Source organism: Acomys russatus, chromosome 8 (genome assembly GCF_903995435.1).
Source record: "Acomys russatus chromosome 8, mAcoRus1.1, whole genome shotgun sequence".
In the NCBI taxonomy this organism is placed as follows: Eukaryota; Metazoa; Chordata; class Mammalia; order Rodentia; family Muridae; genus Acomys; species Acomys russatus.
In genome coordinates, this window is record NC_067144.1 from 37427798 (window position 1) to 37499886 (window position 72089).

The following is a 72089-nucleotide window of genomic DNA, read 5'->3' on the forward strand; positions in this document are numbered from 1 at the left end:
CCTTTCTACATAGCACTTTGAAAGGCACCAGCACAAAGGTTCCATAAGTTCTGGGAAGAGAAATGGCGTACCCTTCTTTTTTTTGCCTCCCTGTACTGCTTGCTATGTGCTATCCCCAGACAACTTAGCCTAACTTAACCAAAACTCAGACAAGTCACCCATAGCTTTCTTTTGCCTGTACAACAAAACACTAGGTTTTAATGTACCTGCTAGCCATGGTTATTTTTACTCTTCAAATATTTTTACTGTATCTCTGCTTCAGTTCAATAGCTAATTTTTTATCGCTTTTGTGCCTGTGCCTGATGGTTCTACCCCCGACCCCGACAGCCTGCCCTTCCCAGCTCCTTTTCTTCACTATCCAGTTCAAGCCCCAAACTCCTCTGCAATCTTCCCCAAGCCCTCATACCACTGTCAGCTCGTTTCTCTCTAAGCAAAGGCTTTGGCCCATCACTGCTATTCAGTCTTCTTCCTTGATATTGTCTGAGATTATACTTTTGCTGCAGGTAAGAACTGTTCTCCCTAGGTAGTGGTGGTGCACACCTTGAGCCCAACACTCAAACTTGAGAGGTAGAGGCAGAAGGATCTCCATGAGTTCAGAGTCAGCCTGTCCACAGAATGAATTCCAGGGCAGCTAGAGCTCTTACACTGAGAAACCCTGTCTCAGGGGGTGGGGGAAAAGAACTGTATCTCATTCAATATTTTGCTTGCATTTTCCCAAGTGTCTAGAATGTGGAAATAGCAATAAGACTATGTACTTGTAGAATACTGTAAGGTGTACAAAATGCTTTCATAGGCAACCCTTGAGTTAACTAAACTCTTCCAGCATTGTTGCTGCGTCCCAGTCATTCCCCCAGCAGGCTTCCAATCATCGATCATGTAGCCTCACCACTCTTCATTTGCATCTTGTAAAGGACAATGGTTCAGAAAAGTTAAGTTTTCTTATAAGCACATCAGAACCGAAGGCAAACCCTGGTCTTTCACCTTTAAATGTAATGACCTGCCAATCTAAATATGCTGCATCCATGTTGAACATTCACAGCATTGTGGCTGCTCATCATGACTATCAGCAATTTAACCAATGCCAACTAGCACTTAGAAGTTCCACAAGTTCTACACTCCTGTTCTTGGGAAAGTTACCTCTCTAAGCCTCCAGCCATGTTTCACTAAAATGTGAGCTTTAATAAAACTAATTTCAGTGGGCTTTCTAAGACCAGCATTTCATAATTTTGTTTATACCTAGAAGAAAGTAATTCCAGAATCTCCTCCTACCGTTTTTTGACCCATCAACCTGTGCCATCAACCTGAGCTGTTCGTGCTGTCATACAGGAAGTTCGTGTCTGTTGACCACATAAGTGGTCCTCTTGCCTCTGTTGTAGCTCCCTACCTGCTTCTGCTTACCCTCTTGTCCTGATTTCCTTGGTCTAAAACAAGAGTCTACAGCTCATGAAAAATGGCACTACACTTCAAACCATAATCAATACCCAACTAAGGAAGCTAAGTATGGTTATTATTCAAAATGTTAATCGACATTAATTGAAGTAGAAGCTGAGGCACCAAGAATCATATTTCTCTTTGGGAGTGATTTCTAAAGAGTGATGACAATGCATCTATAATGTTTCAGATGTATGTGGTTTTTCTTTGGAGCAGTAGTACTAACTTAGTAGCTAATAATTTCTTCTATAAATTTTGATTCCATACTTCATATGTGAAAACAATATGATACTCTCATCTTGGCCACTGAGTTCTATCTAGCTAAGAGTTAGCTATGTAGCTGCTTTGGACACTCTTGTCTATTAAATAAAGAGAGACGGTGGTCAAGAGAATTTTTAAAGTCATTTTAATTTATAAAATAAATTTCACTCAAAAATAAATATTAACTAATTTATAATAAAGCTTTAAATTAATTTTCTAAAAATCCAAATGCCAAGTTTTGACTGACTTTTATGAACTTTCTAAATAGTGTAAAGGTATTAGATGTTGTTTTCATAAAGCCTGTATAAACTTTAGTGGGTGCTAAGCATAAGGGCTGTTTTTTAGCCTAGACACAGAAATTTACCTGAATCTTTATGTGACTTTAAGCAAATGATACCTCTCTTTAAATTCTTCAAGGAAGAAATAAGAAATCCCCAGATTCTTCATGAAACCTTGCACAGCTCTGCAGTGATTATTAATAAAGTAGAATTCCACTTCTATCATCTTCCATTTCAAAGAAAGCAAGGACTCAGGGAAGTGTGGGAAAATCCCAGTAGAATTTCCCTTATCTCTGACAGCAGGATAAAGAGCGATGAACTTCGGCTTGGTCATCCTTGCTTTTATCAAATAGAAGAAGACTTACAGTGAGGAATTCCTTCCCTTCTCAAGCACAGACCAAGCAGTTCCCACACCCACCCCTTCCATGATGTCAAAACTGCGTCATTCCTTATCAACCAAGGAATTCAAATGGCACGCCTTTGGCAACTTCAGGCAGCATGCACTTACTTTTCTCAGTCTCTGTAGGTCAGAAGTCCTGGTGCAGCTTAACATAGTCCTGTGCTCAGGGCTTACGTGGGTGAGGTTGAGCTGTGTTCTGGAGGTGTTCATCTAGGTGTGGAGAGATGAATCGGGTTAAAATTAACTCAAGTTGTTATTTGAAATGATTTCCTCATCTTTGTAGCATCCTGGCTCCTTGCTGGTTCTTAACTGGGATTCACCTCCACGTTCTGGAGGCTCCTCCATCTCCCAAGGCACACCTGCAGCACAGCTGCTTACTTTCTAGAGCCCACAAGCAAAGCATACAGATCTAATATACTAAAAGATGAAAAATCTTATAAAATATAAGGTAGCCAGAGAAATAACATCCTACCATGTTTGTCATATAGGTACATAATTATAACATGATATCTTGTCACTTTGATCACATTTTACTACCTAAAAGCAATTCAAAAGTCCTGCCCACAGTCAAGGGGAGAAGATTACACAAAACTGTGACCTCTTTGTGGTGTGTTTTAGGTGTCACCTTAGGATCTGCCTGCCACCCTGTGAAATCACAAGCATAGGCCCCATGACTGAGACGTCCCATTCTCTGTAAGGCGTTTCGTCTTTACCACCCTCCAATATTTTCACAGTTCTTCTGATGATCTTGGAACCCTAAGGTATGACCTACTCCCTTACAATTCCTCTTTATTCTTTGCAAAAAGCAATGTGATCTCCTCATGGAAACCAGACCCTGTGCTAAGTACAAGAGTACCATCCCAGCATTCTCACTAAATACATACACATATGTGTGGTGTGTGTGTGTGTGTGTGTGTGTGTGTGTGTGTGTGTGTGCACGAGTGCACATGCACGCGTGCATGCAAATATAAAAAGTGAAAAGAAGAGAGGAAAGGAAATAAGAACGGAATAAAGGAAGAGAAGGTGAAGGGTGGGAGAGAGTGTGTGTGTACATTAGGAGTTCTAGATTGATTTCTATCACTTGTTATTGTATTAAAATAAACTGTAAAAGAAGAAGAAATGTGTTTGGCTCACATATTCGGATATTCCAATTCTTGGTCCACTGGCTCCATTGCAATTGGCCTGTGATAACTTAGAACACCATGGCAACAAGAGCCCCGTGACAGAGGAAGTTGGTCATGGTAGCTAGGAAGCAGAGAAGGATAGAGAGACCATGAACAAGAGAGCATTGCACAGTGAAATACTTCCTCCATCCAGTGTCTGCCTCCTAACGGTTGATTCAGTTGAATGGATTAAGTCATTGATGAGGTCACTGCTCTCATGATTCTACCATCTCACAACAACACTGTTTGTTAGGGACTGAGCCTTCACCACAAACTCTTTCTTAGGAGATGGTTTATATTCAAACCATAATATTAGTACATCTAGCGTTTAAGGATACAGAGATAAATGATACATAGTACTGCCCCCAAGCAGATTATAAATGAGTAGAGTGAAAGGCACACAGGTAACTTCAGGATAGGGGTAGAGCTGCTGTTTTTCTAGAACTAAGATCAATTTTTCAGCACTGGCTATAGCCCCATTTCCTCCTCAGTCTACTGAATGGTGTGTGTGTGTGTGTGTGTGTGTGTGTGTGTGTGTGTGTGTGTGTGTGTGTCCCCATTCAATAATATAGAGATGAAATTTTTACCTTACATATTGAAGGAAAGCACAATATTTAGCAAAACAAATTCAACAAATTATAGGGCATCTTAGGAAATGCTAGTCAGACATTTACAGATAAACAAAGCTAATCAATACTTTCAAAGATTTTAAATTACTGAGGAAAACAAATACACATATTCATAAATTAATGTACTGATAAGTATGATTTAAGATATGTACATTGTTCATTGGAGAATATAAACAAGTAATTATGCTGAGGAATATGGACAGAAAGGAAGTGATACCCACCTCATGTAGTCTATGAAATAAATCTTCAAAGGCCAATAGAAATATATCAAATATACACACACACACACATACACACACACACACTTACTGTTCTAGTTGGAGGGTATAAGCCTGGGAGAGAAGGGCCTGAAAATGAGAGTGACTAAAGTTTCATGCAACAGCCACCTTTATTCAGAGCACCAGGCAATTTCTACTCTGATGGTTAAGAAGAATCACATGAGTAGGGTCTTCAATCACAAGGGCATGCCACACATGGCAAAAGCACATTTTTCCATAGAGGAATATGAATAACAACAGGGGAAGTAAACTCATTTTATCCATTACACCTGGGAGCAGCAGAAAAATCACATCCTGAGAACAATTCTGTTTTTTAAAAAAACTGAAGTCACAGGACTCAAGTCTTGTTTTTTTGTTGTTTGTTTGTTTGTTTTGTTTTGTTTGCATTTACTCACAAGCACTCAGAAATCTCCTCACACATCTCCATTCTTGGACTGGGTACACACACACGAGATAAAGGTATAGCTCAGTGGTTAGTATGCATAAGGCCTTAAAATGGATCCCCAGCACTTGTCTCAGAGCAATTACAAACTGGGATACTTGTTGGAAGAAGTGGGTGGGGGACTAAAAGATTAAGATGAATCATTAGAGAATAGATTTTTGGGTGTAAAATGCCCCATGTTGTTAGCCACACTTAAAGTAAGAACCAGGGACACAGAGCAGAACAAAATAATTTGAAATTTTGCTTGGCCAGAAAACAAACCAAGTGAGTGCCCAGGAAAGTCTGGTTGTTGAAGAGATTTTTGTCTTTAAACGGAAGTTAAGGAGGTTAAAGGGATGGCTCTGTAGGTAAGAGCACATGCTGTCCTTGCAAAGGGCCTGCGTTCATTTCCCACCACTCACATGGTGGCTCACAATGGTCTGTGAATTTCAATTCCAATGAATCTAATGCCCTCTTCTGGTCTCCAAGAGCACTGCACATTCATGGTGCACATACATACATGTAGGCAAAACACTCCTACACATCATCATCACCTTCACCACCACCACCACCATCATCATAGCAACAATTCTAAGTGAAGTTAAATGTTTCACACTGGGACATTAGAAAAAAAATACTTTGAGGAAATCGTGGGAATTGGCCAGTTGCTACTCACTGCAGGATCAAGAAAATAAAGGTGTAAGATCATTTGTGGAGAAAACTTTAACCCTTTAACCCTGCTTTCCATGGAATACATGAAATAGTATTTCCCCCTCACCCAGCCATCCTTCAAAGATCTCAGAGATCCTTGAAGCCATGACCTACTTTTCATGAGACCCAGCTACTTTTCAAACTGGCAGCGATCATCCACACAATGATAGTTTTTCAGAGATGCAGAATGCAAGCAATGTAAGGTCATAGTAGCTTCAACTCAAATTGTATAGAAAGACCTGTAGGACAAAGCAGTGTGTGGCAGGGTTGACATCTGTTGGGTAGCCCCCAAGTTGTGTGTAAAGTTATGAAAGTAAAGCTGAAGTTGCAATGGGGACTCCGGGAAATCAGAGATACTGGGAATGTGGTACATCTGCCAGGGAAAGCCATAGACATCAAGCAAAGCCAGCCCAAGAAAAGGCCCAGATGCTGGAAATGGAGCTATACAGGCTTTAATGCTTTCCTGCTGGGTTTAAGTCTTGTTTTGTTCTAATCTTCATTTTTATGCCCTCATAAAAAAAAATATAAAGGAACTAAGAATCAAGCCTTGAGACTCAGAGATACAGTGCTCTGGTTTGGATATGAAGTGTTCTTCCACAGGCTGATGTGTTTAAGATTCATTCTCCTGTTTGTGGCCCTACTGAAAGGTGCTGTATCATGAGGTCTCTGATTTCATCAATTTAATCCTTTGATGGAATCAAAGATGGATGGGTGATTAGAAAGTGGGACTCTTTTGAAGAGTGTGCATCACAGGATGCATGCCTTTTAAAGAGGTATCTTGTCATAGTCTCTGTTTCTCTCTGTCTCTCTATCTTTATTTATCTCTGTGTGTGTCTCTATCTCTCTCTCCCTCCCTCCCTTTCTCTCTCCCGTGCCTCTCTGTCTCTCTCTCTCTCTCTCTCTCTGTCTCTCTCTCTCTCTCTCTCTCTCTCTCTCTCTCTCTGTCTCTCTCTGTCTCTCTGTCTCTCTCTGTCTCTCTCTCTCTCTCTCTCTCTCTCTCTGTCTCTCTCTCTCTCTCTCTCTCTCTCTCTCTCTCTCTCTCTCTCTGCCTCTCATCCACTATGAAGTATCTGATTCTTTTCTACAAATGATGTTCTCTCTCAGTCAGTATATGGGCCCAGAAGCAACAGCATTCAAGAACTAGAGAGGACACATCTGACCAAATCTTTCTTCTAATAAGTGATTTTCTTGGTCATTTTTTTCATAGAAACAATACAAAAAGACTATCTTCTGTGCTCACAAACAATTCCCTCATGCAGGCCTCTTGTGACACACAGAGGATGTCTTACTCTACAAGATCTAAATCCACATTTGTTTTAAAGCATTACTCTATTTGCAGTATAGAGAATGAAAGTTGGAAGAGACTATTCCTGTGGAAGTTTGAGCACTGTCTGAGGGTTGAGGAAATGAATTTAATGTGGCAGTTAAAGGAGAGGAATTAGAAAGAATCAACACTCAGTTTCTACTCTGGCAACTCAGTGAGTAGTGAAAGATTAAACCACCTTGTCTTGACCACAGTTCTATTGCTGTGAAGAGACACCATGACCAGAGCAACTCTTAAGAAAGAAAGCATATAACTGAGAGCTTGTTTAGAGTTTCAGAGGTTTAGTCCGTTGTCATAACGGTGGGGAGCATTGCAGCATGCAGAACGATCCTGGGGCAGTAGCTGAGAGCTCTATCCTGATATGTAGGCCAAGAGAAGGAGAGGGGAGAAAGAAAAAGAAGAAGGAGAGACTGGGCCTGGCATGGGCTTTTTAAAATCTCAAAGACCACCCTCCCCCCACCCCCACTGGCACTTCCTGGAACAAAGCCACACTTCCTAATCCATCTAATTCTATCTGTCAAAGAATCCCACTCTATAATGACTAAGCAACCACATATATGAGCCTATGGGAGCCATTCTTATTCAAACCAACACACCAGCCTGGTGTCAACTCACAGTGACAGGGAAAGCTAGCTAAATACACCCTTGCCCCACAGTTCAGCTTCTGAAGGGGGGCTTCTAGAACAGAGCTACTGTGTAGGGGCCTCCAGGGTGGCAGGTTGAGGAGCAGGTTTTAAATAGTGATAATGTAATTAACGTGGTGAGAAAAAGAATAAGCCCTTGAGCTTTTTAAAGGAAGGGGATCTGTAAGTTTAAGTTTTTATCTGTAAGGGAAAACCTTTCCTAAAAACCAATCAGGATTAGTTGATTTTTGTATTAACTAAGAAATTCATCAAAAATTGGCATTGACTAGAAGCTAGTATCTACTTCAAACACAGAGCCCCTATGCAGCTGTAAGAAGGCTATTGCAGCTACAAAGATAAAGGGGGGAGGGGGAGGTTGGAGCATCGGTTTGAATGGTAAAACAATTTTTTCTAAATTACTCATATATTAATTACAAAAATAACCATCTTGTTTCACTTAACAGAGAGGTGGAAATAGGGAAATAATAGATAGTAGAGAGAGGTTCTTATGGAAATTAATAAATTTTGTGTTAATTTTTTTTTGACATTTTTTATTAATTTATTCATATTACATCTCGATTGTTAGCCCTTCGCCTGTTTCCTCCCATTCCTCCCTCCCTCCCACTCCCCCCTTCTCCCCTCCCCTATGTCTGTGATTGAGGGAGACCTCTTCCCCCTATATATGCTCTTAGAATATCGAGTCTCTTCTTGGTAACTTGCTATCCTTCCTCTGAGTGCCGCCAGGCCTCCCCATCCAGGGGACGTGGTCAGAAAAGGGCACCAGAGTTCATGTGAGAGTCAGATCTCACTCTCCACTCAACGGTGGAGAATATCCTGTTCGTCGGCTAGGTCTTGGTAGGGGTTCAAAGTTTACTGCCTATATTCTCCTTGGCTGGTGCCTTAGTTTGAGGAAGACCACAGGACCCAGATCTGCCTGTCATAAAGTTCTTCTTGTAGGTTTCCAGGACCCTGTGGATCCTACTATTTCCCCATTCTTCCATGCTACTCTCGCCTATAGTCTCAAGAGGGTGTCCTCTCCTCTGACCCACTTGCTTGGTAAGTAAAGATTTTCATGGTATGTATCCCTTGGACTAGTGTTTTGATATAAGTGAGTATATACCATTTGTCTCTTTTTGCTTCTGGGTGAACTCACTCATTATGATAATTTCTAGATCAATCCATTTGTCCACAAATTTCGGGAATTCCTTGTTTTTAATAGCTGAGTAGTATTCCATAGTATAAATGTACCACAGTTTCTTAGTCCATTCTTCTACTGAGGGAAACTTAGGCTGTTTCCATGTTCTGGCTATTATGTATAAAGCAGCTATGAACATGATGGAGGATATGTCCCTGTTGTGTGGTAGGGCATTTCCTGGGTATATTCCAAGGAGTGGGATAGCTGGGTCTTGAGGAAGCCCTATTCCCATTTTTCTGAGAAAGCGCCAGATAACTTTCCAAAGTGGTTGTACAAGTTTGCATTCCCACCAGCAATGAAAGAGTGTTCCTCTCTCTCCACATCCTCGCCAACAGGTGGTGTCATTTGAGTTTTTGATCTTAGCCATTCTGATGGGTGTAAGATGGAATCTCAGTGTCGTTTTGATTTGCATTTCTCTGATGACTAACGAGGACAAGCATTTCTTTAAGTGTTTCTCGGCCATTTGATATTCCTCTGTTGAGAATTCTCTGTTAAGTTCCAAGCCCCATTCTGCAATTGGGTTGTTTGGTTTTGTGGTGTTTAATTTCTTGAGTTCTTTATATATTTTGGATATTAAACCTTTGTCAGATGAAGGGTTGGTGAAGATCTTTTCCCAGTCTGTAGGCTGTCGCTTTGTTCTACTGACAGTGTCTCCTGCCTGACACAAGTTTCTCAGCCTCATGAGGTCTCATTTATTAATTGTTGCCATTAAGGCCTGGGCTGTTGGTGTACTGTTCAGGAAGTTGTTTCCTGTGCCTATGTGTCCCAGGCTCTTCCCCACTTTTTCCTCTAACTGAATGTCTCTGGTTTTAAGTTGAGGTCTTTAATCCACTTGGACTTGAGTTTTGTGCATGGTGACAAATAAGGGTCTAATTGCATTTTTCTACATGTAGACATCCAGTTAGACCAGCACCATTTGTTGAAGATGCTATCATTTTTCCATTGAATAGATTTGGCTTCTTTGTCAAAAATCAAGTGAGCAAATGTGTGTGGATTCATCTCTGGGTCTTCAGTTCGATTCCATTGATCCGCCAGCCTATTGCTTTGCCAGTACCATGCTGTTTTAATTACTGTTGCTCTGTAGTACAGCTTGAGATCAGGTATGGAGATTCCTCCGGAGGATCTTTTATTGTATAGGATTGTTTTTGTTATTCTGGGTTTTTTATTTCTCCATACGAATTTGAGAATTGATCTTTCAATATCTTCAAAATATTTTGTAGGTATTTTGATAGGGATTGCATTGAATCTGTAAATTGCTTTTGGTAAGATGGCCATTTTTACTATGTTGATTCTCCCGATCCACGAACAAGGTAAATCCCTCCATCTTCTGATGTCATCGTCAATCTCTTTCTTCAGAGGTTTAAAGTTTTTTTCGAATAAGTCCTTCACTTGCTTGGTTAGAGTTACTCCTAGATATTTTATATTGCTTGTGGCTATCGTGAAGGGAATAGTTTTCCTAATTTCTTCCTCTGCCTGTTTGTCATTTGTATACAGGAAAGCTACTGACTTTTTTGAGTTTATTTTGTATCCTGCCAATTTGCTGAAGGTGTTTATCAGCTGTAGGAGTTCTCTGGTGGAATTTTGGGGGTCACTTATATACACTATCATATCATCTGCAAATAGGGATAATTTGACTTCTTCCTTTCTCATTTGGATCCCCTTGATCTCCTTTTGATGTCTTATTGCTCTGGCTAGAACTTCAAGAACTATATTGAAGAGATATGGGGACAGAGGGCAGCCTTTTCTGGTTCCCGATTTTAGAGGGATTTCCTTGAGTATCTCTCCATTTAATTTAATGTTGGCTGTTGGTTTGCTGTATATAGCCTTTATTATGTTTAGATAAGTGCCTTGTATTCCCGCTCTCTCCAGAACTTTAAACATAAATGGGTGTTGGATTTTGTCAAATGCTTTTTCTGCATCTAAAGAGATGATCATGTGGTTTTTCTCATTCAGTTTGTTTATATGATGGATTACATTTATGGATTCCCATATGTTAAACCATCCCTGCATGCCTGGAATGAATCCTACCGGGTCATGGTGAATGATGTCTTTGATATGCTGTTGTTTTCGCTTTGCGAGTGCTTTGTTGAGTATTTTGCATCAATGTTCATAAGAGAAATTGGTCTGAAATTCTCTTTTTTTGTTGGGTCTTTGTGGGGTTTAGGTATCAATGTGACTGTGGCCTCATAGAAGGAATTTGGTAATATTCCATCCATTTCTATCTTTCGGAATAGCTTGAATAGTATCGGTATTAGCTCCTCTTTGAAGGACTGGTAGAATTCTGCGCTGAAACCATCTGGCCCTGGGCTTTTTTTTTTTTGGTGGGGGGGGAGACTATCAATGGTTGCTGCTATTTCTATAGGCGAAATCAGGCTATTTAATTTGTTTGTCTGGTCTTGGTTCAATTTTGGCAAATAGAATCTGTCAAGAAATTTGTCCATTTCCCTTAAATTTTCGAATTTTGTGGCATAAATGCCTTTAAAGTAGGTTCTTATGATTCTTTGTATTTCTTCAGTGTCTGTTGTTATGTCTCCCTTTTCATTTCTGATTTTGTTAATTTGGATAGTGTTTCTCTGTCTTTTAGTTAGATTACCTAATGGTTTGTCTATCTTGTTAATTTTCTCAAAGAACCAGCACTTGGTTTTGTTAATTCTTTGGATTGTTCTCTTTGTTTCTAATTTATTGATTTCAGCCCTGAGTTTGATTCTTTCTAGGCATCTACTCCTCTTGGGTGTTTCTGCTTCTTTTTTTTTCTAGAACTTCCAGATGTGTTGTTAAGTTGTTTATGTGGGATGATTCCATTTTCTTTTTAAAGGCACTTAGTGCTATGAATTTTCCTCTTAGCACTGCTTTCAATGTGACCCACAAATTTGGGTATATTGTTCCATCATTTTCATTGAATTTCAGGAAGTCTTTTATTTCTTCCCTTATTTCTTCCATGACCCATGTGTCATTAAATAGAAAGTTGTTTAGTTTCCATGTGTTAGTATGCCTGTTGTTATTTCTGTTGTTGTTGAAGTCCAGTCTTAGGCCATGGTGATCTGATAAGATACAAGGTATTATTTCAATATTCTTGTATCTGTTGAGGTTTGCTTCGTGACCAACTATGTGATCAATTTTAGAGAACGTTCCATGGGGTGCTGAGAAAAAGGTATAATCCTTTGCATTTGGGTGGAAAGTTCTGTAGATATCTGTTGGATCCATTTGATTCATGACATTGATTAATGAGGTTAATTCCCGGCTTAGTTTTTGAATCAAAGACCTATCCTTGAGTGAAAATGGGGTGTTGAAGTCTCCCACTATTAATGTGTGGGTATCGATGAGTGGGTCAAGCTTTGTTAATAACTCTTTTACAAATGTGGGAGCCCTTGTATTCGGAGCATAGATGTTCAAAATCGTGATGTCTTCTTGGTTGACTTTACCTTTGACGAGTACGAAGTGTCCATCCTCATCTCGTTTGATTAATTTTGGTTGAAAGTCTATTTTATTAGATATTAGAATGGCTACCCCAGCTTGTTTCTTGTGACCATTTGCTTGGAATATTTTTCCCCAACCTTTTACTCTGAGGCAATGTCTGTCCTTGTGGTTGAGATGTGTTTCTTGAATGCAGAAGAATGTTGGGTCATGTTTATGCATCCACTCTGTTAGTCTGTGTCTTTTTATTGGAAAATTGAGACCATTAACATTGAGAGATATTAATGACCAGTGATTGGTAAGTCCCTTCATTTTTGGTATTTGTAATAGTAAAGATTTTGTGAGGTTGTGATTTTGCAATGGTATATTTACCTATTTCCTATGTAGTATTGGTTGTAGTTTGACCAGTTGGGGTGAAGTTTTCCTTCTAGTAACTTCTGTAAAGCCGGATTTGTGGCTAGGTACTGTTTGAATTTGTTTTTGTCATGGAATATCTTGTCTTCTCCGTCAATGGTTATTGAATATTTTGCTGGATATAGTAGTCTTGCCTGGTATCTGTGTTCTCTTAGGGTTTGCAGAACCTCTGTCCAGGCCCTTCTGGTTTTCATGGTCTCTGCCAAGAAGTCAGGAGTAATTCTGATAGGTTTGCCTTCATATGTTACTCGGCCTTTTTCTCTTGCCGCTTTTAATATTTTTTCCTTGTTCTGTATATTTTGTGTTGTTATTATTATGTGGCGGGAAGATTTTCTTTTCAGGTCTATTCTATTTGGTGTTTTGTAGGCCTCTTGTATGCTCATATGCATCTCCTTCTTCAAATTGGGGAAATTTTCTTCTATTATTCTATTAAAGATATTTTCTGGGCTGTGGAGTCAGTTGCCTTCTTCAATCCCTATTATTATCAAGTTTTGTCTTTTCATGGTGTCTTTTATTTCTTGAATGCTCTGTGTCAGGAATTTTTCAGATTTATCATTTCCCTCGATGGTTGTTTCCAGCTCTGCAATTGTATCTTCAAGTCTCGATATTCGTTCTTCCATTTCTTGCAATCTGTTAGATAAGGCCACCTCTGAGATGCTTGCTTTCTTCTCTGATGCCTCTTGATCACGTTTTTCTTCTGTGTGTTCCTGTATCATAGCTTCCATTTTTATCTTCATGTCTTGCATTGTTTTAATGATTTCCTTCATCTGGTTATTTATATTTTTCTGAAATTTTTCAAGTGCCTCTTTATATGACTCTTTTAACTCTTTAGCCCTCTTGTTTGCCTCCTCCTGCATTTGTTTCCAGATTTTATTTGTTTCTTCCATTATCATCTTCTTTACTAAGGATTTGAGGTCATTTTCTTGACTTTCCATTGCTGTTAGGTTCTCCAGGTTGTTTTCATTGGGAATGCTGGGATCTGGAGATGCCAAACTGTTTTGGTTTTTGTTAACATTCTTTCGCTGTCCTCTTGTCATTTTGATGACTCTGATGTTGGAAGGTATTTTGTAGTGACCTTCGCTGGTGAGAGTGGTTAATTGATGACTGATTATAGGTCAGGTGTTCTTGCCTGTGGGAATCAGGGAGTATTTCCGTGGAACAGGCAGGTGATCCGGTTTCACTCCTGATGATTTTCCTCTGCACCGTGGGCTCCAGGCTGAGTCAGCCAAAGTAGATTTCTGTTTAGACTTTACTGTTGTAATTCAGATCAGCAGTTTTGGGACCTAGAATAAGGTCCGCACACAAATGTTCTGGTTGTGTAGGTTGATCCCAGCTGCCTGTCCTTTCTGTGGCTTTGTAGTCAAGACCCCAGGTAGATCAGATCTTCTGGGGGTGCAGCTGTCTTTTAGCTCTGTCTCTATACCCTGTAGAGGTGTCCAACCACTCCCAGAACTATATGCCTGGAGGGACCAAGGTCGCTCTAGGTCAGCAATTAGACACTGCAAGCAAGACCCACGTCTCATCTCCCGATAATGTAAGAGTGCTTGTCTTGCTCGGGCCAGGAGCCCCAGATAGGCTCTCTCGTTTGAGGAGTGCAGGGGCAGTACCTTGCGGCTGGGCAGGTAGGAACAATAGGGTTACAAAGCTCTGGCGGTCGCCCGCAGAACCAGGTCTTCCCGCCAGGCTATGATGCTCCACTAACGCTCTAGGACAGCAATTAGACACTGCAAACATGACCCACCCATGTCTCGTCTCCCGATAATGTGAAAGTGCTTGTCTTGCTCGGGCCAGGAGCCCCAGATAGGCTCTCTCGTTTGAGGAGTGCAGGGGCAGTACCTTGCGGCTGGGCAGGTAGGAACAATAGGGTTACAAAGCTCTGGCGGTCGCCCGTGGAACCAGGTCTTCCTGCTGCCGGGCTATGATGCTCCGCTATCTCTCTAGGCAAGACCCACGTCTCCTGATAGGCCTGTGGAAGCAGTCCAAGCTGATTTCTCACTGCCGCTGTTTGCAGACTCAGTCCACTATGATCAGTGTTAGGTTGGGCCCCGGATGGCCAGCAAGCTGCAGTCCCACTTTAGCTGTCTCTGTTGGGTCCCGCCGCCTGTGTTTCCACTCAGCCTAGGCGGGTAACCTCCACAGTTTGGGGTGGTATGGAAGGAGGAATCCTAGGGCAGATTCACCCTCTTCACTGAGACTCCTCTGGCTGGGGACTCTGGAAAATCCCCTCCCCAACCAGCGAGTTTGTGCTTTATATGCTGGCTGCAGTTTGCATGTGGATTCCATTCCAGAGTTTGGGGAGTGCGTTTAGCACCTCCGGGATGTTGCTTGTCCCAGGGGGGTAGGCCCCCTATTTGGTCTGTGGCCTTTGGGGTCCCACTCACCTACAGTTCTCAAAGTCCAGCAATCTGTGGCTTCACTTATGTCCCTGGTCACCTCGGAGTAGATCAGATATGTGGCTTATTGGTCAGCGCCATCTTGGAATCCCCCCCATGTTTATTTTTTAAATTTGAGAACAGGCAAGCTCTGGACTGACCACACTTGGGCCTCGCTGATCGCTTCCTTCTCCACTGAGCTCTGCTTAAACATCCAAACCTGTGTGCTGCCCCAGGTGTTCCCGTTTCTGTAATGTCGTACTTCTTTGGCTGCTCTACTGTAAATGACACTGTGAGGCTACCATGATCTGGAAAGTTATAGTTGAAGGTTATAATTGTATAAGATGATAGAGCAGGATTAGGTAAGACTGTGAAGATGCAGCCCCTTCTCATTGGTTGGTCAACTACCAGGGAGCATTTTGTAAAATTTCTTACGTGTTAAGACAAGCAAGAAGAGGATGCATGGAAGGCAGACAAGCTGCTGTAGGGATTTTATGAAATCAGAAGATTGAACATCTTCGCAGCTGCCAGAACATTTCTCAAAACAAAGCACGGCATCTGCAGTGACTCTTTGGCTGTCTTAGTTAGAGTTCCTATCACTGTGATGAAACATCATGACTAAAGGTGACCTGGAAAGGAGAGAGTCTATTTTACTCACAGATTCCATATAATGTCTTGTCATAAAAAGCAGTGAGGGCAGGAACTCAAACAAGACAGAAACATGGAGGCAGGAACTGGTACAGAGGCCACAGATGGGTGCTGCTTCCTGGCTTGCTCCCTATGGCTTGCTCAGCCTGCTTTCTTAGTAGAATCCACAATGTACTGGTCCCTCCCATTCATCACTAATTAAGAAAAAGCCCTACAGAAAGACCTTATGGAGGTATTTCCTCAATAGAGGTTCCTTCCTCTCTGATGATTCTACTGATGTCCAGGTGGCATAAAACTAGCCAGTACAAAAGCCAGCATGCTTCTGATTCATTCATGCTCCTAACTGCTGGTTATTTTGCAACTATTATATGCCTGTCTCTAGGTTATGATCACAGGGCCCTTTCTTCTCCCATTACCACTATTATTAGGAACTTAGGTACCCCATACTTGGCACTATGCCAGCTGCGCACACACTGATGGGAAAAAATAAACTGAAGAACGTTTATCTATAAAACTTTGGAAGACAAGTCTCACATTACCACTCTTTTTAGCTTTGCAGAAATAAGAACTGGTGAATGTCATATGTGAGATATAAAATACAATGTAGGTACATAATGAAAACTTCTTTTAAGATTTATTATGTATACAGCGCTCTGCCTCCATTTATGCCTGCAGGCCACAAGAGGGCACCAGATCTCATTAAAGATGTCTATGAGGCACCATGTGGTTGCTGGGAATTGAACTCACGACCTTTGGAAGAGCAGCCAGTGCTCTTAACCCCTGAGCCATCTCTCTAGTCCATAGCAAAAACTTTTATGATCTACTTTGTAACTTGCAAGTACACAATGCAGTATTATTAACTGGAGCCTATGTCCAAATGTATTTGTCCTTCATAACTGGAACTTAACAGCTTTCAACACCTCTATATTTCTCTTAAACTTCTGGCTCTTAGAAGCTACTATTCCATTATCTTTTTCTAAGAGCTTAACTTCCTTCATAGCCGTAAAGTGAATAATGGAAAGACAGTGAGGAAGGATCTGTGCTCCCAACTTAAAAAAAAAAAAAAAAAAAAGGAAGAAAGAAAGAAAGAAAGGAAGGAAGGAAGGAAGAAAAGAAAAAAGAAAAAAAACTGTAAGTTCTTCCGCTTTGGGGGAAAAAGCCTAAAACCCACTGAGCTTTGGGGGATTTTCAATATCCAAACTATAACACCCAGGTTCACAAAGTGAGGCTAGTGATTAGGGTCATGGAGGCCATTCTGGTGCTGAGCTGGGCATAGAACCTCTGTGGCAGGGGCCATAGTTGACTTAGAAGGGCTTAGCTGTAGAGTCATACGCAAGGCTGATGCTCACCTCACACTCCTTCCACCACACACAGAGCACCTTTCCGTGGTTTTCTCTTAGGGATGAAGGAAGGGTAGAGCAGGCAGGCAAGCTGAAGGTGTTCTTCCTACTGTCTTCAGTGACTCTTTGCCACATGTTTCCTTGTTTCTGTGTTTCACCCCGGTGCCATGATTCTCACCTGGCGTCCTTAGCTGCTCTATGCTTTGTGCCCTGGTGGTTGTTCAGTTGATACCTCTAAAAGAAGTCAAGTGTTAGATGCCCCTATTTCACCCTCTTTTTAGCCTCACTCCCCCTGGCATTTCTGATATTTTTTTAATTGATCAGATTTTCCACCAAGCATTCACTTCTCCTATTACTAACAACACAGACTGTGATTGTGGCTACTGTTAGATAGCCCGGGGTTTATTACACACATCTGTGGCACCACACAAGCCTGCGTCGTGCAGGAAAGGGGAGGGAGTTTGTCCTCTCACAGAGTACACAACTTGTGTTTGAAAGGTAAAACCCTGAGGTTCCAAGAGACTGAATCCCTTCCCCACAGTAAGTTAAAGATATGTTAAGTCGAAAGCATGGCCTCCTGATTACAAGTCCAGAGTTATTCCACTCTCTGCCCCTGGCATGGAGTTAATAAATTCTACACTTCTCTGCAATGAGCATGTTCTCCCATCTGCTCCTATTTCCCACTGATAATGTAAACACCGAGCCACCAACATCTTATCAGCTTGTACTGAGCTGTTTTCCCAGCCCCGGTAAAGAATTTGAATCTGTATTTCCATACACTCTCAACTGAGCTGATAGCACAATGTCACAGTTGATGGGATTTAGGGATACATTTTGTAGTGATGGAGGCTGATTTTTCAATGTAAAACCAACTAAAATCGCACTTTTCCCTGAGCATCTGGCTATTCAGTGTTAAGTCCAGCAACATGAACATTTCTCAGGAGATTCTTAAAATGTGTGGTTTTGGTCCTAAACACAGGCCTACAGAATCAGAATCATCAGTGTAAGATGCAGGGGTGATTCTTACACATAATAAATTTGGGGACACACTGTCCTATACCAACCAGAGCTTCTAGCTGCAGAGTGACAGATGAGGTTGAGTTGTGCAGAATTAGCTGTTTTCTCAGATCTCAGAAGAGCTAGTTATGTCATTACAACCCAGTTCATTCAAAGTCACAGGACCAAACTCCTTCCATCGTGTGATGTCCTGTGGTGCAAACTCCTTCCATCATGTGATGTCCTATGAACATCTCACGTGCCATAAAAGCACAGGCTTGGACTTCCTTCATGCAGTGTAAGTACATTCCGTACCCCACTTTGATGACAAACACTAGGACAAAAGTACCATCATAACCAGTGACTATTAACAAGTGTCAGAATCATGAACTAATTTTTATAAAGTGATTTCGGATCATGAAACTTCATGTAAGCATCAAATAATTCCACCATAATTCTATTAATAGCAAACCCACCTCTTCATTTGGGACCCACTTCTTAGTATACCAGGAGACAAGATGGTATTTTAGCTGACTACTTTCCGAAAGTGATGTTTAGACTAGGTTGAGATCTCTTTTTACCTGAAAGGAAACAAAAGCCACTCTATTGAATTAAAAGAAAAAAACAGTACACTCCAAGAATGAGAGAAAGACAGGCTTATAAACTAAGCCCTTATATTTATTTTGCTTTTTTAAAAATCCACATCTTACCTCTTCCCCAGAAAGATTCTATTTTACGTGTCTGTTGATAAAGGAGCATCACTAAAAATAAAAGCGTGTCAGATGCACTAATCAGGTTCTTTGCAAAGCTAGGCACTGCACCGGGAAAACTTGATGTGCTCAGCCATTTCCATTTCAGTGAAACCTATATCCTCTCTGCCTATGCAATTCAAACTAATACGGTGATCACCAGCCATGTGTGGCTATTTAAATTTAAATATAAATTACTTGACATTTGAATATAAAATTATTAAAATTAAGCAAAATATATAAACCAATTCCTAATTTTCCTTTCCTACAGTGTAAGTGCTCAAATGCTACATAGCGTTAGTGCCGGGCATGTTGCTAATATGGATACAAAATGTTTTAATTTCCATGGAATGTCTTTTGGAAAGGAGCTACTCCATACTTTCCCACTGCATTATTTTCCTCCCCTAAATTCCTGCATAAGAAAAAAATGACTGCTGTTTTATATTATGTTCTCTCTTTAGGTAACCGACACAGCACAAGCCCAGTCGGCTATATTTGTCGTGTCACTGCTGTTTAACATGGTTTTCTTATGGTTATAAGATCGGTGAGCCAACTATCCATTGACACTCAAGATTCCTTCCTTTCCCCAGCCCCCAGGTTTGGATTGAGACTCTTCTATCATCATAAGGAGTTCGTGAACACACAACACACTCCAGGAGAAATGACCTACATTGTCCTTCTACACCCTTCTACACTGTATCCCCGGACCATCACCACCCCACTCCTGTACCACCTCAGTAGCCACCAGTAAAAAGAATTAAACTATGTCTGTTAGGTTATCCATTCAATTCTCACAAATACTCCTATTAGTGAAGTCACCCATTCTACAAATATTCATTGAAAATAACTGCACTCCCCCAGCTGTATGGTAGCCACCCATGGCATTGTAGTGGATAAGACGGACATGCTCCCTTTCTGTCTTGCACTTACCGGCTAGTGGCAAACAAGGAACACGTGATTATACATGCCACAGGTACAGTGGTACCAAATGATGACACACGAAGGCCCGACCTAGTCTCCTGAGTTAGAGAACAGTTTCTGAGCAAGCGACAGAGCGGTGTTTGAAAAATAAGATCATTTTTAGATTAAAAACAAAACAAACGAAAACAAAAAGCAAAACAAAACAAAAAACCAAAGGAACGTGATTGCAAGCAAAGCCAAAGCTTTGAAACTTAAAAAGAGCAAAACAAGAATTAGAAAACTCATGTATAGAGGAAGAGCAGAGATGGGGCAGAAAGTCAAGAAAGGCCACTGCCTCGCCACCTCATCGGCATTTTAAAAGTGCCTCTGATTGCAGAGAATTCACAGGAAGGGAGTGAGAATGGATTCACAGGAAAGAATTTCAGAGGTTCTTTGTACAACTGCGTTTTGGAAAACAGGCTGAAGTAAAACTAAAAGGCAGAGAAGGGACCTTAGAATTGAACAGCTGTTAGTGTTACTGGGTGGAAGGGACCGAAAAAGAGATGGCAGTTTTTAAAATGACTCTTGGATTCCCAGTTTTAAGGATCTCTTAGATGTTAACCTGTAAACGCTGGCAGGGGAATGTGGATTTCAAGGAACCAGGTTGTAAAGTTAACTTAGAAACTAGCAGAATTAACGGTGCCTGTAAAATTGCACTAAACAGGACACGCTGAGTAGGCAGCATAGGGCATCATTATGCTACAGAGGAGATGAGGCCATGAGGTCTATGAGATCATTCCCAAGAGAGAATGTGGAGAAAGGAGATGGACACAGCTAATATGGGTGCTCACCAGGACCCACAAAAAGCTTCAGGGATGTCTACCTTCTAAATATCCACAGCCCAATGAACGAACAACCCATTGGGAATCACCCAGGACTGTCTCATTTATCAAATACCTTTGGTTGGCAAAGGTTCTCCTTCCAGACTTCCTGCAGATTTTTACACTTCCAGATCTTCCTCCCTGTCCCTGGTAGACAGCAATGAGCTAGATTTGCCCTGCCTCTGAGTCAGCAGAGACACCCTTCCACCATTCCTTGCTGCACACTGCCATCTGCTGACCATCACCCAAGAGACGAGCTCCTAGCTTCTCTTTCTGTTTGTTGATTGAACATACACATACCCTTCAGATTGTCTCCTAAGCAAATTAGGCTGCTGTCACCATTTTTCAGGGTATCATCAACTTCCCCATGAGTCAGTGAAAAAAAAAAATCAAGTTATACAATACAATTCATCACTTTTCTGCATGTTTTCATCAAATATTGTTTATGCAAATGTTAAAACATATAAGAATCTTTAATACAGGCAAGAAACTCAAATGGGAGTCCTCATAAATTGTAATAAACATGCTTATGTGATAGCAAGTGCTTTTTAGCTAGTTCATGGAATTCAATAAACTTTGGGCTAGAGTCTTTTCCCTAGACACAAACCAAATTTTGTACCAAAGTTACTTTTAACGTTGATAAAACAAACAAAACTTCATGGTTTCAGTGTCAGTCACAAGCTTTTGAATATAACTCCAATTTTAAAAAGCAACATAAAGTTAACTCAATATGAAACTAAATAATATACAATATAAAACATACAATATAAAAAGTATACTTTCTTTCAATTTTTATACTTCTCCACTTGCAGATGAATGTAAATTTACAAAAAAAAAAAATGGTTCATACTTTCAAGGGTCAGCTAGAATGTCCACAGTACTGTGATGTGTTACTCTACTTAGTTCAACAGATTTCAGTTTGGGCTAATTATCAAGAAAGGAATAAACTAAAATGAATTAAGATATAGAATTCATCAACTCTGGTCCCTCATATTTGACCACTTCCTCTTGGTGGGAAGGCCTGGTGGCACTCAGAGAAAGACTAGGCAGGCTACCAAGATGAGACTTGATACCTTATGACCAGATAGGAGAGGAGATTCCCCCTCAGTCATAGACCTAAGGGAGGGGAATAGGTTGAAAGCAGAAGGGAGGGAGGAACAGTTGGATACAAATGATGAGATAACAATTGAGGTGTAATCTGAATAAATTAATTAAATTAAAAAAATAAAATAAAGAAAAGTTTATGTTACACAGGGAATTAATGAGAAAAAAAGATATAGAATTCAGTGGTATCATCATTAGTTATTATAACTCTGAAAACAATCTACAATTTGTTCTTATTTATGATTAAGCTTTTAAATTGCATTCCACAAATGAGGGTAGGAGTTGTATTATCTATCCAAAAAATAAGAAGTTGAACAACCTTGTGTCATATGAAGGTTATATGTAACATTCAATTGTTGTGGGAAATGATAAAAGGCCAAAGCCAAATTCATCAAAAGGCAAAATTATAAGGCAAAACCAAGAAGCCAATGCAAAAATCATGTCATTCTTAATTACCAATGTCCTCTACAGTCTGGTCATCTCTATGCATTGTGTTTAGTCTTTTATCAAAAGCTGCACAGAATGTGCATGTCTGTGTATACTTACCTCAGGCACTTGCTGTAAATTGTGTAATCACTGAATGAGTCATTGATGAATAAATGTGAGGGGTGCTGGGGTACGCAGCGAAGCGATGAGTTAAATAAAACAATGACTGCCCTTGCGGGCGCTTGAAGCCTGGTGCAGCCGATGTGTAAATCAAGTGAGACAGAAGATGAGAAAGTGCTCAGAAACTCATAAATCATACAAGCAAAGAGTCACTGGCCCCATACTAAAGAAGAGGTAGAACACAAACATCACTGCAGAGGACAGCTCCATCATAAACACGGATACGAGTCTGACCAGGGGCACAGAATTAATTAGATGAAATATATAGCAAAACTGAAAAGCGTATGGCAGCTGGGAGGGAAGATAGGGCTCAGCTTTGATATGTCTCAGCAGTTTTTGGCCTGAGGATTCAATGTGAACCAGTGTGATAAAATTTCTTACCCTCGTGTGTAGGTCTGAGCATGTTCATTGTTGTTTTTCTGGTTTCCTTTCTGTCTTGACTGCCAGAATAATACAGAGTAGCACCGAAGTTAACAAGAGATAGCCATAGCGCTAGCCAATGCCCCTCTATAAACATACAGTGAGCAGCAACTGCAATCCAGTAAATTATGTGAAACATTCACCCTCAAGTGCTCCCTGTGATTAGATAGAGGACGGCACAGTGCATATCTGAGGGACATCTTAGCTCAGAAATGTTTAAGCAAAGTCCAAATGAAACTCCCTCCCCGGTGGGTAATTGTAAGCCAAAACCATGATGCCACAGGTTTAACTGTTGAACCTACAGAGCTGTATGACTCTCGATATAGATAAGCATGTTCTTAGTGTCCCAATCATGATTTTGCTCTTTTCTTTAACACACCATCTTCCCTCGGGTCGTCTTCCTATCTCAGCATTTCGCATAGAAAATGCAGTAGTAAAAAAGCTCTGTTCGAGCACATTTCTTTAAAGCGCCTGAGTGTTCATCAAGTTGTTACTGGGAAGAAACGAATACCAGCCTCCAGTCCTCAGCCAGTGACACATTGTCCTGCTTCCCTATTTTCGTGGCACAAACTCTGACATGACCTGGAACAGCAAACAACCTAGAGGCACTGATGATGCCTTTCCATGACAAATGGCTACCACAGGCAACTAGCGTATCTACCTAATTTAACCCCATGTCAGTCCGTTTGGGCTTCCACAACAAAATTGACCGACTAAAGTTTAAAGTCTAAGGTCTTTAGTCAGAAAGTCTAAGGTCAAGGTACAAACAGGACCTGTCCACAGTGGTTTCTCTCTCTCTCTCTCTCTCTCTCTCTCTCTCTCTCTCTCTCTCTCTCTCTCTCTCTCTCCCTCTCTCTCTCTCTCTCTCTCTCTCTCTCTCTCTCTCTCTCTCTCTCTCTCTCTCCTTGCCTTGCACATGATACAGGGCACCTTCTGGGGTTTTATATAGCTTTGCCCATGGCACACTCCAGGTGTTTTCTTCTTTTAAGGTCATTAATCCTATTGGATGAATACCTCACCCTCTGACTGCACTTAACTTTACTTATCTCCATAAAGGACCAATATCCAAATGCACTTATGTTTAGGGCTTCAGTATATGAATTGCCTGGGGGTGGGAGGAGAAAAACTCAATCCAGGCCATAACAAACAAGTATCTATTTTTTAAAAAACGTAATTAGAGAAAGATATGGTACAGGAGCCAAGGAATACAGAAATGGGTAAGGCATTGTCCCTGACCTCAAAGGGTACATATCTTAGTAGAGGGAGATTCATAGACATGTGAGTATCTAGAGTTCAAATCAACTGTGAAAATGGGAATAGTAGAATTTAATAAAAAAGAAAAAGAAGACATTGTCAGAGGGAGTCAGTAGGTGAGTTCAAGCAGATGGTGAAAGAGGATAATGGCCTTTAGAATAATCATGACACGGCAAATGGTGGACTGCAGTAACACGAGTAGAAGCCAAGTAAAACATCAGTAACCTCTCATTAGCCCAAAAGGTGCAAAGGATGGGGGTGGTGGGGGTAGAAAGCTTCATCTAAACCAGGGAAATATGGTTCATGACAAGGAAACTGACTTGAGGACCATTCTAGAAATAAGAGCAAGAGGGTTTAAGGAAATTGATTCTTTGTCCTCTTTGCCACAAAGAGTTTCTTTTTCCTTAAACTTTTCTTACTTCACTCACTCAATTACCGCTCCCACACCTCCATAATTAGGTTTCTATTAATAGAAGTAGCAAAACATCTTCAATTCAACTTACCTCCTAACACATTCAGAGTACATTTCCCAACTTTATACGAAATATACTCTAATTTTATGGCTGTGTGACATAAGTTGATACTGACAATGGGGACCTGTTCGTTCTTAAGTCCCAAAAGCCTTAGATACTAACATAGTCTTTAATATACACTCTGAATTTACATCTGAAAGAGATCCAGTAAGGGCAACATTGATCTATGTCTCACTCTCAAAGCTAAAGTTGGTGGTGCATCCTTTGTCACCCACTTCATATCCATGATAGCATCACCTCACTGAATGCTGGCCTTAAGAATCCCCTGGACGGGGAGACCTGGTGGCACTCAGAGGAAGGACAGCAAGTAGCCAAGAAGAGACTTGATACCCTATGAGCATATACAGGGGGACGTAATCCCCCTCAGGAACAGTCATAGGGGAGGGGAATAATGGGAAAATGGGGGGGGGAGGAATGGGAGGATATAAGGGATGGGATAAACATTGAGATGTAACAAGAATAAATTGATAAAAATTAAAAAAAAATTAAAAAAAAAGAATCACCGTGGACACCTCCTTCACCCCTGACTCTTTACATAGGCTCTCTCACAGAGAGCTGAGAGCTTTACTTCAGATTCTGAAGGTTAAAGTGGCTATAGTGTTCAATCTCCAATACAGCAATCAATCAATCAATCAATTATAAACAAATAAAATATCTACAGTAACCATTCTTTTACTCCCATACCTAGTCCTCCATCCCACAAGAATTTTTCCAATCCATTCTGCTTCCAGTCTAGATAATCCTTGTAAAAACAAGAGTCTTCGAGGCCCTCAATGGAAAGGCCTTTTCTAGACCCTTCAAGGCCAGTGAGCAACTTCTTAGATGCTACATCTTAACCAATCAAAAGTTTGCATGTGTCCCCTGCCTAGTAGATGGTAACGTCATTTAGAGAACCGTGTTACCTTGCCTTCTGTTGTTGTGCTAAGATGTTTACCAAAAGGATCTTGAAAATAAAAGAGTTTATAACTTCTTACAGCATTGAAAGAAGCCAGAGCAGAAACTTGGACGCAGGAACCGAAAGAGAAACCTTGGAGAAAAACTGTCTACTGGCCTGTTTCCATGGTGTCTTAGTTAGGGTTTCTATTGTTATGACTTAACACCATGACTAGGGGGAAAAAAAAACCTTAAGGAGAAAAGGGTGTGTTTCAGCTTACAACTCTCAGGTTACACACTATTACTGACAAGTCAGGCAAGAACTTAGGCAGGCCAGAAACCTACAAGGAACTGAAGCAGAGGCCGTGTAGGAGTGTAGCTTACTGGCTTGTTCCTTGTGTCTTGCCCAACCTGTCTTCTTACACCACCCAGGACCACCAGCCTGGAAGTAGCACTACCCACAGTGTGCAGTGCCCTCCCACAACAATCTTCAACCAAGAAAACACATTATAAGTTTGCCCACAGGCCTATTTGTGGGAGTATTTTCTCAGGTGAGCTCTTCTTCCCAGTTGACTCTAGCTTGTATCAAAGTTGACATAAAACTAGCCTGCACACGTGGCTTGCTCAGCTTGCATTCTTATATAACCCAGGACTACAGTGTGCTGCACCCTCCCACTTGAATCATTCATCAAAAAAATGAGCACAGTTGAGTATGTCTTTATTGTATGCTGGAGCATCTTTGGGGTATATGCCCAGGAGTGGTATATCTTGGCCTAGGGTAACACTATTTCCAATTTTCTGAGAAAGTGCCAGATTAATTTTGAAAGTGGTTGTATAAGTTTGGACTCCCATCAACAATGGAGGAGTGTTCCCCTTTCTCCACATCCTTGACAGCATGTGCTACTACTTGAGTTTTTTATCTTAGCCATGCTCAACTATGTTCATAGCAGCTCTAGTCATGATTTTCAGAATCTGGAAAAAAACTAGATGTCCCTCGGTCAAAAAATAGATAAAGAAACTGTGGTATATTTACACAATGGAATACCACTCAGCTATCAAAAACAAGGAAATCATGAAATTTGCAGGCAACTGGATGGAACTAGAAAAGATCAGCCTGTGTGAGGTAACCCAGAGCCAGAAAGACACGCATGGTATATACTCACTTATAAGTGGATATTAGCCCAACAAAGAAGTTCTCTTAGAAACTCCACCCAGTGGGGATTCAAGAAAGATACTGGAACTTTAGGAGGAAAGCTGAGAGTTGTATGGAAGGGGAAGAATAGAGGGACCTAGAGGGGTCAGGAGCTCCACAGGATGACTACCAAGTTCTGGACCCAGGGAGGGGGCTGAACAAACTGATGCATCAACCAAGGACAAATCATGCAGAATACTTAGACCCCCTGTTCAGATGTAGCTAATGGACAGCTCATGCTCCATGTGTGTGGGAAGGGGGGAGAGAGGGGACAGCCTCTGACAGGAACTCTGGTGCCTTTGATTTTATCACCACCCCTTAGTGGGGTGGCCTTGGGGTCACACAGAGGAAGGGGACGCAGGTTACCCTGATGAGACCTGATAGGCTGTGACCAAACGGTGGGGGAAGAGGCCCCCCCATCAAACATCTAGGGGAGAGGAATAGGGCAGAAGAGGGAGGGGGTAGGAACTGGAAGATAAGAGTGAGGGAATAACAATCAATATGCAATGTGAATAAATTATAATAAAAAAGTAAAAGAGAAAAAGAAAATGCCCACAGACACACCCACAGGCCAACCTAATGGAGGTAATTCTTCAACTGAGGTTCCCTCTTCACAAGTGAGTCTGGTTTGTTTGCAGTTAGCAGATAATAAGCAGCACAGGGCCGTTGTACTTAGTCATTGCCCTGCCACACTGCTTATACCCTGTAAGTATTCTACATTTGAAAACTAACAAATTGACTAACAAAGTCCCTGTGCTGCGGGAACTGACATCAACGATTCTATCCAATGTTTAGCTCTACAAGGACGAACTTTTTCTTCTGCTCCAATATAATGATCTTCAGCACCAGGTTAGGGTGATAAATTTCCTTGTGTCTTTGAGAACTTACTGTGGCAAACCTAACAAGCACATAGGTGACACCTGCATTAGGCATAGACACTTTCTATACAGCTGAGTAAACTGAACTAGGTCAAAACCCAAACACATTTCCCTGCTTTCCTTTCTAATAATTCCCATCCAAGACAGCACATAAGGTGAATGTTTCTCTGATTCTTTCCCAGAAATCTTTCAGCTAACACGAAGAATTAACTAGACCCTGAACCATATATTACTTCCACCCCTATTTAGTCTGGGACCAAAACGTGAGAAGGGAACATAGTCGTTCCTGGTATAGACACCAAGCTTTAAAACTGTTGTGCAGCCAAGCCAAGTATTTACTACTCTCCCATCTTGTTTGAAATGCTGTCTTGCCCAGGCTTCTAAAAAGCTATGTCATCAACTAGCTGCCTACTGCCAAGTCACCCAGTCATTTCACAGCCAAATAGTTCAGCTACGGAAGTAAAATATAAGCCCTGTCCTCGTCCCATTCTTATGCCTTTTCTCTGAACTGAAAATGTTTTATTTCTGGAGGTCATGTTGCTGAATGCGGTACAAACCTTTGGGAACAATATTAAAGGAACCGTGGGGCTTTATCGGTTGCCTTTGCATTGTGAGGAGCTGTATTTCAACTCGATACTATTGGAAATACCATATTGAGTTCACATACACAGAGCGTTTGTGATCCGGGATACTTGGCTGAGGACCATATATACTTTCTACCACCTTTGCATACTGTGTCATTTAAATCTCACAGCAATTCTATGTGGTCACATGTTTTTTTCTGTTTATGAATGGGGGGAAAATGAGAACGAGGGAGGTTCTATTCCATGCCAAGTGTTCACTGGTATAGCTAAGCTGAGACCAGTTCTGATTCCAGAACCTAGCATGCTAACAGCTACTCCTGCCAAAGCTCAGCCATGAGGTGTTATTTATGTGGCCCAGGAAGACTCGGTGACACATGATAAGCAATCTATAACTTCCTGTGGCAATTTTACTCAGAGACCAAATTAGTAAGAACATCTCAGTGCATTAAAATAAACAGAAAATGAGAAAAACAGGTTTTTCTAATAAAATAGGAGTCACCCAAACATTGGCTTTTGAGGGTGGAACTGATTACATCTTTCTCCTTCCCTCGCCTCCGCCTCCCACTCCACACTTGACTGAAAGGTTTGGATGGGATCCCAATCATAGCCCCATCGTGGCATAAGCCTGTGACTAAGACGTCATTTGTCAGAGCCCTTAGATCAGCTGCTCCTGTTCATAGGATGGGATGGGGGGTTGGGTATCATAGCCGCCATCAGCAGGTGATGTTCCAGATGAGGGCTAGAGATGAATAATCCCGAACAACTGAAAACAAGAGAGAAAACAGTTGAAGAATCCAAGCATGGAAGGGTAGTGAAGGCTCATCAGGTCTCAGATTCAGAATTAACTCGAGTGATGAGATAAGGAAAGAGAAGCCAGACAGGAGAAGAGGGTAAGAGAGAGGTGAAGACGGAAGCTCAGTTACTAGTACAACTTGGGTGTCTTACTCGTTATGGGTGACCGCCCACCTGAACTTAGCGCTGGTCGCTATTCCAGTATCATCGTTAATAGTTACCTGCACCAGCGTGTGATTCAGTCAATAAATTCTCCGCCGCAGGGATCTTGGTAAGAGGCAAAAACTAATTCTACGTAAGAAGCTGGAAGTGCCAGGCCTTCCGGTCTATGATTTCAGTACTACTGATCGTACACAGGGCCACAGAGGCCACGCTGTCTTTCCTGCTCCTGTCAAGAAGGCCGAAACTTTTGGAGCTGACAGGGGCCTCAAGTGGAGCATATCCGCACATCCAGCTGAAAAAACAGGCTGAAAGACACTCAAATAAAAAACAAGAGCTGCTGCTGGGTTGTGTGAAGGAATGGGATTTTTTTTACAAATTCAGAGGAATTAGAATAGACTTGTTCACCCAACCAGTGTTTTCCACGAAAGTTTGAAGGTACGAAATGTATAAATTCTACCTGCGGATTTTTCCTAAGGACAGATGGCCTTAGCTGCTAGGCAATCAACATAAATAACAGCCCAAGATTTTTTATTTTTCTGTGCTCCTCTATCTCCATCTAGTGGACAGAGAATTAAATGCAACCCTATCTTTTCCTGTAATGCGCGACTAGCGCGGGCTTTTTCCTGGGTCTGTCCTGGCTTTTGTGGCTAGAAAATATTCCTATTTCTCACCTGTTGGGGTATCCATGTAGCTGTGGAAAATCAATACCTTTGATGATTCATTACTGCACACCTGAGCTAGTTTATTTGATGACTACATTTATGGTATATCCTATTTAAAACTTTACTTTTAGAGCTTTATTTGTTGTTGTTGTTGTTCTTGTTGTTGTTGTTATCGTTGTTGCTGTTGTTGTTGCTAATCTTATCAAGAAGATTCAAGGCAGCACAAAAATAATAGTAAATAAATAAGTATTATTTCAAGAGCCGCCATTACTGTTCACAAAAGTGACTCGACATTGGTCTCTAGAATGTAACCTACACAGAGGTCAAACAATGATGTGATAATAACGAATCAAAGAATGTTTTGAGCTGAGAAAATCTTCATGGCTCTCTCACAAAGATAACAATTACGTAGTGCCCAAGGAAGGCAATATCTGGAGCTGTGCCACCATCTCCAGTCCACACCTTCCCAAAGAGAGCTGTAGCTCTGTCTCCTGTTGTTTCACTCAAGTCAGTACGTTGGCTTATCTCCCCTCTCCATCACCATATTTATTACGGCACTTTTTTTCTTTCCATCGGTGAAGTTGTCTTTACCAATGGCCACATTATTTTTTAAAAAGAATTGCAGAAATTACAGGAAAAGAATTATAGGTCTTGCAATTTCCCTTCTCTTGGTTTAGGAGACCCAGATGTATTTAATAGTCTCACAGAGTCCATTAGCCACAGAGCCAGTGAGGGAGACTTTGATGTGAATGTGCAACTGAAAACTGAAAGATCACTGTAGGATGGAGCCTGCTATACAGAGTAGTTTCCACAGACCATGCCAGTGTTTGGTTCAAAGGTAAATCTTTCTTAAAATTCCCATAAAATACCAGTCCTTCTTTAGTCACTTTTCTCCCAAGTTGTCAGATTATATCTTAGGGAAAATCTGTCCAAGACCTATCACTAGACAGAGATGTCTACCTCTCTAGTAGCCAACAACTCTGGGGTAAAAAAAAAAACGGGTTTTTGCATATCTGAAGTCTTCAAAGATTAAAACTGAAAATCCCATGCTGCACAAATTAACTTTTGAAGGTCATGTTGGTCCATAGAACAGCCAGGGTCCAGCCTATAGCCTATGGGATCTCTAAGGAAGATTTTCAGGGAGACTTCAATCACTCACTACAGTCAAATGGTTAGATCTATGAGTTACCAAGGAGTTATGAGATCTAACCCTTCTGTCTTCTCTAAGTTAGAATTGAATGCTTTTTTTTTTTTTTTAAGATGAAGGTGAAGCCTATAGACCAAACTGCAGAGCTCTCTTGTCTCCCAAGTAAACCAAATCCACGGTGCAGCAGAAAGCATAAAAGAGGTTAAAGTTGAATCTAGTTTATATTTCATTATCCTTCCGTTCAGCACACATTTTATATGCCATCTGTAGACTTGTGGGATTGATTGCCACGGGGCATAATTATTTTAAAAGGCAATTAATTTGATTACCAGCAATGAAGTTTTATCTATGCAAACTACAAGGACAGCCTGATGAAAGAAAGTAATCAAGCTTCTGAATCAAAATGCAAGGTGCGTCTTTCAGGAGGCAGGAGAAAAGAAGCTGTCTCTCGGGAAAGGCAGAATGAGACATTCGTAGTTGAGGCATTGTAGTTTCTGCTTCACCCACTGCGTGATACTCTTGGCTAGAAGACCTTGAACATGACAAATGGAAACCCCCATCTCTATGTGGAAATTCTGATGCTACAGCTTTCACCAACTAATGTCCTAAGGGGAAAGAAGGGACTATGAGTAATCACCTGTTGCTTCTAGGTGGCCACTATATACACTGTGTCCTTTACATTAACCCCCATGACAAGTTCTGCAAAGGAGGTGGCCATGATCACAAAGCTTGTGGCAGACTGTGACAGACTAACAAGCAAGCCCCCTCAACATTTCACATTCTTTCCTCTTGAGTCTGTAGGCATTACTTAGCGCAAGGGACTTTGTCAACACACTTAAAGACTTTTGAGGTGGCAAGAACAGCCTGTCTTATCCAGATTTTTTAATGTAATCATACACATACTATTTTTACAATTATTTTGTGTGTGTGTGTGTGTGAACACCCAAATGTATGTGCAATGCATGTGGGATTCCCTCAGAGGCCAGAAGAGGATGCCAGATCCCCTGGAGCTGAAGTTACAGATGATTGTAGATGCTGCAAACTAAACCCAAGTCCTCCATAGGAGCTGCAAGTGCTCTTAAATATTTAGCTCTCTTCTCTATCTCTACATTCTTATAAAAAGGACATTTGGCTACAGAATACATGTGATACAACAGAAGGTGATTGGCCATTAATAAGTGCTGATGACCTCTAAAATGGGACCTTCCTAAAGCCTTCAGGAGAAGGCATCGGTGGCCTTAAAATAGAGTCCACTGATAACAGTGCAGTTCCCTTAAATATATCCTGGACTTCTTACCTTCAGAGATGGAGGATGATAAATATTTGATTCAGCATATAATGGTTTGTAAAGCAGTGATGGAAACAAACACTGTCATTGTTTAGATACTTTTAGATAGTCATGGCCAAATACCCAGACAGAATAACTTAAGAATGGAAAGGTTTGTTTTAGCTCAGACATTCAGAGATTTCAATCCACAGGTGCTTGTCTCCATGGTCTTCAGCAAAGCACTGTGGTGGCAAGAACAAGGGACCAGGGAGCGTCTTCACGGAGGATGAGAAGAAGCAGAAGAGGTGATAGGGGAAGGCTGTATGTAGGATATTTCCGAGAACCATGCACCATTACTTACTTGCTCCAGCTGGGTCTCACTTCCTAAAAGGTTTCAAATCCTCCCAAGGCTTTGAACCTGTGGATACCATGTTAGATTCAAACAGTAACCCTGAAGCTAAAATTCTAACCTACCACTCAGACCAGAAGTGTCTCATCTTTTGACTATTTCACATTACCTATGATTTCATTTAAATGCTAGAATCGAGTGCACTAAGAGCACCTTGTCCCAATTTGAACAAGACTGTTGATCAAGTATTGAATTATGTGACAAAATTGTTCTTGATTTCAACCGTCAAATTTTTTTCATTTGCTTATATATTTTAAGGTGGTTACATTATTTCCAGGAGGAAAACATCTAAGATAGTCATCATTTATAAGTCCATTAGTCAGTAATTTTTGACTTAGGCAGTTCCAAAAATATACTCTGAGAGAAAACATTCTAATACTAAGTCCAAATGCATGGCCATCTTTTACTAATATCCAAAACCCATTAATTTCATAACTCTAATATTTTCCTTATCAAAAATTTTACATATCTGTGTATTGACATTTTTTTCTCTGATGGCATTGCCATGTCAGTGTCAAGACCTATAATCTAAATTCTATCATTAGTAACTTTTCTACTAACTCTTCAGATTCGATAAAATCACTAAACACACCCTTGGTCTCCTTACCTATAAAATACAGTAGTGGTAGAAGCTTAACCAACAGATCTACTATAAGTTTTTGTCCAGACAAAGATCAAATGATGGTAGGCATCCCACCAGAAGAAAGGGAAAGAAAGCCAAGTGGAATTCAAGTGTGGTCTTTAACATAAGGTGCCACTAGAGGTCAGATTATGTTTAGTAATTCTATCTCATCTGGTCTACTTATAGAGCAAAAGTTACAGCTCATGTTAATTGACACCCTGCAGAGGCCAGGCACTTACCCTCTTCTGAGCCAATTGAATGTCTTTGACTACCGTAGTTATACACTACAAATCTCTGAAAGCAGAAACTACATCCATTAATCTGCAATTCATAATTGTCTCATACCAGGATGCTTCTCTTTCCTGCCTGAATGGCGCTCATTAAATGTGTCACCTGAAGCCCCTCTGCTGCTTCGTGTTTGTTCATGTTACTGTGTTAATCAATCAGTCGCACAGAATTGAAATTGCAAAAGATTAAACCCGCTACCCGTGAACACTCTGTGCATACAGGAGGAATTGTGTTGAGAATGTGTGATCTATGAATAATATTGGGCTCTGTACCACAAACTCACAGTGACCAGTGATGTGAGTAAGAGCCAGCTGGAGCCTCAACACCATGGGCATGGCAAGGGTCTGTGGTGCAGGAGTCTCTTTCTCTACCCCCATGACTCCTGTAGTATGAAATACCCATGTGTGGTCGGAAGACAGAGTGCATTCCAGGCATCATGTTCAGACTGGATGAAAGGGGCCATGATCTGTGGTCTCGGATACTTATAATTTCCAGATAGTTCTTTGGTGTGAGGACAAGGCAAGATATCCTTATGGGTGGCATTTAATAAGAGCAGAGGGATGCAAATTGAAGGCTTTGAAGACCTCTAAACTCTATAATCCTACAATTCTTTCAGGGTCACAGCCTTGACAGTTGCCTCCAGCTGCTTCTTTGTGGCATGGCATCACAACCATATCTATTCTAAACTACAATGGCTAAGATACGTGCTCAGTTCTCCCTTGGCATTCGTATTCTCAATAATCAAAATTAAGTACCTAAGATCGGGTAGTATGCAGAGTGATTCAGAAGAAGCAGAAAAACAACCTATCATCTTGTACTGTTAAATATTATTATCCATATATAAGTATTTATTAAGTTTTTAGAGTTGACAGAACATCTGCTCTACCCAGACCTCCAGACCTCCAGACCTCTCATCTTACATTGCCAAGGCAATGCCTGCAGCTTCCCATCCAAACTCCGTCTTCCTTCCTCTAGCTGTCCCTCCTCCCTCCAAGGCCCCAGAGCTATACTTTTTTTCTATTACCTCTGATCCCTCTTAAAGATGTCCAGATCTCTTTTCATTTCTCATTTATGGTCTATTCACTTTTTAAAAATCACATAGTTTGAAATATTGTTCATGCTAGACCAACTTTTAAATTTATGTCTATCAGCCACACATATTTCTTTTTCTACCAATTCCAAAAGGCTTTGTTGGTAAATATGGCTTAGAAAAAGATGAATCCTTTCTTAGCCAACTTACTTTTGGTCTGAGTTTTGTCACAGCAATAGAAATCCTGAGACCAAAAGAGCGGAGTATTACTGTAACAAACCTGCCCACATTGGTTTGGGGAGGATTATGGGAGAGGTTTGGAACTAAGAAAACTTACACTCACAGTCACACAAACTCACACTCAGAGCTCAGTGGGCTGTTCTGTGGGAGCTTGGAAGATAAGAGTGTTGAATGAGATGCAAATGGTGGAAGCATGTGACGTTTCAGAGAGAAGCAAAGACTCCACGGGACTACTTATGTGATATTTTGAATTAAGGATCTCTGGTCCTTGTCAACTTAAGCTGAAGAATTAGCCATAATTAATAAATAACCAGAAACATTAAAGTAGCACTTTTGCTCTGCAGTTGATCCTGGCTAGCTAAAGCTGAGAAATTAGTGGTGATTAAGAAGAGACCGCCAGCATTTGAGGCCAGATCATCTGGGAAGGGTTTTCTGAATGAGCTGTCATTCAAAGACACTTTTGTTATTGCTGTTGGTGGTGATGATTTTGTTTTGGGTTTTTGGTTTTTTTTGACACAGGGTTTCTCTGTGTAGCCTTGGCTAGCCTGGACTTGCTTTGTAGACCAGGCTGGCCTCAAACTCACAGAGATCTGCCTGCCTCTGCCTCCCCAAGTCCTGGAATTAAAAGTCTTGCATCACTGTAACTAGCTCAAAAGCTGTATCTTGTGGAGGTTGCTGAATTTCATAATGTTTTGGTGTCTACCAGGTGGTACTTGATTTTGATAACACGACAGCCCTGGCTAGAATTTTAAACATGAATGGATGTTGGATTTTGTCAAATGTTTTTTCTCCATCTAAGGAGATGATCATGTGGTTTTTCTCTTTCAGTTTGTTTACGGGGTAGATTACATTGATGGATTTCCATATGTTAAACCATCCCTGCATGCCTGGAATGAAGCCTACCTGATCATGGTGAGTGATGTCTTTGATATGTTCTTGTATTCGTTTTGCAAGCATTTTAGTGAGTATTTTTGCATCGATGTTCATAAGAGAGATTGGTCTGTAATTCTCTTTTTTTGTTGATTCTTTGTGGGATTTAGTATCAACATGACTATGGCCTCATAGAAAGAATTTGGTAATGTTCCATCCATTTCTATCTTTCGGAGTAGCTTGAAGAATATCGGTATTAGCTCCTCTTTGAAGGTCTGGTAGAATTCTGAGCTGAAACCATCTGGCCCTGGACTTTTTTTGGTTGGGAGACTATGAATGATTGCTTCTATTTCTATAGGCGAAATAGGGCTATTTAATTTGTTTATCTGATCTTGATTCAATTTTGGCAAATGAAATCGAATAATCTGATATGGGTTAAGTAGAGAGGTAGGTGTCAAGATATGCCATGCTGTGATCAACATTGAAGCTGGGCAGTGGATATACCAAGTGCACTATACTTTTCTGTTATTGTCTCGGATATTTTACTGAATATATTGCCTCAGATAATGTACAGAAATAAGATAATAATAGACTTTATGCTTTTGTCTCACATAATTTTTTCTGCATTTATTCCAAGCAATTCAGCTATTTTAATGGGTTAAAAACAATAAGAATTTAACTGCACAAGAATTATACAAATTGAGAGGATCCAAGATGGCGGCGAGCAGTGTGGACCGCGTTTGGAGGCTCCAGTGAACAATTCAGGGAATTGCACAGATTTCTGAGCCAGGAACACCGAGGTCCGAACATCACGGCAGCGGGAGTGCTCCACGGTTCGGAGGGACCAGGGTGCGGAGGACCTGCGTGCCCCTGCACACGGGAGGAGCGTGGTTTTTCTCTGATCGGAGCGGCAGCGGTAGAGGCGGCAGCACCAGCGGCACCAGCAGCGGCGGCTGAGGTTTGCAGCTCATAGCCTTCCGGTGGAGGCGATTGGTGTGGTGGCTGGTGGGAATTGCTGCGGGAGAGGGGACTCGGGGCAGGATTTGGGTCGCGTGGAGCCTTTGGACCCAGATTGGACTCGGCGGACAGTTCGGCCCCAGAGTCCCGGGTATTGGCCCGGCCCAGCAAACAATTCTGCCTGAGGCGCTAACTCAGCGTGGCCATAGCTCCCCTGCTGTGGCGCAGGCTTAGTTGAGCACGCTGCTCCACACTAGGCACTACCTCAGCTCAGCGGCAGCTCCCCTGCGGTGACACAGTCTGGGCGGAGCACTTGGGTTCACCACAGGCGCTAACTCAGAGCAGCCGCAGTTCTCCTGCTGTGGCGCAGGCTTGGTGACGTGCTCGGTTCCATCCTAGGCACCACCTCAGCTCAGCGGCAGCTCCCCTGCGGGGACACAGTCCGGGCGGAGCACTTGTTCCACCACTGGTGCTAACTCAGAGCAGCCGCAGTTCTCCTGCTGTGGCGCAGGCTTGGTGACGTGCTCGGTTCCATCCTAGGCACCACCTCAGCTCAGCGGCAGCTCCCCTGCGGGGACACAGTCTGGGCGGAGCACTTGTCCCACCACTGGCGCTAACTCAGAGCAGCCGCAGTTCTCCTGCTGTGGCGCAGGCTTGGTGACGTGCTCGGTTCCATCCTAGGCACCACCTCAGCTCAGCGGCAGCTCCCCTGCGGGGACACAGTCCGGGCGGAGCACTTGTCCCACCACTGGCGCTAACTCAGAGCAGCCGCAGTTCTCCTGCTGTGGCGCAGGCTTGGTGACGTGCTCGGTTCCATCCTAGGCACCACCTCAGCTCAGCGGCAGCTCCCCTGCGGGGACACAGTCCGGGCGGAGCACTTGTTCCACCACTGGCGCTAACTCAGAGCAGCCGCAGTTCTCCTGCTGTGGCACAGGCTGGACAGAGCTCTCGGTTCCACCAGCTCTAAGACTCTGGTTGGACACAGTGTACAGTTTGAATCCAGAATTCCTGGCTGAGATTGGTGGTCAGTTCGGGCCCTGAGTCAATAACTGACCACAGCACGCACTTTGGGCCAAAAGGCCCTAGTGGAGCTTGGTGCGTAGTCCCAGCCCAAAAATTCTGGCTGGGCCCTGTGTGCATTTTGGGCCCAAAATCCCTAGCTGAGCTTGGCAGACGGTTCTGGCCCTGAGAATTTAGCTGAGTTCTGCCCGTGGTTCGGTCCCAGTGCTCCTGGCTGGACTTGGCAGGGAACACAGAAGGCTGTGGATACCTTGGCCTGACCCAACGCTCATTCAGAGACCCAGAACAATTGCAGGATCCACAGCAGAGAGGGACTGAGGATCACTGGCTGTGAGAGACCAGAACAACAGGGCTAACCTCCTAACATCCACACCAGTGAAGCTTTGAGCTCGCAGCCTAGGGAAATCGTAAGAAAACAAGTGAATCTATCATCAGACACCCTCCATTCAACTCTGGAAGCTACCCAACAAAAACAAAGACGGCAAGATGTCTAAAGGACAACGAAAAAGCATACGCAAAAAACCCCAAAACAACATGGCGTCTCCAGTTTCCAGCTATCCCAAAGAAAACCACCCAGAGAACTCAAATACAACGGAAATACAAGAAAATGACCTCAAATCCTTAGTAATGAGGATGATAATGGAGGAAACAAATAAAATTCGTAATCAAATGCAGGAAGACGCAGACAAACAGGTGAGAGACATAAAAGAAGCACATAGAGTGGAACTGGAAAAATTGCAGGAAAATGCAAACAACCAGATGAAAGAAATAACTAAAACGGTTCAAGCTCTGAAGACCTATAAAGAGGCAATGGAAGAAACTCAGGAATATACAAAAAATCAGATGAAAGAAATCAAAAAATCAGTTCAAGATCTGAAAATGAAAATGGATTCAATGATAAACACACAGACAGAAGAAAAACGAGAACGTGAGACCTCAGAGAAGAAGGCGAGCAACACAGAGGTGAGCTTTTCTAACAGAATCCAAGAGATGGAAGAACGAATCTCAGGGCTAGAAGATACAATCACAGATATTGAATCAACCATTAAAGAAAATGCCAAATCTGGAAAACTCCTGACACAAAACATCCAAGAAATTAAGGACACCATGAAAAGAAGAAATTTGCGGATAATAGGCATTGAAGAAAGAGAAGACATCAGACTCCAGGGCCCAGAAACTATTCTCAACAAAATCATAGAAGAAAATTTCCCCAATCTAAAGAAAGAGATGCCTATAAACATACAAGAGGCCTACAGAACACCAAATAGAATTGACCAGAAAAGAAAAACTGCCCGCCACATAATAATCAAAACACAAAACATGCAGAACAAAGAAAAAATATTAAAAGCTGCAAGGGAAAAGGGCCAAATAACATTTAATGGTAAACCTATCAGAATTACACCTGACTTCTCAGCAGAGACCATAAAAGCCAGAAGGGCCTGGACAGAGATCCTGCAAACCCTAAGAGAACACAGATGCCAGGCCAGACTACTTTACCCAGCAAAATTATCAATAACCATTGATGGAGAAAACAAAATATTCCATGACAAAAACAAATTCAAACAGTACCTATCCACAAACCCAGCTTTACAGAAGGTACTAGAAGGAAAACTCCATCCCAAAGGGTCAAGCTACAACCAAAACTACCCAGGAAATAGATAACTATCCCATGGCAAAAACACAACTACACAAACGCTCGACTGGAAACAACATCAAAATTAAGACTCTTAACAGTCACTGGTCATTAATATCTCTCAACATCAATGGCCTCAATTCTCCAATAAAAAGACACAGACTAACCGAATGGGTACATAAACAAGACCCAACATTCTTCTGCATCCAAGAAACACATCTCACCCATAATGAAAGGCATTACCTCAGGGTAAAAGGTTGGAAAAAAATATTCCAAGCAAATGGTCACAAGAAGCAAGCAGGTGTAGCCATTTTAGTATCGAACAAAATAGACTTTCAACCAAAATTAATCAAAAGGGATGAGGAAGGACACTTCATACTCATCAAAGGTAAAGTCAACCAAGATGACATCACAATTCTGAACATCTATGCTCCCAATACAAGGGCACCCACATATGTAAAAGATCTCCTAAAAAAGCTTAAACCACACATCGATCCCCATACAATAATAGTGGGAGACTTCAACACCCCACTCTCACTGAAGGATAAGTCATTGAAACAGAAACTAAGCCGAGAAATAACATCATTAACCAATGCCATGGGTCAAATGGATCTAACAGATATCTATAGAACCTTTCACCCAAACAAGAAAGAATACACCTTCTTCTCTGCACCCCATGGAACCTTCTCCAAAATTGATCACATCGTAGGTCACAAAGCAAGCCTCAACAGATACAAGAGGATTGAAATAATACCTTGTATCCTATCAGATCACCATGCTCTTAGGCTGCAATTCAACAACAACAGAAATAACAAAAAGCCTACACGTTTGTGGAAACTAAACAACTCTCTGCTAAATGACACCTGGGTCAGGGAAGAAATAAAGAAAGAAATCAAGGAGTTTCTGAAATTCAATGAAAATGAAGAAACAACATACCCAAATTTGTGGGATACATTGAAAGCAGTGCTAAGAGGAAAATTCATAGCACTAAGTGCCTTTAAAAAGAAATTGGAAACATCGCACATAAGCATCTTAACAACACAACTGGAAGCCCTAGAAAAAAAAGAAGCAGAAACACCCAAGAGGAGTAGACGCCTGGAAATTATCAAACTCAGGGCTGAAATTAACAAATTAGAAACTAAGAAAACAGTCCAAAGAATCAACAAAACCAAAAGCTGGTTCTTTGAGAAAATCAACAAGATAGACAGACCATTAGCCAAACTAACTAAAAGGCAGAGAGACAGTATTGAAATGAACAAAATCAGAAATGAAAAGGGAGACATAACAACAGACACTGATGAAATTCAAAGAATCATAAGATCCTACTTTGAAGGCATATACGCCACAAAATTTGAAAATCTAAGGGAAATGGACGATTTTCTTGATCAAGTTCACTTGCCAAAGTTGAGTGAAGAACAGATAAACAAGTTAAATAGTCCCATTTCCCCGACAGAAATAGAAGCAATCATCGATGGTCTCCCAACCAAAAAAAGCCCAGGGCCAGATGGTTTCAGTGCAGAATTCTACCAGACCTTTAAGGGCGAGCTAATACCGATACTCTTCAAGCTACTCCAAAAGATAGAAATGGATGGAAAATTACCAAATTCATTCTATGAGGCCATAGTCTCATTGATACCTAAACCTCACAAAGACTCAACAAAGAAAGAGAATTTCAGACCAATTTCTCTTATGAACATAGATGCAAAAATACTAAATAAAATACTTGCAAAACGAATACAGGAGCACATCAAAGATATCATTCATCATGACCAAGTAGGCTTCATTCCAGGCATGCAGGGATGGTTTAATATACGGAAATCCATCAATGTAATCCATCATATAAACAAACTGAAAATAAAAAACCACATGATTATCTCCTTGGATGCAGAGAAAGCATTTGATAAAATTCAACACCCATTCATGTTTAAAGTTTTAGAGAGATCGGGGATACAAGGCACTTTCCTCAACATAATAAAGGCTATATACAGCAAGCCAATAGCCAAAATCAAAGTAAATGGTGAGATACTCAAGGAAATTCCTCTCAAATCGGGAACAAGGCAAGGCTGCCCACTCTCTCCATATCTCTTCAATATAGTACTCGAAGTTCTAGCCAGAGCAATAAGACAACAAAAGGAGATCAAGGGGATCCAAATGGGAAAGGAGGAAGTCAAATTATCCCTCTTTGCAGATGATATGATAGTGTACATAAGTGACCCTCAAAACTCCACCAGAGAACTCCTAAAGCTGATAAACACCTTCAGCAAATTGGCTGGATACAAAATTAACTCAAAAAAGTCTGTAGCCTTCCTATACACAAATGACAAGCTTGCAGAGGAAGAAATTAGGAAAACCACACCCTTCACATTAGCCACAAGCAATATAAAATATCTAGGAGTTACCCTAACTAAGCAAGTGAAGGACTTGTATGAAAAAAATTTCAAAACTCTGAAGAAAGAGATTGAAGATGACCTGAGAAGATGGCGTGATCTTCCTTGCTCATGGATCGGGAGAATTAACATAGTAAAAATGGCCATCCTACCAAAAGCAATCTACAGATTCAATGCAATCCCTATCAAAATAACTACACAATTTTTTAAAGACATTGAAAGTTCAATTCTGAACTTCATATGGAAAAACAAAAAACCCAGAATAGCTAAAACAATCTTGTACAATAAAAGATGCTCCGGAGGAATCTCGATACCTGATCTCAAACTGTACTATAAAGCAATAGTACTTAAAACAGCATGGTACTGGCACAGCAACAGGCTGGTTGATCAGTGGAATCGAATCGAAGACCCAGATATGAATCCACACACATATGGTCACTTGATTTTTGACAAAGAAGCCAAATCCATTCAATGGAAAAAGGATAGCATCTTCAACAAATGGTGCTGGTCTAACTGGAGGTCTATGTGTAAAAAAATGAAACTGGACCCATATTTGTCACCTTGCACAAAACTCAAATCCAAGTGGATTAAAGACCTCAACATAAAACCAGAGACACTAACTCACTTAGAAGAAAAAGTGGGAAAGAGCCTGGAACATATTGGCACAGGAGACAACTTCCTGAACAGAACACCAACGGCCCAGGCCTTAATGTCAACCATTAATAAATGGGACCTCATGAGGCTGAGAAGCTTCTGTAAGGCAGGAGACACTGTCAAGAGAACAAAGCGACAGCCTACAGACTGGGAAAAAATCTTCACCAACCCTACATCTGACAAAGGTCTAATATCCAAAATATATAAAGAACTCAAGAAATTAAACACCACCAAACCGAATAACCCAATTGAGAAATGGGGCTTGGAACTAAACAGAGAATTCTCATCAGAGGAATATCAAATGGCTGAGAAACACTTAAAGAAATGCTCAACCTCCTTAGTCATCAGGGAAATGCAAATCAAAACAACTCTGAGATTCCATCTTACACCCATCAGAATGGCTAAGATCAAAAATTCAAGCGACACCACATGCTGGCGAGGATGTGGGGAGAGAGGAACACTTCTTCATTGCTGGTGGGAATGCAAACTAGTACAGCCACTTTGGAAATCTATCTGGTGCTATCTCAGAAAAATGGGAATAGGGCTTCCTCAAGACCCAGCTATTCCACTCCTTGGAATATACCCAGAAGATGCTCCAGCACACAACAAGAAAATTTGCTCAACCATGTTCATAGCAGCCTTATTCATAATAGCCAGAACATGGAAACAGCCTAAGTGTCCCTCAGTAGAAGAGTGGATAAAGAAACTGTGGTACATATACACTATGGAATACTACTCAGCTATTAAAAACAAGGAATTCCCGAAATTTGTGGATAAATGGATTGAGCTAGAAATGATCATAATGAGTGAGTTAACCCAGAAGCAGAAAGAATCAAATGGTATATACTCACTTATATCTGCATACTAGCCCAAGGGGCATGTCCCACCAAAGCCTTCACTTACCAGGAAACTGGGACAGAGGGGAAGGCATCCTATTGGGACTCTAAATGAGAGACGCATGGGAGAACAGCAAAATAAAAGGATCCAGAGGGTCCTAGAAATCTACAAGTAGAACAATATGATAGGCAGATTTGGGCCCAGGGGTCCCGCTCAAACTAAGGCACCAGCCAAGGACAATACAGGAGGTAAACTTTAAACCCCTTCCCAGATCTAGCCAATGGTCAGAATATTCTCCACAGTTGAGTGGAGAGTGTGATACGACTTTCTCACATACTCTGGTGCCTCACATTTGACCATGTCCCCTGGAGGGGGAGACCTGGTGGCACTCAGAGGAAGGACAGCAAGTAGCCAAGAAGAGACTTGATACCCTATGAGAATATATAGGGGGACGTAATCCCCCTCAGGAACAGTCATAGGGGAGGGGAATAATGGGAAAATGGGGGGGGGGGGAGGAATGGGAGGATACAAGGGATGGGATAAACATTGAGATGTAACAAGAATAAATTAATAAAAAAAAAAAAAAAAAAAAAAAAAAAGAATTATACAAATTATTGAATATCATGTAGACAATGCATGCCTTTATAATCACTATCTTGAAAGATTAATCTTGTTTTAGGTAGATATTAGACCTTAAAATATCAGTGAATGATCATTTGAAAGCCACTTGTATTAGTTCCTTTTCTCAGTGCTATGGTCATACACCAACAAGAAACAAGCTAAAAGAGGCAGGGCTTCCTTTGTCTTACCATTTATATAGAGGGAGAGTCTGTCATGATGCCTGGACTATGAGATGTCTGTTCACAGTGCTTTTGCAGTCAGGAAGTAGAGGATGACAGGAAGTAGGGCTGGGCTATTAAACCTTACATTTCTACCCTCGGTCATTCACTTCCTCCAGCAGGAGACCACCTCTTAGAGGTTTCTCAACTTTCAAAACAGCATCACCAGCTGGGGACCAAGTGTTCAAGTGCATGAGCCAATGAGGGACATTTCATATTCAAACCATACCACCGTCATAATTACTAGGATATGAATTAATAGAAGATGCAATAGTCATCACCAGTTTACTATTTCATGCAATTGTTTAACATAGGCCTTATATTATTTCATTAAACATACTATAATAGTCTCTTATTTAAGACTTAAGGAAAGTCATGTACAATGGGAAAACATCATTCTTCCCAAAATAAAATCAACAGACATAATATAGAAGAAATAATGACTGCAGATTAAAATATATTATCTTATTGAAAATATTATTGGATGATAGAAAACTGTTGCAAATTTGAAAAGAAAAAAGCATGACCCAGCATAGGAAGTTTATTATACAGTTGGACAAAAATATTATCTGGTGCTTATAGAAGACTCTAGACATAAAATACGGCATATATAAAAGCACTTGGGCTAGGGAGATGAATCAATTTGTAAAGTGCTTGCCATATAAATTTAAGAGTCTGAGTTCAAGCCCAAAAACCTATGTTTAAAAAAGATGTGCCTGGCAATATGCTTCTAAGCCCAACCTTGCCTAATGAGCTCTAGGCCTGTGAGAAACACTGTTCAAAAAATAAATAAAACCCCAGGGTGAGTAGAGAGGAGTTTGATGTGCTCTTCCAAAGTACCAAATGGTCATCCTTGAAAGCAGATATACAAGTAGCATTATAGAGACTGAGCAGGTCTTAGGAGTGTGTGTGTGTGTGTAGCATTATAGAGACTGAGCAGGTCTTAGGAATGTGTGTGTGTGTGTGTGTGTGTGTGTGTGTGTGTGTGTGTGTACATGTAATGACAATTAATAAAAACAGAGGCCATGCACTTAAAAGAGAAAAAATGAGGTTATGGGAAACTTTGAGGGAAAGAAATAATAGGGGGAAATGATGTATAGTTATATTATTTTAAAAAGTAATAAAAATAAAAAGTGAACAACTCCTTAGGAACAATACAGGGCATTGTCATCTGGCCTTAACATATGTGCATATACATGTATACACACACACAAACCACATACAATAAAATGTAATACAGTACAAAAATTTTCTTGAGAGTAGCCACACAAAAAGTTTATCTGAATATTTATTCTATTCATAACTATTTTCTATTGTACATATGCATGAGTGTATAAAAGTAGTTATACACTTATAATTTTAGGACTGTATAATGCTTGTTAGAAATTATATGCTATCAGAACAAAAGAACCAGACGCTGATGCTGGATCAGACCTGACAGGATCCATTCCTCTCAGCATGCTGGACACTGACATCCTGCATCCTTCATGTTCCAGCACCAAGGGCTTCAGTTGCTGCTCCTCATCAGAAGAAGACAGCTCCCAGGGCACTTTCAAAGAAAGCTTCCAATCCCAATTGGTCCAGCATTTCAGACTGTCCCACACAGGACTCTAATTAAGCCTGGAATTTCCCAACATTTAGAAAGTGGACCACAAATGTGATTCCTAGCTTGTTTAACCATTTCCCCAATTTTATTTGGGCCCCTATAAAGGTATTATTCATCCCAAATCAGATGGAAGAAACCTTAAGAGAATGATACCCCATTTCCTGTAAGAGGGGTCAGGTAGGTTTTTTGGTTGTTCTCTTGAGTTAAAGAGGGTTATTATCAATGGGAGTTGGTTACAAGTTGTTATTGGTCTTATTTAGAGAGAAAACAAGGTTGGACTCAGTGAAGTCTCTCTTTTCCTTTATCTTACATTCTTAGGTTTGGAGATAGGGGCTGAAAAGAAAGAAGGGGGAATATAGAAATATATAGGGAAGATAGAACAAAAAGTAGATTAGTGGATCTACTCCTCAACTTAATGCCTCTATTGTCATTCACAAGATTATTTTTTAATTCAATGGTATAGAATTGTATATACAGGTGCAAAATAAGTTTAATTCTAGATATAGTGGTATAGAACCTAGATGTAAGATTATTCTTCACGCATTTTATATAAATATATTTCTACTCTAATATGAGGTATTGTGCCCATATAACTCAATTATAATACAAGATTTACTTCCAATACTTTGAAAATACTATTGCAGGCTGTTTAGGATAAATAAGTTATACAAGTTAATTATTAGTTGATCAAATCATGGTCCTGTCCATCGCTAGTTCACCTTTATCACAAGAATATACATCTTAGGTGCAGCAGATCGACATGATTGTATAGAAAGATAAGGTAGGATAGTTAGATAAAGTCTTCAAAAACCTCAGAGACATGCAGAATATAGCATTTTAATTTTTTTTCTATTATTTTAAAGATTCACTGACAATGAGACAGGTTAACTCCTGGCAACACCCAGCCTACATACAAAAGGATGATGAGCATCGAAGAACCTCCTTATGGATATGGCTTCAAATGACGCAAATTAGCCACTGGGAAAAATGTTCTCATTTCTAGCACAGACAGAATTCTGCCTAAAAAAAAGGGCAAGCTTGGATGCAGGCAGAGTCAATGGTTAAACTCTGCCAAGACAGGGTAAGCAAGTCTTCAATAGTTCCTGCCTCACAAATATGTCTGTTAGATATGTTGGGCCAGAAGGCTGAAGAAGATGCTCCAACATTATAGATAGTTTTGGGTGACTGTTCAGATAGCAAACTGTCTCTGTCATCTTCTCATTTGGAAAGCTACTAACCTGCACTCCTGGTATACTCAGGTAATCAAGTTTACTCCTTCTCAAGTCTCTGATGGAGTTGAAGATCAGGTAGCTTAGTTTTACAATGAAGCTTAGTTGTTTAGGGGTTAAGATGTTTTTAGGTCTAGAAATATGTTTTAAGTTGATAATGACAAGATGTTATGGAGATTGATTTACATTCAGAATTTTAGATGCACTCAAATAGGAAAGATGTTTTCTTCAAGGTTGTCAAATATAAATAGCCAAAACACTAAGAATGTAACCTTTATATAATTCCTGATTGTGTCATGGTTCTTTTTGCTACAGGTAGTTTATTGTATATATGTATAATAATATAAATATATATGTAAAATTAAAATGTTTAATTAATAAAAAAGTAGAAAAAATAAAATTTAAATTGTGTCCAAAACAAGAAAGAAATTAAAATTTGCACTAGAACTTCTAGCTGTACTATCTACCTCCAAAATCCTTTGTTTTAAAATATTTACATTTTTTAAATTTACATGCAAGTCAACCAAACTCACTCCTAAGCTGAGACTCTGAAAAGTCTTGGCATAACAGAAGGAAAGAGCTCAGCACAAGTAAGCACTAGCCAGGGTCTTTTCTCTGACTCTGACTCCAGTGCACCTTGGGCAGACCATGTGACCTCTCTGGCCTTCAGCATGTTCATCTTCCTTTTAGATAGTTGAGAAAGAAGGTCTCGAACGATCTCCACCTCCAACACTCTAAGAGTCTAAACTTCTGGGAGAAAATGAAGCCCAAATCAAGAGAACAATAGAAATAACATGAATAGCTCAAATAAACACACACACACACACACACAGTACAAACAAAGGAGTGAGGGTAAGAGGAATGAAGAAAGAAGAGAGCCACATGAAGAAAGTCTCTTAGATACTGAGGTTGAATTAGTGAGCTTGCTCGAGCTATTAAAGAAAGAAAAGACAAGAAGTATGGTGGGTTATGACATAGTACCTTTTAAGTGATTTATTGCTTTAAAATAACAGAGGAAAACAGCCAAGATGACTATGAGACAGCTAACTACAGCAAGGAGTAGATACTGACAGGAAAGAACATTCGCTTGACAGTGGAAGGGAGTTGGGGGGGGGCAGTGCTTTAGGAAGGGATCAGGATTGGTAGCTGGAAGTTTCGGGGAGAGAGCCAAGAATCCACAGGAAAAAAAGAACAGCACACCCACTGGCTCAGAATCAAGATCCAAGCATACTTTACATGCCCCAAATATCTGCTGTCACTGGGCCATCTCACTCCTAATCATTCACTGTGTCCTCAGAAACATTTTAGCAAAATAGGGTTGAAACTGCAGGGTGAACATCAGCCAAGAGTGCGTGGAGATGAATTATTTCTCAAAATTAATTATTTCTCAAACTCACTCTCTCTGGAAAGTGGGAGTACAGCAGATGCAACCTGGCACTTCCCACTGCCTGGCAGACCCAGGGACCTTGCTCTAGAAATAGATAGGACCCAAAAGGTCTGAAAGCTTCTAAAAGTTTTGCCGGACATGAATTTTCTGTCTAAATTAATGCTTTTGACTTGTACATAAATCAGACCAGTTTTCTTTAACTAGGTCTTTGACTGAAGATAAACCCAGAGGGAGTTACATGAAATCACAGCCCCAGAGGCCCCACCCTCCAAGGAAGGGATCACATTTGTGGGAATCAACCAGAGGCCTGAAGCATCTGGAATATTTTCATATTATAGGTTCTGATCTTCCTCGCGTGCATGAGAAGGGAAATGCACCCGCCTGGGCAGACACTCCTCATCATTTAGCACCATGAGATGCTCCTTTTCTCTGTGTTGTGGAACAATGTTTTACGCCAAACTACAATGTTGTAGTCCAGCCGTTACAGTGTTTCCTTCTCTCTCTCTGTTGAATATGCTGCCTCTCCCTGCCGAGCTCCAGGAGCCATTTTACAGTCAGCATTTGGGCAGTTACTGTGTCCTTTTGTCTGGCTTGTTTCTCATCAGGAGTTTTTCTGTTCTGTTCGCTAACATGAGGATATCCTGGGGCCTGCCCATGTGGACCTGCATTCCTCCTGAAGAGATGAAGCAGCTAGAAAATGAGAAAAAAGACCACACCAGGACCTTACTTTGTGCCCTCAGCCACAACAGAGCTGTTTAGATTGAAAGATGTAGTAACTATTGATGGGTTAGGTGATCTGTCATTGCAGCCATAGATGCTGTAGAGGCTGCTGGGTGTGCAGAACCTGGGCTTTGCCTCAGGTGCCACTGTTTACCCCACTTGTTCAAGCTATTTATCCCATATAGGTCCATTTTCTCAACTGCAGAAAGGGAAAGATGACAGAGCTCACTGCCTAGGGACTATTTCCACAATTAAGTGAGGCCATACAAGTTAGAAGGCATACGGTCCTTACTTGACACCGTAACCACTCAGAAATGTTTGTAATTTAGCATCTTTAAAATCCACATTTTCTGGGACTAGGAGTCAGTAAGAACTATAGTATTTTCCATAAAAACTGCTGTGAGACGGCCTCACAGAGGCAGAAAGCAGGTGCTGTGCATGTCATGAAGGCTCCACTCTGTGGGAAGAGCTTGTTTCCATCTTACATGCATGCCCCTTCCTCCTCTAAGTAAATGACTCACCATCAGTATAGACATAAGGAAAACAAACTTAGGAGGTAAAGGAAGTAAAGCCTGCCCACTTCAATTTCTACTCACGTTTCACTATGCTTATTTCCTCAGCTCTGAAAGCATACATACAAGTAACTATACTGTACAGAGAATGTCTTGTGTATTGTGTGGATGCATTACCTGTTAGATATAAAAAAAAAAAAACTATGGCCTGTAGGAGGGGTAGAATAAAAGATGGGACATCCAACAGGCAGAAAGGATTCTGGGATAAAGCCAGGTGGGAGATTTCATCCAGGAAGATGTGAGGAATACAGTTTCATGGTACCTGAGCAAAGGTAACCAGCCACATGGCAGAATGTAGATTAATAAATGGGTTGTTTTAACCTATAATCTAGTCAGATAAGAGCCTAGCTATATTATCTAGGTATTTGTAAATATATTTTGAGTCTTATGAGTCGTTATTCTGGGAACTTAGGGCTTGGAGGAAAAAACACCACAATATAATGGTGTACCATACATGAAGCATAAAACCCAAATTAACCTGAGAAAAGTCCTGGGTAGAGGCGCAAACCTCCATGAAAATATAACAACTTCAAAGCTCTGTCTCTTTAAGGAGAGGCTGGAAAACAAAACAACAAAACAAAACAAAAACACTACTAGTGCTTTAAAGCCTCCACTTTGCACAAGCATTAGTGGTGGCTTTGTCAAGCTTTACATGGTTCCAGAAAGGCCAGAATGTGCAACTGTGCAGCAGTCTCTCAGGTAAGTCCAAGCAAGTCTCACTTGTGGTGAAAAAGGTCCATAGTTTTCTGGGTCAGCCATTGCAACCACAACTAGGGGATACCAACAAATGGCTCACAACATCGTGGGACCACCCCTTCCTGTCCAATTGTACATGGAGGGATGCTTAGTCTTTTAAGGCTTGACCTGTCAGCAGAGAAAGACAGTTGTATGGTCAAGCACAGCACAGTGCAGGAAGCAAGAGCCAAGCACATACACAGAAAGACACACATTTTAAAAAAATAAAAACTCAATCAACTAGGTAAAAAATGTTTAAACATGTTTTAATGCTAGAGAAAGAGACTGTATGTGAAAATTGACATCTTAAATAGATGTAAATGATTTAAAATAGATAAAATAACATCCCTAAAGACAAAATTTTTAAAACTGAAAGGAATAAAACTGGAAAGAGTTTAGGTAAGTTAAGTATAGAAAAAGATGTTTATTTTAAAAGTGGTAAAAGATAAATAAGTGCACATAGAAAGTAAATCTCCAAAGAAAGAAGACAGAAACAAAATGGGTAAAAAATGTTTTCAAGGGTACATAGATGCTAATAAATAAATAAACAACAAGCAAACTAAACATAGAAAGTAAAAAAAAAAATAGTTTATATAATAAAATAAGTCTCCATAGGGAAACTTAAAGGGATTGTGAAGAGAGAGACAGAGACAAAGACAGAGACAGAGAGGATATCTTCCATCCTAAAAAATAAAAATCACTGTAGAGGAGGATGTTTGGCCCTCATGCAGTTTTGTTTTGACTATCAACATGAAAATTGTATGTTCAATGATGATGATAGGTTTATGCATTTTCTTTGAGAGAGTTCAAAATGGAGAGGACATGAATGGAAAAGGAACTGCTAAATTAAGTCAGCCCACATTTGACTTGACTTCAAAGTGAAGGAAAAGTATGTTGTACTGGGAAAGAGCTTTATGTTTATGTCAACAGAAAAGGAGAAGCTTTGGATTCCATCAAAATTGATAAAAATTAGATTTAACAGAGGGAAACTCCCTAGAGGTCTTGGCTACGCACAAGAAGAAACAAATCAACACCAAAGCAGGAAATATATATGCTAGTCCCTCTATATCAGAACATCTCTTAAAATGTCCAAGATATAAATGTCTATGCATAGTCAATAAATCTTGATGGCTACAGGATCCTCATGACATTATTACATGCCATTCTTTCATATGGAATGAGTGGGGATTTACATTACAGTTTGGTATATAGTCAAAGCTATCTTATGAAAGACAGATGTCTTTCACTGGCTTAAACAAAGATCAGAGAATTATCTTTAACAGATCTGTGCACAGTGCATATTCCATACATATGTAATTGCAGAACTATATATTACTTGTGAGAGCTTTTATGTTTACGGAACAAAAGGACAAAACACCAATGGAACGGACACAGACTTGACAAGATTCATCCTCCAGGATACTGAGATGCTGAAATATAGTTATTCCATGTATCCTGCTTGATCCAGCCTCAGACTGCTTCAGTTGCTGTTTTATCAAAATATGCTTCCAGAACATCTTCAAAGAAAGCTGCTGATCCCAATTTGTTCAGCCTTTCAAACTGTTCCAGTAAAAATTTCATTTAATCCTACATTTTCACTACATTTAAAGACTGGACAATTACAGATAGTTTTATTAACCATTTCCCAAATTTCCTCGGACCTCTCAAAAGCAATATGATGCCCCAAATCAGCAGAAAGAAATTTTAAGAGAATGGCATCACCACATTTCCCAAAATATAGAGTGAGTCCATTTCAGTTATTCTATTAGATGATGGATACTTATCATTAAAAACAGGTTGGTTCTAAGTTATCAATTGGTCTTGATCAGGGAGGAGACTAGATGTAGGAGTTTGGACTCAGGAATTTTTCTTTCATTTTTCTTTTCTCTACCCTTCTTTCTTTCTTAGGTAAGCAGAGGAGGGCTAAGAAGAAAAGGGCAAATATAGGAATAATAGAAGAAAAGAATAGATTACCTAGTATATTCTTAAACCAAAGAATATTTTATAAGCCAATAACCTAACAATCTTAATTTTGTATATTGATACAAAAATAAGGTTATTTTTGCTTACATTAGTATAATTTTTGTATGTTGATTGGAATTTAAGGTTTAGATTATTGTATATTAATACAGATTTAAAGTTATTATTGTTACAACATGCTATATATGTTTCAATTATTGTAAAATGTATTGGAACATATTTTATAAATAGTCATTTATAAATTTATTTTCAAATACATTTATACATACATACATTTATAAATATAAGAATTAGTTTCAGTCTTTTAAGGCTACTATTACAAACTATTTAAGATAATTCAGTATTGCAGTGAAACTCATAGATATGCCAGACACTAGTCTAGTTTGTCACAGAAATACTCTCATTTGAACAGATAGAAAATAGTTAGAAACAAGCAATGTTTGTCTGGTCAGATATAAGATAGATAGATAGATAGATAGATGGATAGATAGATAGATAGATAGATAGATAGATAGATAGATAGATGACAAATAATGATTATGCACTATGTAAATGTACAGATAGATGGTCTTTAAAAACCTCAGAGACCTACAGAATGTGGCATTTATAGATTTTTTTTTTGAAGGGTTAACCTTTTTGACATTGAGACATGTCAGTTCCTGGCAGCACTGCATTTAACTGGAAAAAAAAAAAAGATAAGCATTGATGAATATCCTAATGGAGTTTATTTCAATTATGGCAAACTAGCCACTGGGCACACACTGCTCTTACTCCTTCTGCAGACAAAATGCTGTCTGAAATAGGCAAAACTTGGATGAACAGAAGAAGCTGATTGTCAAACTTTGCCAACACAAAGTAGGCAGTCCTTCATAATTCTTACTTCTCAAGAATGTCTGTCAGATATAGTGGGCCAGAAGGCTGAAGATTGATGCTTCAATGTTACAGAGAAACTTGAGGGACTATCTAGGCAACCAGCTGTCTGCCAATTCTTTATTTTGGAAGCTGTTTGTCTGCACTTACAACATAGTAGGTAATATTATTTCCTTCTCAAGTCTCTGATGAGATTGAAGCCTACATAGTTATACTCTTACAGTTAAGCTTAAATTATTTAGGATTTAAGAAGACATTTTTAGGTCAAAAAATTTAGGTTGTAAAACACAAGTTTTGATTAAAAGAAAAAAGATAAAAATAAAGGTACAGAATTCTGAACTCACTGCGATAGGAGTGCACATGGACTGGACATTGTGAATGAAAATATTACTTAATAGTTTTCAATATTGTTCCATAATTGTTAGTATTGAATATAGTTTACCATTTTAAGAAAAAGAGCCTTTTGTTGGACTAAAGGGGGGAATTGTAGACAGAGAATATTGTGTGTTGTGTGGATGTGAATAAAACGACCCTATGGCCTACAGGAAAGAGTAGAATAAAAGGTGGGACATCGGGGAGACAGAAAGGATTCTGGGATAGACACAGGTGTGGGACAATTTTTCCAGGACGATATACTGAGGACAGATAGATGCATGGTACCTGGAGCAGAGGTAACTAGCCACATGACAAAATGTAGGTTAGAATAAATGGGTTATTTTAACTTATGAGCTAGTCAGAGAAGAGTCTAGCTATATGGCCTAGGTATTTGTAAATATATTTTGAGTCTCATGATTCATCATTCTGAGATTTTAGGGGCCAGGAGGAAAAACCACCATAACATTATATGGACTGATGGATCATATTAGGGAATATGTATGTGGGGTGTGTGTGTGTGTGTGTGTGTGTGTGTGTGTGTGTGTGTGTGTGTGTGTATGATGTATGCAATAACAACTAATGAAAAAGATTATTTGAATTTGTATTTGAATGAGAGTGAAGAGTTTATAAGAGAGTTTGGAGGAAGGAAAGGAGAGGAGGAAATATTGTAATTATATTGTACCTCATAAATAAATAAATTAGGATTTTAAATAAAAAAGAACTGCTAATATAAACGAGCCAGTAATAGATCACTTGTCAAGTGCATGCAAGGCCCTGGGTTCACTCTCCAAATACATACACACACACACACACACACACACACACACACACACACACACACACACACACACACCAAAAAAAAAAATGAATACATCTTAAGGTTTTAGTCTGTGTCCAATACTTTGCTAAGTGTTTTACACTGAAAGAATTTATTTAGTCTTTATAACAGACTTGTGGAATAGGTGTGATTATTATTTCTGTTTAATGAGTGAGAAATTTAAGAACTGGAAAAAAGTAATTAGCTCAGGGTCTCATAGATCCCTGACTATCAGGCTCCATAATCAATATTTTCAGACCCAATGCTATCTTGTCATTCCTTTTGCTTGTTTTTAAAATTAACCAGCTAAAATGGCTAGTTATAAGTCACTCCATGGTGATTTATGGAGCACCCCCTCTGTTTTAGACACTGGCTTACAACTGAGAACTGAAAAAAAACTGCCCCCATAGAACTGGCATGCAATTTGGAGCCTATGGACTATATAGATGGCACATAATGTATCTAGAATGTTAAGAGCTTGTTATTTTAGCTGGAAGGCAGGAGGTAGAGACATGTAGATGTCAATAAGAGGGCACACATCCAAAATAGGAGATCTAACTGATCTTCACCAGGAAGCTGAGATTTGAACAAGGTCTAGAGGAAGATGAGTGACATATCTTGATGGGACCTTTAACAAGGCCCTAGAATTAAAATTTACTTAATTTCTCAGAAATCGATGAGAAAGCCAGAGTGACCTGGGAAGGTGCTGAAGTCAGCAATACTAGGTAGAATAGGTCAAGGCCATAGAAAGCCTGTCTGCCATTATAAAGGTGGATTTTACTCTGTATCCAATACATAATGCTAGGAGGTCTTGGATAATATAAAATTGTTGGGCTTTAAAAAAAATAATCTGCCTATGTGATGTATTGAAAAATAAGTGTGGAGAGAAGCAAGAGATAAGGTCAGAGAAATAAATATAGATGTCATGATAATTAAGATGAGGGATGATTATAAATTGTACCAGGTGGATCACTGTGAGTTCGAGGCCAGCTTGGTCTACAAAGCGAGTCCAGGACAGCCAAGGCTAGCACAGATAGACCCTGTTTAGTGTAAAAAAAAAAGTGTAGCAGGGAAGATACTAAAGTTTTTGGGGGGATTGGGCCTAGATGCAGTTTATATATATTAAGACCCCCAAATTTACTGATTGGTTAGATACTAGAGAAAGAAGTATGGAAGGGTTCTATGGCTTCTGACTTGAGTAGCTGGACAGATAACATCATTACTAAGATGTCAATAACTGTGGTGAATCTAGCTGGGGTTCTGACCTATTTGCATAGCTGTAGGGAGCAACAAGGGAATTGACTTGGTACACACTAAATTTGAGATGTCTGCTAAACTATATCTAAACATATCATATAGGCAAGTGGATTTGTTGTTATGGAGTTTGTGACCCCTGTGAAAAGACCATAGACTCGATACAATTATAAATAAAAGATTTATTGATTAGCTGCTAGCAGAATGAACAATCTCTGAGCCAAATTTGAGATTGCCATTTGGGAGTTGTATGGGGAAGAGCTTTCAAAGGGGAAAACATGAAGATCTTCAATATCTATGCAAACAAGAAAAAGCTGTTACATTCTGCCAAGATAAGTGATTAAGTTTAGGCAACTCAGAACAATTTTTGGGTATCTGTGTAAGCAACTTGCAGAACCAACCAAAGCAGTTAGTCATATCATAACAAGTAGATAGTCATGGCTATACATTTTTGGGTGGTGGTCACTGAGTCAGGGTTACTGGGAATTTATCTTTCAGGGACTGGAGTCAGAGACAAATGGCTGGTGGGTACCAAGATAGATGGAAGATAAAAGGTGATGAGAGCACCACTAGGGAAGCTGAGGCTGGAGGATCACCAATTGGAGGCCACCCTGAGTTCCAGAGCAAGGCCCTATCAATAAAGAAAGAGAATTAACAGATACTAGCAGCGGGGAAGGTGACCCAGGAGTCTGGAGCTTCTTGGATGAATTCGTAGGACAATAATACTCATGCAGGGAAATTGCTGACAGACATGATCAGTAAAGGTGGGAAGCCTACTTTCTGTTTTTTATCATTGGTATGAGAAGAGGGTAAATACACATGTAAAGGGAAGAGGCTAAAGAATAAGACAGCAATGAACAATGGGGGTGGGAAGGAAAGGAAAGGGGAGAAGAAAGAGAGAGGGATGGGTAAAGTAACAAGAAAACCATGGCTAATAAGTCTGTCAGGCATCTGCTCTCTGAGTTTGGATATGTGAGAATGCTCTCTTGTTTTGTTATATAGTTTAAGAATCCAATTTCTTTCTTGGGTTCTGGGGTAGAAATGTGGCTTCATTTCTCCAAGTTTTGTGCTATCCTCTGAATTCTAGAATTTCACCTAATAGTAACATATTAATTTGAATGTGTATGTAAATGCGATCTTTCTCTGTCTCTGTCTCTCTGTCTCTGTCTCTGTCTCTCTCTCTCTCTCTGTCTGTCTCTCTCTCTCTCTCTCTCTCTCTCTCTCTCTCTCTCTCTCTCTCTGTGTGTGTGTGTGTGTGTGTGTGTGTGTGTGTGTGTGTGTGTATGTGTGTGTGTGTGTGTCTACAGAAGCATTTTTCCCAAACTCATGGCTAACTTCTCTCTTAAAAATAGAACTAATTTTAAAATACATAATAGTCTGTTATCAGTGAATTAAAAAAAAAAAGCCCCATGTTTCATTGACTTTAGTTGTTATCTGCTTGAGTAAACAAAACCAGGGCCTGACTCAGCATGGGAAAGTGGGAAATGAGGCTGTGGAACTCACTTCCTAAGGAACCTTAGAAGACCGCAGTTTGCTGTGGCTCCAAATCCACCAAGCACAAAGACATAGAAACATTTACAGTTTCATCGTCGAACTCCTAAGGCCATTGCTTCTGCCTAGCTTTCTTCAGTGGACTGGGCTGCCATGGGCGCATTCCTGTGCCAGCATATGCTTGCCCTGGGTTGAGTTGGCTTGGTGGAGTGTGTTACTACAGCAACCTGAAGTAATCGCACATCTTTGGAAACCACCAGAAACCAGGCTCAGGAAGTAGAGTTCAGGCATTTAGAATACTCAGGAAGGAACTAGAGGCGAGGCCTGAAAATCAGAAACAGCACAGGACTGAAAATTAGGGAAGCTTGGGCTTCTATTGTTTACAATTTAAAAATAAATATATTATGTTTTCATCCTCAAAGTAGAGCTTTGTTTTACACTTTTTATCATCTAAAAATGATTCTTATAAGACCTTGAGGGCTGATTATTTTTTTCCTCAGTGTACCATGATATATCCAGTTATTTTGGAACCTACAGCACTGTGGATGGACCACAGCCTGTCCCAACAAAGGAAGTCAACAATACAATGACTGTGAAAGCTGATGGCCATGTCCAGTGTGGGCTCAATCATCACCCTTGAGCACCCTTTTGATTGAATCAGGTATCTCTTCTTTGACTTGCTCAGTATTTGTCTAGGCAGTTTTTTTACCCACTCTAATCATTTTCTCACGATAAAATATAAATACACAGAACAGATCTCCTGGAAGCACCGCTTCTTTTTATGTTCTTTTAGCTTCTTTAACTCTCCCTGTTATTTTTAATTAGCACATGCAAATTAAGCATATTTAAAGACTGCTATATGATCAACATTTTTGGATTTCAAATATTAATACAGTCATGCGGTACTTGCTTCCATTTCTATATGAAGATTTTTTAATGTTATCTCATTTGTCTATATATGTGCTTGTGTTTCTCTGAAGGCCAGAGGTCAACATTAAGGGTTTTCCTCAGTCACTTTCACTTTACTTTTCTGTAACAGGGTCTCTTAGTGGGATCTGGACCTTGGTGATTGATTCAGCTAGACTGGCAAGGCAGCAAGCCTTTTTTTCTGGGGTTACATGCGTGTGTCACCATAACAGACTAGTCATGTAGCTTCTGGGAATCAAATGTAGGTCATTGTGCTTTCTTTATTAACCTTATCCCCAGATCAGTTTCTGGATCTTAAAAATACAAAAGCAAATTCTTGGCCAATGTTCTGAAGTTTTCTTCTACATTTTCTTCTTGTAAGTTATAGTTTCTGGCCTTGTTTTTCTGCCTTTCATCCATTTCAAGTACATTTCTATAACTGACAAAAGCTAGATATCTATCTAGTTTCACTCAGTTTTAGGTTGATTTCCATTTTCCCACCACCATTTTTCAAAGAGATTGTCCATTTCCAATGCATATCTTACTACTTTTATGAAAATTCAATTGGCCATGGATGGGTTTTCCTGTTGTAGAAAATACAAAGGCTATTAATGTTTATTCATAATTGTCTATAATTATTGTGGCAGTTATTATTTACCCTGTTATAATATCAACAAAAGACACAGGCACCTGATAGATTTTTAATAACCCTTATTTCACTTGGGGCTGGGCAGATATTAACCACCTAAACTACTTCATTAGCTCCTATTCCCACATCCTATGCCATTTGCTCTAATTATTTCTATCTGGGCTACTTCCCATCCAAAATAATATAAATACTTCTGCAGGCTTTTCATATGGGCTATTTCTCTCCAGCCACGCTGATCCTCAGAGTAAATTCATCCCAGCCACATGGTTCTTCTTTACATTACCCTAAGGCAGTTTCTTCTTCCTTCTTCTCCCTCATACCTGTCTCTCCTTCCTCTCTTTTCTTCCTCTCCTATAATCCTCTGTCTTCCTCGCCCAAGAACCTTAGCTCCACCTACCTCACTTTTGCCCTGCCCAGGTGTAGGCATTTTTATTTCACCAATCAAGGATTATTTGGAGGTAAGGTTTCACAGTGTTGTTTTGGGTACATGATAGTCTGATCATAAAAGACAGCAAGCAGACTTTGGTGAGCAAAATAATTAACAATCAAATATAAACCACCAGACCACACCATAACATTTACCCCAGGTTGCCTGTGTTCCACTGGTCTGCATGTCTGTCTAATTTTACACTACTACCTACCATGCTGCTTTTATTACTTCAGCTTTATATTACCTTTTGATTCAAGATAGTTTAATATCTCCAGTTCTGTTCCTTTCTTTATCAAGATTGAATATTCAAGAAGGGGGTTGTAGTTCCATACATGTTTTATGAACTTATTTTTCTGTGGTCGTGAGAATTCCCTTGACATTTTGATAGAGATTCTGTTGAGCCTGTAATTTGCTTTGGGTGCTATAAAAATTTTTTTCTGTATTTTGGAGAATTTCACACATGGATATAATGCATTTTGGTCAAATCTAACCCCATTCCCCGCCCCCCAGTTCCCCACCAAACAGCTCACTTCAGTTTCTCAACCTCATGTGCTTAGACTCTTGTCTTTTTTTTTTTTTTTTTAACCAATTCAAAGTGTGGGTATTTTGAAAATATGATTCTTCTAATCCATAATCATGGGTTGTTTCTGCTTTGTATTCTCTTCAACATCTTGCATTAATATTTTGTAACTTTTACGAAATCTTCATTTGCATTTACTCTCACGTAATTGTTGTAGCTGCTGTAAATGAGGTTGCTTCCTTAATTTCTATTTGGCATTCAGTGACACTACTGACATTTTGTGTGTTGATTTTGTATCCTGAAACTTGACAGAATGAAATTATTAACACAAATCATTTTAACAATATCTTGGTCTTTTTTTTTTCAATCATGCAACGTGCACACAAACACAAAATAACACCCTCCTTTTCAAGTTGGATGATTTTCTCTTTTTCTATTGCTTGGTTGCCATGTCTAGCATCCCTGTCCCATGCTATTTTAAATAAAAGTACCAAAAGTACATACATCTTTTTAATTGAAAATAATTTTTTCATACAATATATCCTGATCATGGTTTTCCCTCCCCCAACTCCCTACCCATCCAACCCCAGGCTTTTTGTTCTTTCTTTCTCCCTTTCTCTCTTTAAAAACAAACAGGCAAATGAAAGAAAAGGAAAGAAGGAAGGAAGGAAGGAAGGGAAAAAAGAAAGAAGAGCATAAGAAATACATACACATACAAACACACAAACTTATAAAAAGGGCCCAGTGTGGTGGCACATGCCTGTAATCCCAGCAATCAGGGAGGCAGATGCAGGTAGCTCTCTGTGAGTTCGAGGCCAGCCTGGTCTACAAAGCAAGTCCAGGATAGCCAAGGCAACACAGAGAAACCCTGTCGCAAAATAAAAACAAGAAAAAGAACAGAAACAAATAAACAAAACAAAACCCACACACACATGTGTATATATAATATATATATGCAAAAGATCAGTAAGGCTTTTTTTAAAGCCCAAAAAAGCATTATGAAACAAACAAAAGTCTCCAAAAATAGCATTGAATTCATTTTTTGTTCATGTCCAATAATGTGTATTTCACTGCAGATTTCAAACACTGATGATGCTAACTTTATCTCCCTTTATGAACTTAAAGGGATTCTTGTACCCTACAGGAAATCCATCTCTCAGGTCAAATGGAATCCTGATAAGTACTGCCAATCCAAAGCCTAAGTTTCTCACCTATTGCCTATCCCTGAGGGTGCGATTCTTCCCCCTTTTCACTGGTTCTGGAACTCCCCTCTTCCTAACTACCTGATTACAACCTTTCTGCACCCAACACCAGCTAAATTCCCCCTTCCTCGTTGCATAAACGTTTCCCTTTGTCGGAGAGACCGTCCACACCTCTCTAGTTCACTAGGAGTGGAGGTACCCAACCGCAGTCCTCCTCGCTGACCTTTCCTATTGGGTGAGTTTTCCGCTGTAGCTTCTTTCCTGCCTCCACCACTGCCACCAACTTCGCTGTCGCAGCTGTCCAAAACCCCAGTGCACTACTAGGTAGCTATATCCTCGGGGTCAGTTCATCCGCTTTCAGAGCTGTGTTCTTGGTTGCTGGTCAACTGCCTAGGAGTTATCTACTTTTCCTGAGTCACTATCCGTTTTGGGGGATGTCCTAATGGGTTACTGACTTCACCTCCCCATGGAAAACATACAGAGATGCCTGTTCCTCCCAGCATGCCTTTGGGATGTCTGTTAGAGAATCTCAAATCCTTACACGCACATTAAGGACTTCTAAGCTTATGTGCCTCTGCAACCAAACTTGAACAAATCCAAAACTAAAGCCTTTTAATTATTGCCAACAATCAGGTAAAATGGAAGGAAGCTCCCTATATCCAAGCCTTTCCTAGGGTAAAATAGAAGGAAGTTCCCATGTTCAAACTTTTTTTTTTTCTCTCCCAAAATTCTCAAGCATTGTCAACATTGTCTCTTTCCTTATTTTCAAGCCTTTTCTCTTTGCTCTCCCAAGAGTTTCAAATGTTTACCTAAAAGGAATTTTCTCCCTAACCTACTAACTGTGGCTTCTGCCCACATACATGTTCCAGTATCCTGCCAGACTTCCTACATCTGGGTCATCATCAAAGCAGCTACTCACAAGTGCTCCAGTCCAACCTCACAGATCCTGCCAGCTGGACCTGCATTGCTCCTCCTAGCTGGACCTGCATTGTTCCTCCTAGCTGGACCTGTACTGCCCTTCCCAGCTGCAGATGTTCTCAGATCCTGGACAGCAAGCCAACCTGTCTGGAACCTCGCTAACATTTCAGCCCTTTGACTCCCTGCCACCGCCCTACTGTCAGCAGGAAGTAGTTAAAATGATTACTTCACCCTTTATCCATTTGTAAAAGGTTGAAATTATGTGCTCCAGACCTGGGACAAACAGCTCCAGCTTCTCCCAGCACTCCTCAGTCCCTCCCTGCTGCAGGACTCAGCTGACATAGCCTATTTTCTACCCTAAACTTTCAGGACAGAACTTTTCCATCACTTTCACTATATAATTTCGACAATTTGTGGCTATTGCTTTTCTCTCTCTCTTTTTTCCTCCATTACCTACACTTATATACTTTAACTTACCTTATATAAAAACAATCCAATGTTCCTCATTTTTTAATTATAGAAAAAGGTAGGAATGTGAGGATTCTGCTTCAGTCTGCCTACTTGCCATGGGGGCGTGGCCCTGCCCAGTATATAAAAAGGCAGACTTACCTCTCTCCCCCATCTCTCTCTTACCTCTTATCCCTTTTCTCTCTTCCTCTCTCTCTCTCTCTCTCTCTCTCTCTCTCTCTCTCTCTCTCACCTTTCCCCCCTTTCCTTCTCTCCCCATGCTCATTTAATAAACTCCTCTACAACATACTACTATCTGGTACCTTATTATCTTATTACTTTATTATGTCATTCTCTTTACAGTAACCATGAAAAAGGCATCGTAGTGCCCTGACACATTTTGTCTCCTATTGCTTGTTTGGGCATTTTTTTGTTTACTGTTCTTTTGCTTGTAGTTTATGATATCTAATTTTGTGTTTTTATGGTGTGTGTGCATGGTACTTTTTTGTTTTGTTTGTTTGTTTGTTTTTCACTTTGGTTTGTGTTTTTATAGTGTGTGTATTATGCTTTTTCTTTGGTATAGCTTGTCTGTTTGCCCGTTTCCTAAAGAGAAAGAGAAAGAAGGTATGGAGTTGGGTGAGTGGGGAGAGGGGAGGATCTGGGAGGATTGGGCAAGGAAGCCCTGATTAGGATATATTGTTTGAAAGACATTTACTTGCAGTAAAAGTCCCCTGCCATTGTACAAGAGCCTACCCCCCCTTTTGTTTAATTCAGTTAATATTAGCTGTTAATATGTATGTGGACTTTAAACCTAACATTACTTCTTGCTCTGGACTGGTTGCATTTACACTTAAAATTGTTGTTTTCAGTCTCTGTCAATAATGTCCTTCTTTGCTTCTTTGTCAGACTTTTGGCTTAAAGTCTATTGTATCTGACGTAACTATTGCTACTTTTGTCTTCTTTTGGATTCCATTTGCATGAACTTGATTTTCCACCCTTCGTTTTCAATCTATGTGTGTTTAAAAGTCAAATAAATTTCTTCAAAGTGACACTCAATTGACATTTTAAAAATCCATTTAGTTATTCTATCTTTTATTTTCCACTATAGCATTACTTTCTAGCTTTTTGTAATTTTTTTCTTTCAGTATTACTCTTTTATGAATTCTCTTCTTCTTCTGAAGTATGTTTTGACTCTTATCATGTTATTATTGATCTAATCTTTAATTTTGTTTTGTTTTGTTTTTGATGACGCCATCAAACTTGGGGGTCACAACCTGTGTCACAAGTCAGATCCAGCCACTAGTCCTCAGCAAGCCAATAAAAATGGCCAAATTACTAGTGGTGAGCAAAAAAGGAAGATTTATTTAGTGTAGCCACATTGGAAAAAGGAACAAAGAAATCCAGCAAGCCCTTCAGGTCCCAGAGTTCTGAAGTGAGATCAAAGTCTCATCCTGTAGCTATGTGAGCTATGAAGCTAAGTGAGAAATCAGAAAAACTGAAGAAATGAAGAAGGAAGTTCACTGTCTTTTACCAAAAGGGTAGGGTGGGGGCAAAAAGCAAGCCTTAATTTTTTTTTTTTTTTTGAGATTATAACACTATCGCATTGTTTTCCTCTTCCTTTCCTACCTCCTAACCCTCCCATGTACCCTTCCTTTCTCTCTCTTTCAGATTCATGGACTCCAACCTGCTCAGTCTGTAGGGTTAACCATTTGCTATTAAATAACTAATTAGTGTGCTCTTCCCTGGTGAAAACTCTCTCCTGCTCTCGCCATTCCTAGTTGCCAGTAGTGCTTGGTGTAGGGTTGGCTTTGAAAGGAACTTGACCAAGGAAATCATCTTACACATGACACACTGTATAGGAAGAGCCTGCCCATCAATATGAATGTTGAATTTAATAACCCAATGTATGTGGACTTTAAACCTAACATTACTTTCTTATGAGTGATATATTTTTATTACAACAGAGTAAAGTAAAACTCAAAAACACAAACATGAATTTTAAAGAAAGAGATGTCTTATCAGACATCAAGTAGCTTGCTTTAGCTGAGAGCACTGATAAGCATGGTAACAAACTCCTGCTGGCTCACCCACTGACTCAGCTATCACCACCATTGGCTTGCAAATTAAACTTTCCTCACCTGGTGCTCTAACTTTTTGGTTCTTGACTTCCTTCCTTTAGCATGCTAGTAGAGATGTAAGATTATGCTAGGTGGAAGGGGGTGTGGACTGTCTGTTGGAACCAGAGTAAATCTCTGTGCTTCCAGAACCCTTGCTTCCAGCATAGGATTTTTCCCCCACCTACTCTCCCAAAGAAAACTCCCAGAACCACTTCTTAACTTTGCAAATAAGGAATCTGTGTAGTTTCTGCTCCAGCTTCTGAAGCCCAGACTTAAATTTTTCCACTCCTCTACTAAGTACTCTCTTCTAATTTGCCTTGGCAGAGGCTGCAAGTTTTGGGACATCCAGGCATTAAATATGGCTGTCCCTCTTTAGTGCAGCTTTCCATTCTAAATGATCCTCAACCTTCCTGTTTTCAAATTTTCATATCAACAACCAAGGAAACGGAGCCCAAGCAACATATGTGAATAGTGAAATATATTATTTACAACAGGGTGTATTATCTCTTAGCAACTATTTCAAAGCAAAAGACCGTATATACACATATTGTCAATATGTGTGTACCTTCTAAATGGAGCAAGGCAAAGGGTATCGCTATATACAGATCAACCATAAAGCTAATCTTTTAATTTTAAGTTTGTCTTGCAAAAGCAATTCAGATATTTTGAGCACTTAATTAAAAAAAAATATGTTTACCTGTCCTTAGGTTAACTCTTCAAAATTCTCCGACTAGATTTTTTCCCTCAACCCAAGTCTCTATAATTAATATATAAAAACAGCATGCAACACAATTCTTTACAGACCTTGAAAGAGCAATCCTCAACATCATATGGAAAACTTAAAAAACTTTAATAGCTTACACAATTCTGTACAATAAAATACCTTCTAGAGGTATCACCATCCCTGATTTCAAGTTGTACTACAAAGCAATGATAACTAAAACCCCATGGTATTGGCATAAAAACAGGCAGGTTGGTCAGTGGAGTCAAATCAAAGACCCAGAAATAAACCCACATACCTAGAAACACTTGATTTTTGACAAAGAAGCCAAAACCATATCATGAAAAACAGAAAGCATCTTCAACAAGTGGTGGTGGTCTAACTGGATGTCTGCGTGTAGAAGTATACAAATAGGTCCGTATTTATCACCTTGCACAATATTTAAGTCCAAGTGATCAAAGACCTCAACATAAAACCAGATACACTAAATCTATTAGAAGAAAAATTGGCGAGTAGACTTGAGCTCATTGGCACGGGAGACAACACCCTGAACAGAACACCAGCAGCTCGGGCTCTAACACTAGTAAATGGGGCCTCACGAAACGGAAAACCTTCTGTAAGGCAAAGGACACCATCAACAGGACAAAACTGCAGCCTGCAAATTAGAACCAGTTTCTTTTTCTTAAACTTTTTTGAGTCCTTGGGTGTTTTAACTTTAAAAAAATAGCAACCCACAATTGCTCTTGTAAAGTCCCAAATCACCCAAAACACATTCATTCACATGAGCACTCACTTTTTTTTTAAAGGTATGCCAACCATGATTTAACAATGCGCAATGAGTTTTAAAAATAAAGCAAAAGTGAAGTGGTCCTGATGTAGAAGAAACTCGAAGTATACTAAAATGATGCTACAAAGTTTTTTGTTTGTTTGACAAGATTTGCTTAGGAGTCATTAAATCACAGGATTTAGCTAAGGGAACACAACCTCCAAAAGGCATTAAAGTAATATGCTAACCAGGCCTGTTACAGATAAGCAGAAATTTAGGATGCAGGGATGCTAACATTTGTCCACCATGATTGGCCTCCTGTTAGGCCTCATTCCCATAACAAAAGGAGACAACCTTTACTGTCAACCAACCATTAGGCTCATCAAAGAATGTGCCTCTAGGGGGCCGCTCGGGGTCACAACAACCACTAAGTCCTGGTCGGCTGCTAAGTTCCCCGTCCCAGGCAAGCACAAGAACCTGGATAACTTTTCAAAAAGAACAACACTAGTGTACTTAAGAAATAATCCTGGCAATATCTGTGTTGTGTAAATCTCTCATCCGCTCAACTGGTCAGACTTACACTCTCTTGTCTCTTCTTAAATTGTTCTAAGTATGACCTAAGGCCAGGACCTAAAAGAGATTTAAGGATGACTACAGGACATATGTGGAATGAATGAGCCTAAAGTGTAAATAGGTTCTTAAATCTTCTACTCACCCTCACCCTCCAACCTCACAGGCTCCTCTGTGAGCAGCAGCCAGGGCTGAACACTTGCTATATTAAAGAGCTTTTCCCTTTGTTAATCTTTAAGTGGGCAGAATGATTTCTCATGGGAAAGGCATATTAATTGTAAAATGGCCGTAGTGTTGGGGTTTGTTTGTTTGTTGGGATTTTTTGTTTGTTTTGTTGTTTATTTGTTTTGTTTTTGTTTGTTTGTTTTCCTTCATGAGCTCCAGGGCCAGAGATTGGGTTTTGCCCCATCACTGTCTTTAAAAAAATCCCAAACATATGAAAGACTAGCCAACTGTCGTCCTCCCTAGCAGGTGCCAAACTAGTAAGCCATGATACTTTCGTGGTTACTTGAATCATAACAGATCTCAACCCTGATTTCTGTATTCCAATTGGCTCCGCAGAGCCCTGATGGCTAGAGAGCCCAAGATAATTCTTGTCAGGTGGCAAGAAATTCTCAGAAGAATTTCCAAATTAACAAAGTCTGTCCTACAAATCACATTATTGTTAGATTAGGGACCTAAAACTTTAAGACACCTATCAGTCTAGGAAATCAAGTTTTCTTCCCTCCTACAACTGGCATGGTCCTTATACACAGGGCCGAGCAGGGAAAAGGCAAACCTAAGACATAGGAAACCTAACCACAGCTCCCTGAAGCAGTCCATGACTTTGAGCTGTCGTCAGGTGTCAAAGGTATTAGAGCTCTCTGTTCCACTACCATCGTTGCTGCATTTATTTTATAATAATAACTGATACTGTTCAATAGAAAAACAGAGAAAGACAAAGCCAGTCTCCAAATGGCAACTGCTCCAAACAGTTCAAAAGAACTTCAGACTGCTCAAGAGTCCAAAAGCAAAGGCAAAGCTGATCAGGGAGAGACTTTTGGGAGAACAGAGCATTTTAATTTCTGTGTCTAATTTTACATGATTTTTAATTTTTTTCTATTTTTATTACTGAAGCTGTTGTTTGCACATTGTGCAACATTGTAAAGTATTAATATATTTAAGCTTTTTCTGCTTAGTTACTCTTACCAGTGAATTTCATACCTTTTGACACTTTCTTCTTACTCACTAGCAGTTTTTCTTTCAAATCTGTTTGTTTTCAAACAGATTGCCACAGTTTCTGCTGTTGGGTCTGTTCTGCTATTGATGCCTTCCATCCCGTTTTTCATTTTGCTGAAAATTTTTTTCTGTTGATGATGGTGTCTTTTTGTGGGGGCAGGGGGTTTGAGACAGGTTTCTCTGTGTAGCCTTGTGTGGGTGTCATGGACTTGTTTTGTAGACCGGGCTGGCCTCGAACTCAGATACACATGCCTCTGCCTCACCGAGTGCTGAGATTACAGGGGTGTGCCACCACGCCCAGCTATTGAAAATACTTCTTAGTTCAAAACTTTCTGTTTTACATTAGCTAGCTTGTTCACCCTGTTTTGCTGATAAAATACTGAATCACTTTCTCTGAGTTGTCTTGAACCTCACTGAGTTTCCCTAAAAAGACCTAGTTTGACTGTTCTATCCAAGAGTTTGCATATATTGGGTGCTAGTGTAGTCAGTCTCCCTGGTGTCTTATCTTAAGCGGGACCAAGTGTCCTGAACATTTTTAAACAGCTATTGAAGAGTAACAATGTTTTTGAGTCCAAGGAATCGATAATTAAAGGTTCTAACCTGACCTTAGTAATCAGGAGTTGTAAAGCGGCTTCCCATTGTACCTGACCTTTGCTCACTGCTTCTGTTTGAGCACTAGATGACACTCTCGGTTCAGGTTTACCGTCAGTCCATGACTGGTGTCTAGTCACCATTTCACCTCGAAAGTTACTCACTCCATTCCTGTCCTCAATTCTGCAGCTGCTGTGGTTTTTTGTTTTTGTTTTTGTTTGTTTGTTTTGTTTTTTTTCAGAGTAGCTTGTGAAAGTGCTGGGAAGAGACAGTACAAAGCTCAAGAAGATACTCTCTAAGTCATGAGTGGGCCTGGATGTTTCATCCACAGCCAGCAGCTTCTGGTTAAGTGCCAAGAGAGTCTCTGCCCCAGCACTCACTGCAAAAGGTCTAGCCCTGAACTCCAAAGCAACAATTTGGCACCTATTTCCTTCTTCTCTCAGAGGACAATAAGTCTTTCAATATCGTACTGCCAGAGGTTGGGAGCTTGATGTGGCAGACAGCCGTGGGAATAACAAGACTGTTTTGTTGATTCTGGTACTCACAACCCACTGAATCTGATGCAGAAATGATCCTTGATAAGGTACTTGATACTATGGGCTACCTGCTGCTAAAATGAACCAGTGGCCCTGAGACCTGTTATGAGTGATTCTGACTATAACACATTTGCTCAACTGGAGCATTGCAGTTGGCACTGAGGGTAAGTTGGGGAGGTCGGATGGGCAGAGGCTCCATTCTTGTGCACTGGCCTGTGTACTGGAACTAATAGGATTTGTTTGGTGTTGGCTTTCAATGGCTCAGCAGTCATAAGACAAAGTATTGTGTTTCCTTCCTTGTCCTGGGCCAGAGGAAGAAGTTATGGAAGAAGTCCTTGGATTTCCATGATAACATACATCTGATCTATATACTCTTACCTACTGGCAGAGGCCATAGGCTCTGCCTGCACTGATATTTGCCCTACTCTTCTCCTTCCCCAAGCTAGGAAGCATCTTTCTCTGTGATGTGTCTCTTTGAGCTGGAGGAAGGATGAGATAGAAAATCCTTTCCGTCCAATCTCTTCTTTAATATGCACTTCCTTGTATTATTCTAAAACCAGGTACTATGTCAGCTCTTCTCTTTTTCTAAGCTCATACGAAGGATGGTTGGCATGTGCCCAGCCAGTCAAAATGTTTTTTGCCACCTCGCTCCATTCAGTCTTCATTTTAAACACCCTTCCTGAGCATACGTCATTACCTACCACTTCTGCATTTTAAGAAACAGATTTAAAACTTTGACCTACCTTCCAAATCTAGACTGGCATCTATAGTTCAGTATAGATTTCCACTAGTTTGTTAAATTCACTACATTACAAACAGAACTTTCCATCTCTTCTCTTCATTATAAAGCCGTCTACCTTCAGACTTACACAGAAATCCTCATAGCATGACTATTTTTTCATTTTAGACATGTTTAGAAAATACATGTTGAGCTCAAATACTGGGTACTATGGCTTAGGTGTGGTTTTTCTCCCAAGGATTAGTGTAGTAGAGAGTCTATGTCAGTGTGGCAGAACCAAGAGAGATGGGACCTACAAAAGGTGGAGTATATGTAGAAGAGTGAATAAAGTCCTGAGTGACTGTGTGCTGTTGATAGGAACAATGCCATAGAACCCCAACTGCCTCAGCCCCGTGGATGTGGCAAAGCCTTTCCAGGTGAGGCTCAGAGGGATGGCAAAGCCACTGGGGGCTCTGTATGTGTATGTGCAGAAAACGTCTGCTGAGACTCCCTCCCAAATATGTACTGCCTGGAGACTGCTACACAGACGGCAGAGACTGCTCCTCCTGGGATTAGATGAACCTAAGTGCTTTCTCCTCCTTTCTCTAGGTATCTTAAACCTTTGACATTCTAACATTTGCTCAACCCACTGGTGTGTGTGTGTATGTGTGTGTGTGTGAGAGAGAGAGAGAGAGAGAGAGAGACAGAGAGAGAGAGAGAGAGAGAAAGAGAGAGAGAGAGAGAGAGACTTCCTAGTGAATGATATGTTCAACTAAGTGGTTTCTGAGGCAAATAAAACCTCCAGAAAAGACCCACAACGCCCACCTGCCACGATTCATGACAACGTGGTTTATCTAAGGCTCTACAGATATTTTCTTATCCTTGCAGCCAGTCTGGCTTTTTCAGCTCCTCATCTCCTACTTCACTCCCACACTCCTCCTCAAGTCCCTTAAGGATTCTCTCAGTTATCAAGCCGCCACTCTCCCTCCATTGGACTTTCACAGGCAGCGCTCTGATTCGCAGTACATGTGTAGGACTGTGACCCCTGCAGGTTGACCTAAAGCCACTGAATGACTGCGATTATGCCAACTACTGTACTTTGACACTGTCCTAAAGTTAAAGAGTAATAAGAAATTAATAAGTGACCTCCAAGGAAATGCCAGCCCACTAAGAAAACCAATAACATACAAATCACACATCAAACTCTGAGAATGGAGCCTCTATATAAAATATTGATCTTCGGGCCAGAGGTCCTGTACACACTACACCAATAAGGTTTCTGGGGGCAGAGGATGAAGTCCTACGTTCTTCGATCTTGACTTCTAGCAAATATGTCAGTATACATAGATGATGTAGGCTAAAAACTTGATCAATGAATAATTTTTCCACTTATAAATTCCCCAAGTGCTCTGAGTTGTATTATTAAAATACAATAGAACAGACCTTTTTTTTTTTTTAAGCACTCAAATTATATACTTGTAGCATGATGCTTAGTATAAGACTTCCAATGTCAAGGCTGAGTCTGACATCAATGAAGTATCTGAGCCTCCACAGCAACTCTGCCTACCCAAGCAGCTTAACTCTACACATCTTAGAGGATCCTCATGTTCAACTGGACACTGGAACCTTTGCAAATTCCTCTTGTAGCCTACTGGCAAACACACCCACACCGAGAAGTTTCATGCCCTAGTAGGTCCAGTACAACTCAAACAAATTTAGACATCATTTCCAATGAGATAAAACTTTTCCCCACTCCTAAAATAGACACCCATTTGCCCTAGGTTTAACTCCTTATGCCAGAAAACAATTAAGCAGTTCTTCCAAAGAATAGGTACTCAGATATTTTAAGGTTAAACTTTACTAAATCTTTATTGGTGCCACCCAAAAAAAAATTTAATGTCATCAGTTATCATTGAGTTTCTGAGTTTTCTCATTGTCATGTTTAGTCTGGATTTAGACCTAGCTTTAGTAATGCAGCCTACAGTTGTATGGAGTTTTTATTCTAATCATGGTGATTTGTGTTGTGTTATGACCAACTAGATTTTTCATATAAGTCACTGCCAAGTTCTATCTCCCTATAACGGAGATACTGTATAATAAGTCTTTGAACCCAAGGGCAAGGCATTTCCATTTTTATCTGTCAAGCTTAATCTTGATACATTCAAACTTAAAGTCCAGCTGGTGTCTCTAAATTCTAACTCTATAATTAAAGGACTTCACTGTCACTCTAAGTTTAAATGTACCCATTTCGTAACTTAAAATATGCAATTACTGAGTATTCCTTAGGAGTTAGGCTAAAACCTGGGATTCAACAGAGTCAAAGCCTCTGCTAGCATGAAGTTCGCATGGCAGCTGAAGGAGTGGGGGAGGGACACTGCAATGGCCAACTCAGAAATGCTGCTCTTTTTACCCTCCCACTGCTCCAGTGTCATGAGCACACCTGCAGTATGTTATGTTCTAGATAACAGTTCAGTGGATCTTGCTCCAGCAGCTGAGAAACAATCAGTGTCTGTTCTCCCCACCAATTAAAACTCGTTTGTCACTGCAATGTACACGGAGAACCTGGCACTAATGTTCTGTTGCAATTGCTTGGTTTTCCTCCAAATAAGCACTCAGGTTCTCTGAGATGAACTTTCATAATCCCCTTGCAAATGTAAGAGGACTGACCCACTTTGCCAGCCCGAGGTAGAAACATATTCACACCTGTTTTATCTCCCTAACTTATTCCTCAAATTCCAACTAAATGTTCAAAACGTTCTGCATTCCTATGGGATAAAGTGCAAGGCTGCCTTTTCTAAAATCGAGAGGGTCTTGTGATTTTTCCCCTTAGACTATCAGTTTCTTCTGATTACATAACTACACACAATCACTTGAGAGTTTTCTATTAAGTGAAAAAAAAAATAACTTCTAGAAGTAACTTTCTATGTCCAACTATACATGAAGAAAAGGAGTTTCTTAACATATACCATTTCTACAGGCAGATAGAGGAGATGACTGTTTCTTCAGAAAAGAAAAAAATATGAAGGCAGTAAGCATTTCCTAGGGTTGCACTTCAG